A 72,089-nucleotide genomic window follows, 5' to 3' on the forward strand; every position below is an offset into this window, starting at 1 on the left:
TGCACTGGCCACACTCAGACCGCTGCCATACTTGGCTCCAATACTTGGAGCCAAGCAGGGAATGACACAGTGGCAGTGGAGGTCAGAGTGGGGTCGATGCGTGCTGTGACAAGAGTGGACCAGTCCAGTCACCTGACCTCACGTCACTGACGTGAGGACAGGTTACTCAGGACAGGTGACTGGACTGGTCCACTCACGGGCCGGCATACACCGACCTCACTCAGATCACCGCCATCATCCTCCTGCTCCTAAATGTGAGTGAGTAGAGCGAATGGAGCCAAGTAGCAAATGACGCGGCGGCAGCGCGGTCTGAGTGAGGTCGGGCCAGACCAAATTATCTAGCTAGCCTTATACAGCCCACGGGCTGAACGTTCCCCACCCCTGGTTTAGAGGATCTGGGGTTTCTATTTAGGGGTCTGGGGTCATTAAAGGGCATACCTTAAAATATATGGGATGGGTTTTCCATGTAGTTTCTTATACAATAACTGATTAAAGGGGTTATTTGTGACTTGTGGAAGTATTATACTAATATCGAGAACTGGGGTGAGGGATTGAAAAATAAACCAAAAAAATTGTGCCTTTGTCCTCCACCAATGGTAACCCACGGCCATGTGTAAACTGTATGACGTGTTGTCCGTAGTCTTCCTATGACTCTTGTGCTGCATGCAGGATTATTTTACAAACTCAGCAGCAATGGAAACCACAATTTTAATTTTTGCACATAACTTAAATACAGTATCATTGTATAATTAAAATAAAAATGCGACCACCGGTTGACAGCTTTACTGAAGCAGCCAATAACAAGCATTTTAAAAACATACTATAATGAAATTCCATTTTGTGTATATTAAATCTAAAATACACAAATATTTTAAATAAAATAATACTGCAGTTTTTTTGGGTAATATTTGATTACAATAATTTGCTCAATTGAATTTAATGATACAGAGAGATTTTAGCTGGGATGATATAGAGAGATTTGTAAATTGTAGTTATTTGGCCACCATATTTACATATTTCTTGGTTATAAATACAATCAAATTACCCATGGAGTTTCTTTATCTGTGTCCATAATAGAACCTCTCCAAGTAGGTTCCATAATTTATACATTTTGTCTATTAGGTACTGTACAGTGACAGACAAATGGCTTTGAAAGTGGTTTTGGGAGCAGCCCAGAAGCTAGTTACACATGGGCTGGAGGATGTCCATCTTTTACGGCATGCTGGAAACTACCATGATAAGTGGTGGCACGGAAAGTATAGGAATGGCCCCGAAGTGAGCCATCAGGTTGGCTGTTTAGCAGTTTATTCTTGCAGCCAAAAACCAGAAGAAATCCATTCCTGTAATTTTTATTCATCCAACCATAAAGGAAAGGGTTAGCAAAGGTAGAGCACATGGCAACAACATGAAAGATGGAATAAAGGAGCTTGTACTCTTGGAATACAAGAACCCAATCCAAGTCAATGGCCAACTGGAAGACATGAAAGGGAAGCCAACAAACTGCAAACACAACAACCATCATCACCAGCATCTTGGTTGTATTCTTTCTTCTTTGTTGGGTGTCACTTCTAGGTGTGGGACTTATGTGGTTCCTTAGTTTTAACCATATTCTGATATAAGCATAGCATATTACAACAAGAGGCAGGACATACTGTAGAAGAAGCATCGAACCACTGTAGATGGCTGCATCCCTGCTGTTATTTGAGGGCCACTTTTCAGCACAAACAGCTATTTTGAGTTTCAAGGCTGGTAGGTCCTCAAACCTATACTCTCTAAAAATAGCTAAAGGAATGGCAAAAATGGAAGCTGCTACCCATGTGATAGTGACAATTAAGAAGCTGGACTTCTTGGAGATCCGACTGCTTAGGTGAAATACAATGCACCAGTATCTATCCAAAGCTATGACAACTAGGGTCAGTGTTGAGACATTGACACTCATGGCTTGGGCATAGGGGAACAAATGGCAAAGTACTGATCCAAATTTCCACTCATCCATCAATGTGTAGACAAGTGTGAAAGGCAGGCAAAGACTGTCCACCATAAGATCTGCCACAGCTAAATTGGCTATGAAAAAGTTTGTTACTGTCCTCATGTTTTTGTATTTCACAATCATGTAGATAACTAAAGAGTTACCAACAAGCCCGAAGAGGATAATCAAAGAATATGCTGTGATGAGGATGACCTGAACCCAAATCAGATTGGTGCTGTCCGCCATGAAACTGGTACCATGGAAATGCTGGATGGGGAAAACTGTGCTCTTTGATTGCCATCCTCTCAAGTCAAGTTCTTCTGACATGTTGCTTTGCTTTAATGTCCCCATTTTTACTGAGAACATACCTTGATTTTACCTACAATAAAAAGTAAGAGGGTTTATCATCAAATTCAACATGGAATTGTCAACAGTAACATAATTTTACAAAAAAAACCGCAAAACTATTTATCAATAACTGTTCACCCAAAATTTCATGACCGGTAGGCCTAGTGTTTATACCCATGTCATAGCATATTTATGGGGCAGATTTAAGTCAGCAATCACGTGACGCAGCCAAATGTTGGGTGCCGAGCTGCCAGGGAATTCTGGGGACCCAGGAGAGAAGGCAGAGGCAGTACTGCTGCCTCCTTTGGTCCTGCTGGTCATGTGACTCATGCCAAGATCACCGATAGGGAGAGGTTGCTATTGGGTGTAACTAGACCCAGCACAGCCCTAGCAGTGACAATTGTCACTTTGAAAGGGTTGATTTCCCCTATCAAAGCCCCTTTAACAGTGGAAAACTATAGCGTAAAAGAAAATGTTTAAAATAATTTTAGTTCTTAATGGTCTTTTTTGATAACTATAAAAATAGAAAACAAAAGATAAATAAATAATTTGAATACACATGAACTAAACAGCCCCTCTCAATAATGTGCCCCCTTAATTATTGCCATAGCGCTAGCCCCAACCTAATTACCCTGAATCTAAAGTGTTATGTATTAAAACTAAAATTAAAAATTGATATGTCAAATATAAAGTCTCATTGAGGGTACTATTAAATATCAACCAGAAAAATGGGCTCGAATTTTGAAAAGTTATTTTTTTTTCACAATTTTTTTTTAATAAACTATAAGCCTAATAATTGTAAAACCGCAATAACTTTGTATAAAAAAAAAAAAAAAGAAGAAAGTGGGATTGGTCATTAATAAAACCTACTACTAAAATCATGTAAACATTTTTAAAAGTTACTTGGCTTTTTGCCCAGAGCCTTTTTTTTCTACAAAACGGGCCCTGCTAAAAGCATTGCTTTTAAAAGGAGAATTTCCACTAAAGGGGGTGTCCGAGAGTTTAAGAAATGAAATTGACAGCAAGAAACATTAGGCTAGGTTCACACTGCGTTTTAGTGCTCCATTCAACGTATGCGCCGGGAAAAGCTTCTGATGTATAAGTTAGATAGAGGTTGTAATGGATGCCCAATAGTGTCATCTGTCACTCATAAACTAATATGGGATCCATTTAACGGACACATTTTGAGCTTTTCATGACATATACGTTAAATGTATGCCATTATAGCCTATGCGTGACCGATGCCACTGTGCATCTGTTTAATGTATCAGTCACCCACAGGCTATAATGGCATACATTTAACGTATACGTCAGCTATTGGAAAGCTCATGAGGTATCCGTTATGTCTGAGTCGGAAGCCATACGTTGGCATCCGTCACCCATAGGCTAATATGGTATCAGTTTAATGTATAATATTTTTTACTGGATGCAATGGATGGAAAAGCGTAGTCTGTTATGCTATTCCATATTAAATTTTTAGTGGTCTACTGACATTGGCCAGTACACCCTCTTGACCTCCGTCTCACTATTGGACCCTTATGGAGACGTTTAGTGTGCACATCGGGAGCTTTCTCGTCCTACATGCTAACGTAGGGGAAAAAATGCAGAGAGAACCCAGCCTTACTGGCCTGTTAAGTCCGCTGACTCTTCAGGGACGATGCTCTGGTGGCTCCCGCTGATCTTTGTTTACTTTCGATGGTGCGATGACGTGTAGTTCATGTTAGCATCACCGATGAGACTAGTGATAGGCTGCAGTGATCACATGCATGTATGGCATGTCATCGCTCCGGGAATTCAAACAGAGACGGGCGACCGGGAGGTACTGCTTGTCATTGCTCCAGGAAATTGCTCCTGGGGCCACTCGAGCATTAGCGAGATCCCCTTGTACACACGGTCGGTGGAATGATTCCTACTATTGTGCAGTCAACCAATAAGTAGCGATGCACTAGAAGTGGCTTCTCCTCACCGGCACTGAATAGATTGGACGTTCTGAGAGGGAATCAAAGGAACACCAGGGGGCGCCATAACAAATGTGTAACAGCAACTGTATATCTAGACACAGGAGCAAATTTTTTTTAATTATTTCAATTGAAAAAAATGTTGTGCGGAGAAATGTAGATTTAATTGTGGGCCAACCCCTTTAAGAAAATTAGAGAGAATTATTTTAATAGAAGGTGAGTTTTAAGAGGTTTGGGGAGATGTGATCTTAGAGTTTAGTGGAGCTGGTGATGTTACAAATTACATTTTAAATTACACCTACAAGTACTGGGCGCATTGAGAAATGAAAGCAATCTGTCACACCTAGGAAGACGGCACCTCTTATGAGAAAACGAGGAATACTCATCACTTTTTCTGGTTCAGCCTTATATACTGTTTTATTATAAAGTGTAAATAGATTTGAGGTTTATTTTCAGTGGGGAGTGTGAGGAGTCAGCAGGGAACAAATGGAGAAGTTTTATGAAAATAAGTTAAAGGGTATGTGCACACACACTAATTACGTCCGTAATTGACGGACGTATTTCGGCCGCAAGTACCGGACCGAACACAGTGCAGGGAGCCGGGCTCCTAGCATCATACTTATGTACGACGCTAGGAGTCCCTGCCTCGCTGCAGGACAACTGTCCCGTACTGTAATCATGTTTTCAGTACGGGACAGTTGTCCTGCAGCGAGGCAGGGACTCCTAGCATCGTACATAAGTATGATGCTAGGAGCCCGGCTCCCTGCACTGTGTTCGGTCCGTGACTTGCGGCTGATATATGTCCGTATATTACGGACGTAATTAGTGTGTGTGCACATACCCTAAGAGTATTTCCATGCACAGATTTGAATTAGGCAATGGGACAAAATTTGGATTATATTATAAATGATCTATCTCATATCTATCTATCTATCTATCTATCTATCTATCTATCTATCTATCTATCTATCTATCTATCTATCTATCTATCTATCTATCTATCTATCTATCTATCTATCTATCTATCTATCTATCTATCTATCTATCTATCTATCTATCTATCTATCTATCATCTCATCACTTTGTTAGAGCTTGTTCACATTTGTTTGGCCCTCCAGTCTCTGTTTGCTCCAGCGTAGTAGAAAACATTGAAGGGAAAAAGGTGACAAAACTCATCTCAAAGTTTTATATGGTGTCAGATTTGTGTTTAGTGGTATCAGTTGTGACACTCGACGTCTCCCTGAGCCAGATAGACAAATACTGCACACAACATTTCTCAGTCCGGGTATAGACGCCAGACAGTTACACAAAATACGCAACTTTTACATTAGATGTGTCCATGGCCGGCCTTAGATACGTTCGACCAGTGCGGTCGCACAGGGCGCCAGCCGCCACACCGCAAGAGGGGCGCCAGCGAGTGTGTGTATCCCCGCGCCGTTGCAACTACAAGCGGAGATACACACACTAACTGCAGTCGCCTTTCCACCCGGGCGCTTCTTCACTTAGTGGCCGTTGCTACCACTGCAGCAGCTATCTACTAACGCCACTGTAGCTCACTGAAGGAGCGGAATCCCCGTGTGGCCGGGGATTCCGCTCCTGGAGCGCTGCTTGATGTTTCTGTCCATATATGGACAGTGACATCAGGGGAAACTCCTGAAGCGGAATCCCCGGTCACAGCGTTGCAGACTTTATGACCGGGGATTCCACTCCAGGAGAAGCCAATGACGTCATGGACACAGTCGACAGGAGCTTGTCCTGGAGTGGAATCGACGGTCATAGCGTCTGCAACGCTGTGACCGGGGATTCCGCTTCAGGAGTTTTCCCTGATGTCACTGTCCATATATGGACAGAGGCATCAAGCAGCGCTCCAGGAGCGGAATCCCCGGCCACACGGGGATTCTGCTCCTTCAGGGAGCTACAGTGGCGCTATCTATACTGGAAGGGGGGGGGGGGGGTTGCTATCTACAGGGGGGCTGTGGGCTGTGTGGCACTACCTACAAAAAAGGACAAATGTGCAGGAGCACACAAAATACCCAGCATTCCCGGGTATCAAAAAAAGTGTGGAAATAAACTATTTAATCTAGCTAAAAGGATTAATCCTTTACTCAGACTAAATAAAAGTTATATCTTAGTTTATTTCCACACATTTATTTGATAGCTGGGAAAGCTGGGTATTTTGTGTTCTCCTGCACAGTTGTCCTTTTTTGACTGTCTATTGCCCGCCAGCTATCAGGGTCATTTTGTAGTCCTTGCACTACCTACAAGGGGGCTGTGGGCAGTGTGGCACTACCTACCAGGGGGCTGTGGGCTGTGTGGCACTACCAACCAGGGGGCTGTGGGCTGTGGGGCACTACCAACCAGGGGGCTGTGGGCTGTGTGGCACTACCAACCAGGGGGCTGTGGGCTGTGTGGCACTACCAACAAGGGGGCTGTGGGCTGTGTGTCACTACCAACCAGGGGGCTGTGGGGCACTACCAACCAGTGGGCTGTGCGAAACTACCAACCAGGGGGCTGTGGGGCACTACCAACCAGGGGGCTGTGGGGCACTACCAACCAGGGGGCTGTGAGGCACTACCAACCAGGGGGCTGTGAGGCACTACCAACAAGGGGGCTGTGGGCTGTGTGTCACTACCAACCAGGGTGCTTTGGGGCACTACCAACCAGGGGGCTGTGGGGCACTACCAACCAGTGGGCTGTGCGAAACTACCAACCAGGGGGCTGTGGGGCACTACCAACCAGGGATCTTTGCGACACTTCCCACCAGGGGACTGTGTGGCACTTCCTACCAGGGGACTGTACGGCACTCCCTACAGGGGGCTGTGCGGCGCTCCCTACTGGGGGCTGTGTGGCGCACTCTACAGGGAGCTGTGTGGCGCACTCTACAGGGAGCTGTGTGGCGCTATCTACAAGGGGCCTGTGTGGCGCTATCTACAAGGGGGCTGTGTGGCGCTATCTACAAGGGGGCTGTGGGGTGCTATCTACAAGGGGGCTGTGTGGCGCTACCTACAAAAGGGCTGTCTGGTGCTACCTACAAGGGGGCTGTCTGGCGCTACCCACAAGGGGGCTGTGTGGTGCTACCTACAAGGGGCTATGTGGTGCTACCCACAAGGGGGCTGTGTGGCGCTACTCACAAGGGGCTGTGTGGCGCTACCTACAAAGGGGCTGTCTGGCGCTACCTACAAGGGGCTATGCGGCGCTACCCACAAGGGGCTGTGTGGCGCTACCTACAAGGGGCTCTGTGGCGCTACCTACAAGGTGCTGTGTGGCGCTACCTAGAGGGGAATCTGTGAGTGGGGAGCTGATGGTCATTTTACTGTGAGTGGTGGGCTGATGGTCATTTTACTGTGAGTGGGGGGCTGATGGTAATTTTACTGTGAGTGGTGGGCTGATGGTCATTTTACTGTGAGTGGGGGGCTGATGGTCATTTTACTGTGAGTGGGGGGCTGATGGTCTTCAAGTGGTTTCCACCTCTGACCTCCAATTGAAATTAATAGGAGGCAGAAAATACCTGCGGTGCCCGTTTGGAGCTTTTTTTCCTGCGTCTTTTGCATTCGCTTCAACAGCTTAAGAAAAAACACAAAAAAAAGGTCACACAACGCTGTCAGTTGCTGAAGGAATTTTGAGGCAGATTTTTTTTGCCTTACAAAAAACATGTGTGAACATGACCTACGAGTGGAGTGCTTGTTTTTAGCCGTTTTCTGTCTTTCTCAAAAAACATTTTGGTAGGGGGGCCCTGAGGAAATGTTGTTTTCCAGTGCTGCCTCGAGTCCGAAAAGGTTGGGAAACTCTTTACTAGGCTAAAGGGTCCTGTCATGGAGCAGCTCAGTTCGTCGTGGCAACGGGGCCTAGGTGAGTACAATTTTTGTTTTTGTTTGGGGGCACTGTCTACAAGGGGGAGGTGCGGGGACTGTATGGCACGATCTACAAGGGGGAGGTGGGGGACTGTATGGCACTGTCTACAAGGGGGAAGTAGGGGACTGTATGGCACTGTCTACAAGGGGGAGGTGTGTGGGGCTGTATGGCACGATCTACAAAAAGGAGGTGGGGGATTATGGCACTGTCTACAGGGAGGCTGAATGGCAAAATCTACAGGGGGGCACTATACTGTGTGGGGGCCCACTAAGCGGACATTATACTGTGTAGGGGTACTACAGATGGCATAATACTGTGGGCACAATTAGAGGACAAAATACTGTGTCCTTGAAGGGGCTGTAATATATTATATTATTAAATATTATTATTATACTGTATGGGGGCACTAAAGGGGCATTATAATTTTTTTATGGGGCATTTTTTTAATGATGGGGTGGGGCGCCGAAAGATCATTTCGCACAGGGCGCTATCTATCCTAGGGCCGGCCCTGGATGTGTCAAGCAAAAAAGAACTGACCAGATAGCACTGATGAATTCACCCTACATTTTATTACTTATCGTTTACTGCTCCACAGTTAATGCCTGTATTAGGCCTCTTTTAGACTAACGTGTTTTACATCCGTATTCCATCAGGTTTTTGCAGATGGTAATAAGGAGCTAATATTATTTTATTAAGGCTATTCACATGGGCGTATAAAAATACGTGCATAACTTAAAAACGCAGCATCACTACTTTGATTTGTATTGCGGATGGAAAACGCCCATTGAAGTCTATGTAGAGTGATTAAAATACAGACAGCCCATCAGTAATACGGATCTGTTAGGGTACGTGCACACACAAACTTAAAAATGTCCGAAAAGACGGAGCTGGTTTGAAGGGAAAACAGCTCCTGATTTTCAGGCGTTTTTTTAACAACTCACGTTTTTCGCTGCGTTTTTTACAGCCTTTTTTTCCCCTGTTTTTCTATAGTGTCAATGAAAAAAGGCTCCAAAAACGTCCCAAGTAGTGACATGCACTTCTGTTTCGCGGGTGTCTTTTTGCGTGCCGTAAACGCCCGAAAAACGGGCGAAAAATCGGAAGCAAATGCCTCCAAACATCTGGCCATTGATTTCAATGGGAAAACGGCGTTCTGTTCTGACGGAGCATTTTTCGCTGTGTTTTTTTACGCGTAAAAAAACGGCTGTGAAAAAGAAATGCAGGACACTTCTTGGGACGTTTTTGGAGCCGTTTTCCATAGACTCTAGTGAAAAAAGCTCCAAAAACGGCCGTAAAAACTGCCACAAAAAACGCAGTGAAAATCGCGAGTGGCACAAAAAACGTCTGAAAATCGGGAGCTGTTTTCTCTTGAAAACAGCTCCAAATTTTTTAGACGTTTTTGACTCTGCATGTGAACATACCCTTAGTGTGCAATCCCACATTACTCCATAGACATCTATTATAGCTGGAAGATGCTACAAAACATTCATGCATTTGGGTTGCTTTATATTAATAATCCTGCTCTTATATCTTTACAATACCTTGAACGGAAGTCACTTTCAATGACAGCAATAACTAGACCATTATCCAGCACCAGCCTTCCTTTGTTTAACTAGTGCTATCACTGAAATCTTTAATTAAGGAGGGGAAATGGGAAAAGGGTCTGCACACAATCCCTGCTTAATCCAATACCTGCTGGGAATGACAAGAGAAGAACCGATATAGCAAAGCTGAATTTGTGTTTTAACTCTTGGGTACTTTAGATCACACGTGCCAAACACAAGGCCCGCGGGCTGAATCCAGCCACCTCATTTTATGTGGCCCGCTGCATGTAAAAACCTGATTCAGGTTTTTACATGCAGCGGGCCACAACAGCAGGACTTTTTTATGCCGTCCGTAGTGTCTGGCAGAAAAAAGCACCGTCCAGGATTTAGTTATCCTGGAACATTGCACTGCGCATGTACCAAAAAGACATGCGCAATGCAAATGGAGGAGTAGGCATCCGCGGGCATATTTTCAATCTAAAAATATGCAGGCCGCGGCCAAGTGAGTAAGGTCAATCCCGCGAGTCACCTGAGTCACCTGACCTCGCGTCAGTGACGTGAGGTCAGGTGACTGACTTAGGTCAGGTGACTGGACTGGTTCATTCCCGGGCCTGCACCAACCTCACTCAGACTGCCGCCGCGTGACCTCCTAAATGTGAGTCACCTCAGGCAGAGCGAAGAGCGGTAAGCTACCGCTCTCCGCTCTGGGCCCTACGTGTGGGGCTATTTACAAGGGGCGTACTGTATGGCACTCTCTACAAGGGGGGCTCTGTGGCACTATCTACAGGGGGGGCTGTGTGGGACTATATGCAAGGGGCGGACTGTATGGCACTCTACAAGGGGGGCTGTGTGGCACTCTACAAGAGGTGCTGTGTGTGTTTGGCTATCTACAGGGGGCTGCGTGTATTGGGCTCTCTACAGGGGCTGTGTGTGTTGCGCTATCTACAGGGGGCTGTGAGTGTTGGGTTATCTACAGGGGGCTGGGAGTGTTGGGTTATCTACAGGGGGCTGTGAGTATTGGGCTATATACAGGGGGCTATGAGAGTTGGGCTATCTACAATGGTCTGTGAGTGTTGGGTTATCTACAGGGGGCTGTGTGTGTTGGGCTATCTACAGGGGCTGTGTGTGTGGTGCTATTTACAGGGGGCTATGTGTGTGGTGATATCTACAGGGGGCTGTGTGTGTGGGGCTATCTAGATATAGCCCACCCCTGTATATAGTGCTCAATAGATAGCCCATCCCAGTATATAGCCCCCCTGTAGATAGAACCCCCGTAGATAAAGCCCCCCCAGTAGATAACCCCCACGCGTAGATAAAGCCCCCCTGTAGATAAAGCCCCCCCCCCCCTGTAGATAAAGTAACAGACTTTTTTATTACAATAAAATAACAAACTATTCAAACTCACCTTAATCCCGTCCGGCAGCAATGGAGACCTGCTCTCGTCTGCGCAGGTTTCCTGGGGTTGAAAGAAGCATCTATGAAAGGCGCTGATGGCAGGGCAGAGTGACTTTCCCTGTCATTCAGCACCTTTCAACAACGCAAGCGGCGCAAAGTATCGCGCCGCTTCACTCGTAGAAAGACACTGAATGGCCGGGCACAGAACTTTTCCGGCCATTCATTGCTTATAATTGTACCTGTGTCCTATAGACGCAGGTACAATTATAGTGAAGGAGGGGGCGCCCCCCTCTAAGTAGCACTCGGGGCACATGCCCCGCCTACCCTCCTAGCTATGCCCCGGCCTTGCACACTGCACAGTGCACAGGCAATGATTTTGTAATGTGTCCGTAAAAATGTTACAATTAGCCCTTTGAAGGCAACCATAAGGCTGATGTGGCCCTCGGTGAAAATGAGTTTGACACCCCTGCTTTAGATGGCCCGATATTGGCTGTGAAAACAAGTTCTGATCGATGATACAGCACTTTGATTGGAGCTCATTTGCTCCAGTCACAAGGAGCAATAAATGGTTATGCATCGGAACAAGTGAATAATGGTGCTAGGATCATTTTATTAGCCGCATAACAGAACTAATCATCAAGAGTTTCCTCGTTAATCCGCTGATTGTTGCCCTTTTTACACAGGGCAATGATTGGGAACGAGCATTTATTTGAACTCTTGTTTGTCCGATCATTTGCTTGTGTAAAAGGGCCTTTACCTGCAGACTTGCGTATCATCAGATAACATATTGTGATTACACGAAGAATTGTGACGAATGATAAACTCAGCATTGCTACATTTATATATCTTAGAATTACATAACTCAAAATTCCAATAATGCTCTTTACTGTATGTTATGATTATGAAGCGTCATTCTGATTATAATGATTATCAAACCTTAGCCCCTTAAAGGGGTTCTCCAGTCCCTAAAAATGTATGGCCTATCCTCAGGATAGGCCATCAATAGCTCATGGGTCGGAGTCAGACTCCCAGGACCCCCACCGATCAGCTGTTTTGAAGGGGGTGCCGCGCTACATCCCTGCCAACAATTCACAGTGAGCAAGTAGAAATGAAGGGAAAGCAGCGCACGTAAGAGCACACCCTTTTTAAACACAGGATTGGCGGGGGTCTCGGGAGTCGGACCCCGACCCATCACCTTTTTTAGGGACTGGACAACTCCTTTAAGGGTGTAGCCTATTTTGTGCCCTCAGCGGTTTTGTTTTGTTTTGAGTTTCTTCATCACCGTGAAGCATAACATTTTAAATTTTCTGTTGATGTAGTAGTATGAGGGCTTGTTTTATTGCTGGATAGGTTGTATTTTTTTAATGGCACCATTTTGGGGTGCATACAGTGGCGTAACTACCGCTATAGCAGCCGTAGCAGCTGCCATGGGGCCCGCACCATGGCCGGAGGCTCCGCTAGCAGCCGCTATGGCTGCTACAGCGCGACGCCACTGAAGGGATTGTTCCTACAAAAGACATGCATCCCTTATCCACAGTATAGGGGATGCATGTGTGATGGCTGGGACACCCAGCGATAAGGAGAACGGGGGACTGTCTGCCGCTCCATAGAAATGAATTGTGCACTGGTCGCGCTTGTGCGCATATCTTCAGGGGGGGAGGTCTGTATGGCGTTATCTACAGTGGGGGTCTGTAAGGCATTATCTACAGGGGGGGTCTGTATGGCGTTATCTACAGGGGGGGAGGTCTGTATGGCGTTATCTACAGGGGGGTCTGTAAGGCATTATCTACAGGGGGGGTCTGTATGGCGTTATCTACAGGGGGGTCTGTATGGCGTTATCTACAGAGGGGTATGTATGGCGTTATCTACAGGGGGGTCTCTGTATGGCGTTATCTACAGGGGGGGTCTGTATGGTGTTATCTACAGGGGGGGTCTTTATGGTGTTATCTATAGGGGGGTTCTGTATGGCGTTATCTATGGGGGGGTTTGTATGGCGTTATCTACAGGGGGGTTTGTATGGCGTTATCTACAGGGGGGTATGTATGGCGTTATCTACAGAGGGGGCTGTATGGCGTTATCTACAGGGGGGCTGTATGGCGTTATCTACAGGGGGTTTGTATGGCGTTATCTACAGGGGGGTTTGTATGGCGTTATCTACAGAGGGGGCTGTATGGCGTTATCTACAGGGGGGCTGTATGGCGTTATCTACAGGCGGGGTCTGTATGGCATTTTCTACATGGGGGCTGTATGGCGTTATCTACAGGGGGGACTCTGTATGGCGTTATCTACAGGGGGGACTCTGTATTGCGTTATCTACAGGGGGGTCTGTATGGCGTTATCTACAGAGGGGTCTGTATAGCGTTATCTACAGGGGGCTGTATGGCGTTATCTACAGGGGGCTGTATGGCGTTATCTACAGGGGGGCTGTATGGCGTTATCTACAGGGGGGATTGGGGCTGTAAGATGTTATCTACAGGGGGCTGTGAATGGTGCTATCTATAGGGGGGCGCTGTGTGGTGGAATCTATACGGAGGCACTATCTACAAGTGTGATACCCAGCGGATGGGGGGCCCCAGTCAAAAGTTTTCTATGGGGCCCAGTCTTTCCTAGTTACGCCCCTGAGTGCATATAATGTATTTGATCATTTTTGCACAGGTGGGGAATAAAAGAAACAACCCAGCAATTCCGTCATTGCTTTTTGATATTTGTTTTTACAGCGTTTGTTTTTTTTAATGCTTACTACTTTTGCACAATAAAAACACTGTGTAAAAAATATTTGTGATTGTGTCACTGCATTCTATAACTTTTTATTTTCCATAATTTTATCTACTGCTAAATGATGGCAAGTTTTATGCGGAATGAGTTGTATTTTTTATTGCCACCATTTTGGGGTATATTGAACTTATTGATTAACCTTAAAGATAGGGCTACACGGCAACTTTGGCCGCGATACAGGTCACACAAACAAAGATCGCTTTGTGATCTCTCTGTCATGCCGCTTGCATCGCACTAATGAAAGTGATGGATTTCTCGTGACTGTCGTGTTGCAGTCACAGCACCCTGTAGTTTGCAACGCGGCCAGATTTACTTTAATTACTGCGATGCAGTCAATGCGACACTGCGATGCAGCCAGCTCAACCCATCGATCTTTGGCTGTGCGACCTGTGTCCTGGCCAAAGTCGCCGTGTAGCCTCAGCCTTATTAATTTTTGGGGGTGGGATAAACAAGTTGTTGTTGTTTTTTTTACTCCGTTCACCATGCGGTATAAATACCAAATTTGTTTTAGTGCTCTTAGTGCTAAGATTTCGGCAATTTCAATTAAGTATTTTTTAGACTTTTTCAGAAAAAAACAAAAAAAGGTTTGTAATTTTTTTTTACTTTGGATTTAGTTTTTTTTCTAATAAAGCTTATTTAAGTTCCACTAGGGACGTGCGATCCTTTGATCGCTTTTATCATATATTGCAATTCATCAATGTTGCGTTGTGTTATTCCTGTCAGTGTAGACTATTCCCCTGCCATAATACTACAGCATGGTGCAGGAGTACCCCTCCCCACACCGTATTATTGCAGGGCGGGGAGTGTAGGGGTTAAAAAGAAAGTATTATCAGAAAATTAGGCTTTTTATTCTAAACAAATGTAATTTTTTTTTTTCACGTGACTATATATATAAAAAAAATTACACCACGCACACGCAATAAGCTGATATCTTCTACTTTCTGCAGCTCACGTGTCAGTTTACTTGTCTATCTATCTATCTATCTATCTATCTATCTATCTATCTATCTATCTATCTATCTATCTATCTATCTATCTATCTATCTATCTATCTATCTATCTATCTATCTATCATCTATCTCCTATGTAGATAATGAGACTTGCTGTAGTCATGTCTGCTCATGAAATGTAGTTATTTTTTAAAGAACATAAAAGGCTATGTACACCTTTGAAATTTATATTTATATTTTATTTAAATGTCTAACTTTTGGTGCAACTTTCAAAATACTTTTTATTATAAATTATTTTTACTTTTTGAGATACAGCTGCTTTGTATCCCGTATACAGAGCAGCTGTATCTAGCGCTGAAACCTGTATTTGTTAGGTCTGCGGGACTGATGGAGACACGCAGGACCCGCTGTCACTGAACCCAACACCCAGGATCCACCTGTTATCGATCAAATCTAAGTTATGAACAGATGTGATCGGCAGGGGCGTAGCTAAAGGCTCATGGGCCCCGATGCAAAGGTTGTTCTTGGGTCACCAAACTTCTCATGGCCGACGGCCCGCAGCTTTCAGCTGCATTGCTGGGTCTCCTAAGTGACCCAACGATGCAGCACTAACAGCCAGTGGTGTCACTAAGGTCTTGAAATGTCAGGGGAAATAGCCCCAGTATATATGTCCCCCCCCCCCCCAAAAAAAAATATGTGTGTGCGTGTATGTATATGTATATATAGGAGACATCATATCTATAGCACTACGACCCTATAGCTATAGGATTAGATACAGTGGCTTAGAAGATTGTATTAGATATAAGGCCCAGCAGACAGTATCACACATGATTAGATTAGATATGCTGACATTGCGGCTCCAGCGCTGGACCCAGGAAAGGTAAGTATAAGAATTGTTTTGCTTTTTTTATGTGTTACTAATTATTTTTGTGTGTGTGTGTTTTTTTACCAGTTCGGTTTTTGGACTACTTCGTATTCAAGGACTACTTCAATAACGGCGTTTTTTTTTATTCTCAATAAAATCGATAACGAGTGATGTGTGTGGGATTTTTCTTTCAATAAAATATTTTTTCTATGTCTTCGTGTTTTTCTAAACTTTATTACTACCATCTTAGTAATGGCCGCTGGCTGATTGACAACATCCCATACTAAGGCGGGGCTTAATGTTAGACATGAAAAGGCTGACACTAAACCTCATTATTACCCCGGTGGTACCCACCGCCACCAGGGGTACCTGGAAGAGCCGGGTACAATCCAGTACTCTACCATCTGCAGTGATGGAGGGCCACTGGTGCAGCTGCAGGCTGGTATTATTAGGCAGGCCCAAAAATAGTGGCCCTTCCCACCCTGGTAATGCTAGGCTGCTGCTTCTATGTTGGACATTGTTCTTTCCAATTATTATTATTGTTTTTTTAAAATTGATGTGGGGGTCCCCTTTTCATAACAGCCAATACAACATAGCAGCAGCAGGCTAGCATTACCAGGGTGGGAAGGGCCACTGTGTTTGGCCTTTCCCAGCTTAATGATACCAGCCTGTGGCCACCCCAGTGCTCGACAATCACTACAGATAGTCGGGTACTGAATTGTACCCGCCTCTTCCCGGTACCCCTGGTGGTGGTGGGTGCCGGGGTAATAATGGGAGTGTTAGCCTTTTCACTGGCTAACACTAAGCCCTGCCTTAGTAATGGATGCTGTCAATCAGTCAGCGGCCATTACTAAGGCGGTAGTAATAAAGTTTAAAAAAAATACAGAGACATAGAAAAAATAGGTTTATTGAAATAAAACAAAACCCCACACAACCCTCATTAACCATTTTATTGATAATAAAAAAAAGGCGTCATCGAAGTAGTCCTTGAATCTGACATAGTCCAACGACCGAACTTGCAAAAAAACACAAACACAAGGGGGCATGGCTTGGATGCCGAACAGAGCGGTCGCATCTCCTTGAGCTCCGTTCTGAGATCTCCTAGCTACGACCTTAGCGACGACATATCCTTACCGGTTTGCAGGTTCCAGCTGTCTCCGGGAGTGGGTCAGTATGATGACCCGTACAAAGTCCCCAAAGACGGGGCCCAAGCGCCTTACGAACTTTTTTACCTCAAAGGAGCACAAGCATGGCGGCGAGGTGTCTTCATCCGGTGTGGTCCCGCCAGCTTCACCATCCAGGAGGGGCTTGGACTCAGCGGGGGGATCCTTACCTGTCGGTAGTTAGTGGTGAGTCTATGGCACATGGAGTTGGGGTGTCGGGACTGACACATGCAGCTTCACTGGGAGCGGGTCAGTCAAAGGAAGTGACGGCCATTCCCATACCTAAAATGGCGTCTTCACATCCTGTCTCAGAGGAGTCTCCCCCTGCCAGCCCAGCCGGGCTCATATCCAGTCGGGAGCCTCATGTTGAAGGCGTTTCCTCACAATCTGTGGCTATAGAGGACATTCCTTCCTCTGATCGGGCTGCATCAGAAGCCTTTATAAAAAGTGGGGTGTTAGCTCCCAGAGGTTCCTTCCAAAAATTTTGATGGGTTTCTCCACAAAGTTATCTAATGCTATTGATGATCTGGGAGATAGATTGGATCATGTGGAGTCTAAAATGGGAGAACTAACTAATGCCCATAACGACATTGTGGACGCTCATGTACCTTTGGAAGAAGACCTGCATGCTCTTTAATGTAAGATGGCTGACTTGGAAGATCGTAATGGAAGAAACAATGTCAAGTTCAGTGGCATTCCTGAGTCGGTCCAACCATCTAACCTAAATGCCTATTTACAGCAACTTATTAAAGATTTATTGCCTGCTTCTACACCTGCTGATCTTATAATTGATAGAGCGCATAGGCTCCCTAAGCCTAAATCTGTCTCTGCTGAGCTACCAAGGGATGTGATTGCATGGATTCACTTCTTTCATACTAAAGACTCCCTCATGTCTGCTACAAGACGACTGCCGGCTCTACCTGCACCCTATGAGAAGATACATCTCTACGCTGACTTGTCCCAAGCGACTCTACAAGCCAGGCTTCCTCTCACCTTGGCCTTGAGGAAAAACAACATGGGCTATAGATGGGGCTTCCCTGCCATATTGATCGTATACAGAAACGGGGTCTTGCACACTATGGCGAACGTGGAGGAAGGGTCCGCCTTACTTAATCAATGGGGCCTCACACCTATATCACCTTCCGCTGCTCCAGTTAGACGCTCTCCTTCGAGACTTTCGCCGGATTGTATCAGAAAACCCCACCCATGACCTTTTTCAAGGTATTTGCTTCCCTATGGAGATCGTGATGGTGTCCGAGTAGACTCTTTCCCCCTTGTGTTTTGGTAGCTGTCAGCCAAGTTAATTGGCGGAGCTACTTTTATCACTACGTGATTGTTATGTTTTTACAATTTGTCTGGTTTTCCTTCCCTTCCCTGTCATCTCCCTTTTCCTTCTCACTTGTTGCTCTGGGATTGCTACTTTCCTTTGTGGGCCACGGCCACTCAAAGGATATCTGGGTTCGAATACTATTTTTAATGTCTATGCAGGCTTTACAAGACCTTTTTTATGGCGGTTAAATTTATGTCCCTGAATACCAGGGGGCTTAATTCTACCTTTAAGAGAGCTTCAGTATGGAGGGATGCTTTAGCATCTAACACAGACATTATATGTCTAGAAGAGACACATTTTTCTAGGTCTAATTGTCCGAAATTTACTCACCATAGGTTTCCGGTAATTTATACGTCTAATGCTGATAAGAAAAATGCAGGAGTGTTAATAGCCTTTAAAGATACGATTTCCTTCCAAATGCATTCTTCTGTTGTTGATGAGCGGGGGAGATATTTGATACTGGTGGGTATGCTTAACAATTGTCCCGTAACAATCGCTAACATTTATGCTCCGAATACGTCCCAAATACGTTTTTTAAACAAAACTTTGCGCAAAATTCGCAAGGTTATGAAAGGGAAGCTTATAATATGTGGAGATTTCAATATTTTACCTGACGCTCAGTGGGACACTACTAATCAGGACAGAAGGTCTCCCCCCGACTTTATCCCCATGGTTACTTAAGGAAGATTTATATGATACGTTTCACTGTATGAATTCTTCTTCTAGAGAATTTACTTTCTATTCCACGAGACATTGTTCCTTTTCCAGAATAGATTTATTTTGGTGGATAGGGGCTCTATTCCAGGAATAGAGATAGGACAAATAACATGGTCGGATCATGCTCCCACATATCTCCTGTTTTCTTTAGGCCATGTCCCTTCGCCAGGTTTTTCATGGCGGGTCAATAATTTTCTCCTATAAGGAAAAGATATCCTCCCAATTGCAGGAATATTTTCTGTTGAACAGTTCCCCAGATGTATGTCCCTTTACTCTATGGAATGCCCATAAGGCCGTCATGAGGGGATTTTTGATACAACAAGGGTCACGGTATAAAAAATTGAAAATGGCCACTATGGAGTCTTTATTATCTGACATGCGTTTTGTGGAACAAGAACTTCAACATAATAAGTTACCTTCCCTACACGATAAACTTATGATCCTCAGATGGAATTTAAAGGCCCTCCTTTTAGATGAATTTGATAAAAAGATTACTTCCTTATGGCTGAATTATTATACCTCCTACAATAAAGCCATTAAACTGATGGCGCGTAGTATTAAACAATAAAAACAACCCATATAGAATCCTTAGAAGACGGTTCTAAAATAATTAACCCCCAGGCAATAGCAGATCAATTTAGCTCCTATTGTTCTAAATTGTATAATTTGCAGTCAGACCCTAATACCCCGCAACCTACGGATGTAGATATAAAGACCTTTTTGGATTCGGTTCAATTACCTTCCATCTCTCAGGAACAATTATCTGTTTTGAATGCCCCATTTCCCACTTGGAAGTTACCAAAATAATCAACCTATCCAATATTAATAAATCCCCTGGGCCTGACGGCTTCTCTAACGAATATTATCGAGCCTTCGATTCCATTCTCTCACCCCACCTAACCTCAGTCTTTAATAAGGCGATGTCTGAGGGAAGTATGCTCCAAGAGATGCTGTAAGGCCACGATAGTGACAATTCCTAACCCAGAAAAATCCTATGGTGGCAGCGTCTATAACTATGATCCGGAAAAATAGGAGAGGGTTAGGAGTCCCTAATCTGTTGACCTACCATAAAGCGTTAGTGATAAAGCAATCTGAGAAGTGGTTTTCCCCCTCTAGTTGGCCTGCAATTGAAAACTACCTAATGGGAGGTCAGCCTCTGTCTAATGTATTATTGGTCTATGCCGTAAAACCTGGTCTTCCTCTTCTTAGTGTTCCCACTGTAAAGGTTTCCTTGCAAAGCTGGGCATTAGACATTGGCCTGCAGTAGGCATGCATTTTGTTTCGGACCTGTTTTTTGGGAAAAGTATCAGGTCCTTCTCAGAACTACGGGAGAATTTTCATATCTTAGATAAAGATATTTATAATTATACTCAGATAAAGTCTTATTTGGCTAGTTCGCCTTTGATGGACCTCCATTAGTACTCTCCTTTCTGGGTCTGGATGGGGAGTTGTAAACATTACAGGTCGAATTTATGACACTTTGAATGGGGATGTGGAGATTTCCCGGCGAGCTCATTTTTTGAATTGGGAAAAAGATTTTGATAAAACATTCACCCTGGCACAGTGGGAAACGGCGCTCAAGTGGACTTTGAAGTCTTCAGTTTGTATGAATCTTTTGGAAGTCTTTGGAATCTTTGGAAGCCTCTGCGGCCAGGTGGGTACGATTTACCATATCTTTTGGGGATGTCCACTACTTTTGGGGATGTTCTCTACTGTCTTTAGAGATAGAAAGAATCCTGCCTGTTTTTAGATGCCTAGTGTGACATGTTCTACTCACAGCCAAACTTTTGATAGCTAAAGCCTGGAAGTCCTCGACGTCCCCTACATGCGGAGAAGTCGTTGCCAAAGTGTCAACACATTGCATATATGAACATCTCTTCTATCTTAGGCAAAACAGATATGCTTCTTATATTGCCTTCTGGAATCCTTGGATACTGTTTCATAAATTGGCAGTTGATATAGCTCTAGTACCCACAGTTCCCCTTCCTTCCCCTTCCCTTCCCCTCCCACCCCTCTCCTGATCCTTCCATTTTGTTATTTGTTCAGTTATCTGGATTTGATTTGTCATTGATATCAGATTTAATGTGCCAAAGATTTCCAATGTATCGAATATTTGTTACAAATGTTATTGTATTTGAGACATTTCAATAAAAATTGAATGTTTAAAAAAAACCAAAACACAAAAAAAAAAACACATTAGTAAGGGCCTGTACACATCACCGCTGGCCTTCCATTGAGGGGTTCTGTTGGAGGTTTCCGTCAGGTAACCCCTCAACGGAAAGGCAAACTGAAACCTCAGCTTCCGTTTCCCTCACTATTCATCTCAATGGTGACAGAAACGTTGCTAAAGGTTTCCGATTGTCACCGTTGTGACATTGTTTTGTTGTTTTGACGGAATCAATAGCGCAGTCGAGGGAAACGGAAGGTGAGGCTTCAGTTTGCCTTTCCATTTAGGGGTTACCCGACGGAAACATCCGACGGAACCCCTCAACAGAAGGGCAAGGTTGATGGGAACACAGCCTAACACATATGGTAGGCTTAGATAGAGGGCCCATGTGCGTGTGTGATACTGTTTGTTGGACCCTGTATCTAAGACCACGACAAGGTAGGCTTAGATACAGGGTCCAGCAGACAGTAATCTTATACAGTATAAGATTACTGTCTGCTGGGTCCCTGTATCTAAGCCTACCAAATGGTAGGCTTAAAGGGGTTGTCCAGTCCCTAAACATTGATGGCCTATCCTCAGGATAGGCCATCAATAGCTGATGGGTCAGGGTCCGACTCCCAGTACCCCCGCCAATCAGCTGTTTTAAAGGGGGTGCAGTGCTCGTACAAGAACTGCTTCCCCTTCATTTCCCTTACTTGCACACACTGTGAATCGCTGACATGTCCAAGAAAGTGACCGGAATAAAGGGGAAGTAGTGCTCGTACGACAGGCTGACCTAAGAGCTCCAACAGACAGTGGTATTGAACTTACCCTCCTCTTCGGCCGCAGTGGAGGTCCTTACTCCATCCAGGGTCTGGATGTTGTGTGCAGCACATAGCGTTGTGACGTCAGGACCTCTGCTGTGCTCCGGAATGAGGAAGGTAAGTACTGTCAGTTACTATATTAACGGGGGCCGTGTAGTTTATTACATTGCGACCACTGCGACCCCCTGTAGTTACGCCACTGGTGATAGGTAAAAACTCAATCCTGTGTGGCAGAGATACGCAGGATCCGCTGACACTGAACCCGTCAGTCCCGTGGACCTGACAGATACAGGATTTAGCGCAAGATACAACTGCTCTATATACAGAATACAAAGCAGCTGAATCTCAAAAAGCAAAAATAATATAAGATATAGTGTATGTCTATACAGAGGATTCTGAGCTCTGTATAAAAGATAAACGTAGCTCTAGCTGCTCTAAAACATATTATGAAATTAATCAGCACAACATAAACCTAAAACACAATGTGGGTTCAAGGCTGAACATTCACTTTTAGACCATTTACATGGTAAATTTTTCATTACACCAATTGTTACACTTATAAGATAAATGTTTCCATGTTGCAGTTAAACTATTTCCATTGCCAGGTAAAAGCTAAACCTTTTTTGCCTATGGACATTAAATAATATAATTACAATTATTGAACACTATATTTGACAAATACTGAAATAATAAAGTAAAGTCCCTTTGTAACAGGCCCAAGCTGATAGAAGCGCCCTGTCATGTACCAGTACGGTCGTATATTGGGTCATTTTGGATAAATTAGTTGGGAGTTTTACGCTGCTGCAGTTTATCTCGTCTACCAGATGGAAAACTCCTCCATAGCGGGTTTCTTTCTTCCAATTGACTAGTTATAAAATATATTTCCCCTGCAATATATGACCTTATGAACGGAAGGCAAACAGAGCAGGAAGCCGCGTGAGTGATAGAATACATAAAACATTGATTATTTTAGTTACCCCGTATTTCGGTAGTAGGGATCCAACCACATGCCAAGCAAGTTCACTTATTAATAACAAACCTCATAAATAAATATAAGCATGACTACACTACAGTTGTACGGGCCCAAAGTATTTTCCTTAGCAAACAGCAAATGTTAAATAATTGTGTTTTTACTTATCGAGAAGGTAAAATCATGAATGTAGGTTAGAAAACATTCAGTGTACTGCAACAGTAAGGGTATGTGCACACGATAACGACCATTACGTCTGAAATTACGGAGCTGTTTTCAGGAGAAAACAGCTCTGTCATTTCAGACGTAATTGCTCATACTCGCGTTTTGCGAGGCGTCTTTGACGGACGTAATTTGGAGCTGTTCTTCATTGGATTCAATGAAAAACGGCTCAAATTACTGTCCTGTACTTCTTTGACGAGGCAGTGATTTTATGCGCCGTCTTTTGACAGCGACGCGTAAAATGACAGGTCGTCGGCACAGTACGTCAGCAAACCCATTCAAATGAATGGGCAGATGTTTGCCAACGTATTGGAGCCGTATTTTCAGGATTAAATCGAGGCATAATACGCCTCGTTTACGCCTGAAAATAGGTCGTGTGAACCCAGCCTAAGGCTCAATTTGGGCATTTTCCTGGGGAGGCATGTTTGAAAAGTTTCACAGAACGTATGCCCCAAATGAATGCATATGTATGTCGATACAGTTGCATATGTCTGCCATCAACGCCCATGGTAAAAAAAAAACTGTTTCAGGAGGTTTATTTTCTCTATACCATTGTATTGAAATGTAAAACCAGTTGAGGCAGAGGTATTCCGACGTATGTAGGCCAAACATTTACCAGGACACTCATTTATAATACGTCTGGCTTATATACGTCTATATTGCCCAAATAGGGTGTGGACCTAGGCATTAAAATCATAAAGTTTACAAAGTGTCCATTGAACTTGGTGCACACTCTGGGGGAAGCAGAAACCAATCAGATTCCAGCCTTTATTTTTAGCAGCTCCCTGATTGTTTGCTATAGGAAACATCTCATTTGAATTTGTCCTAATTTTTCTAAATCTCACCCTTTATGTTTAAACCAATGCCCTTCTATAATTTAGCGAATATGACACTTCTATAGCCTAAAAGGGTTGTTTGCTTTAGACAATCACTTTTTATTTATTAGAGGGGTTACCCAGCAATAAGCAGATCACAAGGTTTCCTGTTGCTAGGACCCTCAACGATCAGCTGTAATCTGTGGGGAACCTATCAGTAAGTGTTCCATTTCCCTGCAGTGCCTCGACAGGAGTAATTAAGCATTACATGATGCCAATTGCAATCAATGGGCTGTTCATGTAATACATGGATGTTCCAGGTCTTCCAGAGTGAGAGCTACTCCTTGTAGCCAGGCTCCACTCGAATAGATAAAGTCCTAAACGGGCCAGCGTCCTGGTAGAAAATGTTTCCTTTTTTTTAACACCAGACTATAAACATGTTGTTTGTCAATGGTAAGAAGTATTGTAAACTGTTCTTTAAAAATGGTGGATATACTTTCTCTATATAAATAAAAGCTGTTTTACTTCCGAAAACAACAGCAAACAGCTATCATAAAAATCTCATGAGGGTCATATTCCCCGCACATCCTGAGACATATGTCGCATAGCTGTATTTTCCAGTATTCTATTGAAAAATGTTCTGTATATCTGTTCCACTTTTACTCCCAAGTAATCAAACAAAGCCCAGACACCAAGGTGCTTGTAAGGGGAGGATGTTACGTTGCTTCAATCATATTACGCATCTGATAATTGTCACGATATAAATATTTACTTGAAGGATTATGGGGCCGTGCAGGCTGGCCTGCGAGACAGAATAATCCAAACAAAGTTTTCTCTATTTCCTATGACAGGTTGTTTTTCCGCTCCGTGATTACAGCAGCATTGAAAAGCAATTGGCAAAGTAATCTACTAACTGGGCACATACCTCAGGGAACATTACAGAGTAAAAAATCACTTTGTGTGAAATGAATGTGGAAATGTAGGTTAAAACAAGGGTATTGACTGCTGAGAAATGCCCCGCTTACAACATATTACTTGTAAGACAATGTAAGCATTCACAGCCTACTTATTAAATGTCATCTTTCACAGTCAATGCATTCTGATTAAGATCACTAGGTGTGCTATAACAACAGCATTAGCACACGCTCCATCACACATCAGTGTTCTGAAAAACTTAGCATGGCATGGCAATGGATTCTCGTCAATGGCATGGCCTAGCGTTAATGGCATGGCAAAGCAGGCATTAACTAGAGGCAGACCTGGGGGACTTTATTAGGCCCCCGGTTACCATAGAAGACACCGGCATCCTTCGATCAGTGACAGGATGAGAGTGGAGCCCCCTCCCTCCAAAACCACTCAGACGCGGCGCTCGATATTGAGTGCCGCATCTGAGGTGTTAAACGAGTGGGATCGATACTTATTTCGATCTCGCCCTTTTGAGCAGGTCTGCTCTCAGCCCTCAGCTACCTCCGGTAGATGAGAGCAGGGAGATGTACATGCTCCTCGCTGTGTTTCTTTATTCCGATGCAGCACCGTAAAAAGGCTACTGCATCGGAATAAAGCCCGTTAGTGGCTGCCGTAAAAACACCTTTGGGCGGTTACTAACGGGTTAAAGGGGTTGTCCAACAACAGAAAATATTACTAATGGTTAGGAAATGTAAAATGGAGGTCTTCGAAGTAGAGCTCCCTCCCCATCTCTGTGTGTTGGTGTCGTAATGAAGGGGATGGTTACCCGACGCATTTTATTATATTAACCCGCCCCTTCTCTGTCACGGCTAATAGACAGCAGCTTTATATCTAGTCTGCAAGTGTTCCTTCTCCTCCTGCTCTCCTTATTATCTGTTATCTCACTTCCCTACCTTGACTGTCAGCACGGAGCTATTTGCTTTCAGTGTGAGCTGTACAAAGCAATAATAAAAAATATGTCCCACACTGAAAGCAGATACCGGCGTCGTGCTAAAAGTCAAGGAAGTGAGATAGTACATGATAAGGAGAGCAGGGGAAGAAAGATTAGGCAGAAATCAAAATCAAGGTATATTAGTAACTATTACAACTTTACATCATATATTTCATTAAAATGTCTATACAATGCCACTACAGGCCTGCAGGCGACATGAAGTATTACATGATGACAAATGAAAACAATGGGTTCTCCACATAATACAAAGACGTGCCGGGTCCTCCAGGGAGAGAGAAGGTCTTTGTGGTCAGTCTCTGCTCTAGCTGATAAATAAAGGAGTTAGAGACTAATTATCAATTCACAATGCTCTAATAAAGTATTTTAAAATCGTCTGAACATGCTTTTCTTATTGCTTAAGTTTACCATTTCATTGCAGATGGCAGTGCCCGTGTTGGGTTTGGTTAACTTAAAATGCAGGACTCATTCATTATATATTTGAAAAAGGTACCAATTTTAGGAGATCCAATGCCACGACCCTTGATGCCTGGTCACACAAGAGGGTCTGGAGAAGGATTTCTATCCATGTCCACCTTCTTCATACCATGATTTAACATTGCTATTTGGGAACTTAAATGTATTAAATTTGTATAATCATAAATCAGCTGCAAACTTTTCTACTCCCGCCGCAATGTGTGAATGCAATTTAAATTGTCTGATTTACTTAGCATGGGCGCCTAGGACGTGTTGTAGTCCATGTATGCATATTGGCAGGTTCTATATAAAACAGTCCTCTCCATGTGGGATTTTGGTCTCTTTTAGGCAATTATTTTTATAATATCTTTGAAATCTCCTAAAATAATAGCTGTTTTGATATATTGCTAATCTGCATACAGAGAAGTTGTTTTTCCACAGTTGGCGCTAGGTACACATTTTCCTTGCAGAAGTGTTACATGTTCACAGTAAACCCAGGAGCAGGAAAATTCTCCAACACCCGGCACGGCTCTTGCTTATTATTTGACAAAATGTAGTGATTCCTTATCTACAGAAATAAACTTTGCAGGCAGGGAAAATGCAGGAATATATAAATAGATACTAACAGATAACAAGAACGATATCAGAAGTTAGATAAATATGAGCTGTATGTGCCTCAGCATAAACTAGTGATATATTTTTGCCTTAAGGATATGGAATCTTCATGCCGTCTATGTTCAGCTCCCTCCGCCTTTTAATTAAAAAAAATATATGGATAACTGAGGTCTAAGTGGATGTTATTGTTTTCAATGAGAACCATATTGAACCAAAGAGAGCTAAATTATATCTTTGTAAATCCAGCAAGGCCAGTTTTAGGAGGTGCCAAACAGAGCCACCATTTTTTAGGTGGTCTCGGAGAATGGGAACCCTAGGAGCACACTAAAACTGGTGTTTGGTGGTATTATTTTGGAATTGTAGTATTCTGTACTATATGACAGTATCATGTGGGCATTTTAAAGGAGTGTTTTTTGAATACAGCATATTATTTGGGCACTATATGATGGTATTATCTTGGCACTTTATGGCAGTATTATCTTGCCACTATATAGAAGTATTGTCTTGGCACTATATGGCTGTATTGCCCTGGCTCTATATAGCGATATTATGTAGGCTTGAATTATGAGAAAAACTGAAAATACCAAGAGAGGTGGTGCCCTACTTTGCTTGTTCCCACGTCCCCATTTTCTGTAATTCCAGCAGGGGTTTTAGCCATTGATATAGAGGACTAGATGGGAAATATCTGGGTCTATCATTACTGTCGGGCCAGGCTTTTTTTCTTATAGACGGAGGAAAATAATACCACACCTGAAAAGTGTGACCAAAATATAAGATAACGCTGTGTAAATTCTTCTTACTATGGCTGACTATTAGCACTGCTCCAACCATGGGCCCCATACAGAAGAGAGGACTTAAACCCAGATAGACAGATTAACCCTGGCATATAACATCACAGGTCTGACCACCCCTTTACAACTCCCTCACAGGGACTGTCGCTTAGTGATCTTACCCAATGGCTCTCAATTCCCACAGTTGGGCTATGCTATTTTCCCATACACATATAATACCATGTGCTGTTGATTATGCAAAGAAAGGAAACACAAACTTTTATAACATATTACAGGGCTTACAGAGCAACCCCATAGTGAAATTAAAATTTCCCTTCTGGTACTGCAATATAACTTTGGGCCTTTTTTCACCTTCGTTCAGCCTCTGTAAAGACATAATTGGGGGAAGGGTTAAAGTGAATGTCCACACTTTAACGCTAAGGGTGGGAATTTATTAATACTGGTGATTCATATGCCAGTCTTAATAGGAAACAAGCTGGAGTAAGATGCAACAAATTTATTAAGAGGCGAACAACTAATAATAAATTTGTCTCATCTTCGACTATCTTGTGTGCCACTGAGTGAAATCTATGGCAGCAAGGATCTTACCTAGAATTCCACTATAATTTACGCCAGGTTCTGGCGTAAATTATAATAAATGTGTCGAGCCGCGCTGCCTGCTGTATTCTGCCTGCTGATACTGTATTTACCTCGCCTGTCCAGTTGCAAAGGGAGACTAGCAATGGGTCCACACCATCCTCTGTTGACCCCATGACAGGCACTTCTTTCACAGGCCCCCTAACATATGATATAACTCTATACAGGGGATTTTCATACAAATAGTGTCCCAGCCCCAATAAAGTTATACTAAGAATTTTTTTCAGCACAGAATTTTTGATGGAAAACCAACATGATGATAAAAGGTAAACATTTAATTTCAGCATTAACAAACACTAACTGGGCATCACCAGCTTTAAATTCCAATAAACAAGTACACAGTACACCACAGAAGTTCACTTGCCACTAATACAATCTAGACTGGTCCACAATCAGAGATGAATGTCACTATAGATATCTGTCTACTAGGTCTATACGAAAGGTAAATAAAGCAAACCAAGGGTTAACTTATTATGAATGTTCTGATGGGGCAACCATATTTGTTGCAAATTGTCTCCGGTTAATTTCCTGCAGCTCATTTCCAGTTATTTACAGTTTCTTACAGGATAATTAGAAGGAAAACTGTTTATTTCTAAAGTCAGGAAGAAAATATTTGGTTGACATTATATATTAAATACAATTAAGCTTTTGCATGGTGTCAAGCACCGAAACCGGAGAGCCAAATGTTAGGAGTGAATTACTGATCTCTGTCGTCCAGTTTATTAAATCATGTGTTATTAATTGTCTACTGCTTAATGGTAATGTCATTTCCTTAATTTGCTTCTGGTTTCTGCCAAGACCGGAGAAATCTAGATCAGTTTCTAATATTATAACCTAGCCACAGGAATTACATAAAATACCATATAATGTCTTTATAGATGAAATAATTTATCTAAACAAGCAAAATGAATTCATCATGGCCGTCATATTGAATTACTAGCGGTGATGGACCACCGACCAATCAGATCTTTGTTTCCAATATGCAGAGCTTGTTGGGAACGTCAATGTTCGTGAATACCTCGATAATGGTGATCACAATATAGTTACATTTTACCTATACTGTAAAAAACAAACACAGGCTGGGAGGGCAAAAACACTTAATTTTTAGAAAGTCAATTGAGGGCTGCAATTCAGGATATAGACTAATGTCAAATAATAAGACAAATGATAAAGGGGAAATCTTAAAATCTATTCTGGGTAATTATACTGCAAAACTTGCTGTATAAAGGGCAATATATGACGAAAAATGGCATTTGATAAATATTAATTTAAGGATTCAGCTTTAGCCTAAAAATACAAAAAGCTTAAGAAAATCGATAACAAAGTAATAAAATCAGCAAAAATACAAAATAAAAGGCAAGGTGGCCAAAGATAACAAAACACATCCCCAAATTTTCTTTAAGTACTGTATATAAATGCAAAAAATAAAATAAAATCATAGGTCAGAACATGAAGGACTCCAAACTAAGTTAACCCCTTCCCCCTGCTTGCATTCTGGGCACTAATGACTAAGCAATTTTTTTCGTTTTTCCATCGTCACATTCAAGGAGCTATAACTTTTTTATTTTCATGTGGACATGGCTATATGAGGACTTGTTTTTTGCGGGATGAGTTGTATTTTTCAATGGCACCATTTTTGGGTATATATAATTTGTCTATTAACTTTTATTAAGTTTTTTGGGGGGCAGGATATAAAACCCCCTCCCCAGCAATTTTGCCATTGTTCTATGCATTTTACATTTACGTTGTTTACTGTGAAGCGTAAATAACATGCTACCTTTATTCTATGGGTCAGTACGATTATGGCGATACCAAATATGTATAGTTTTTTTATGTTTTACTACTTTTGCAGAATAAAAACTCTTTTGAACTAAAATAATTTTATTTTACATCGCCGCTTTCCAAGAGCTATAACTTTTTTTATATATCCTAATAGGTATATAGACAGGGCAGACCTGGGGGCCTTTGTTAGGCCCTCGGCTGCCATGGCACCCCATCGGATGCCCGCAATTGCATTTGCGAGCCGTCGATGGGTGACAGAGGGAGCTCCTTCAGTTCAGTTGGAAGCGGGCAGCGTGGCAGCGCTGCATAGTTTTTGAAGTTTGTGTGCGGTTCGGGCCGCGATGGGCCCCCTGGCAGCCTCGGGCCCCGGGCGACCGCCCGAACCGCCCATATTATAATCCGCCATTGACTGGTATAGTGCCAAGGGACAGGCGCAGGGCAAATGTGGTGCCCATTTTTAAAGGGCTCTAGGTTTTCCATGGGTAATTATAGACCAGTAAACTTAACATCCATTGTGGGAAAAATGTTTGAGGGGCTATTGACGGACTATATACAGACGTATGTAACAAAAAATAGTATTACAAGTGACAGCCAGCATGGATTTACTAAGGACAAAAGTTGTCAAACCAACCTGATTTGTTTTTATGAAGATTTGAGCAGAAGCCTAGACAGAGGGGCCACCGTGGATGTAGTGTTTTTGGACTTTGAAAAGGCATTTGACAATATTTCTCATAGATGTCTAATGGGTGAATACTATAGGTTTAGAAAGTTTAGTTGGTCATTAGATTAAAAATCGGCTGTAGGACTAAAACCAGAGAGTTGTGGTCAATGATTCCTACTTGAATGGTCCCAGGTTATAAGTGGTGTACCCCAGAGTTCAGAGCTGGGACCACTATTATTCAACTTATTTATTAATGATATAGAGGATGGGATTAATAGCACTATTTCTATTTTTGCAGTTGATACCAAGCTATGTAGAATGTTCAGTCTATGGAAGATGTTCATAAATTACAAGCCGATTTGAACACCTAAGTGTTTGGGCATCCACTTGAGGTTGAATGTGGATAAATGTAAAGTTATGCATCTGGGTACCAACAATCTGCATGCATCATATGTCCTAGAGGGAGCTATACTGGGAGAGTCACTTGTTGAGACGGATCTGGGTGTACATGGACTAAATAACAGCATGCCATGTCAATCAGCTGCTTCTAAAGCCAGCAAGATATTGTCGTGTATTAAAAGAGGAAATTGGGCTTGGCCGTTTGCAGGCAGCCTTTCTTTGTGTAATTAAAAGAGGCATGGACTCGCGGGACAGGGATGTAATATTAACACTTTACAAAGCAGGCCTCATCTAGAATATGCAGTTCCGTTCTGGGCTCCAGTTCATAGAAAGGATGGCCCTGGAGTTGGAAAAAATACAAAGAAGAGCAACTAATCTAATAAGGGGCATGAAAAATCTAACTTATGAGCAAAGATTAAAACAATTACATTTATTTAGCCTTGAAAAGAGACAACTAAACGGACGCATGATTAACTTGTTTAAGTATATTATGGGCCCGTACAAAAAATCTGGTGAAAAGCTGTTCCATGTAAAATACTCTCAAAAGTCAAAGGGACACTCCCTCCGTCTGGAGAAAAAATGTTTCAAGCTCCAGAGGGGACAAGCCTTTTTTACTGCAAGAGCTAGTTACTGCAGGAGCTGGTCACAGCAGGAACAGTAGATGGATTTAAAAAAGGCTTAATGTGTAGAATTCTTGTTTGAATGTTGATCCACACTGATCACCACTTGGGATCAGGAGTGACATTTTTCCTTTTTAGGGCAGATTGGTTAATGCCTTATGTTTTTTTTTAACCTTCCTCTGGATAAATAGGGGTTAAACAAAGTTCTATAGTTTACTCATATCCCTTAATATTTTATCCCATCCCTTGGTTAAACTTGATGGACATATGTCTGATTTTTAACCGTACTAACTGTGTAACTATGTGATTCTTCATTGCTTATTTCTGTAGTTGTTGTGGCTCGCTGACCACTTACATGAATTCATTCATTAATGACTTTATATCACATTAGTGATAATTAGGGAGTTAATTTGGACATCACAAAAGTGTGCACCTGAAGCGCCAATACTGGTAAAGGGGCTACCTCATAGAAGCCATCGAGCAGCTGATCACCAAAGGTTTGGCTTCTCTATCCCCTGGCGATCAGTTGTGCCAAGAGAAATGTAGCATTGCATGGCCGCTATTCAAATAAATGGCTAACTATTTAATACGTAGACTGGCAGGTCTTCTAGATCTAGAGAAGTTCTTACAGGGGTGCTCTCCATTCTGACTCATAGAGGAGTGTCTAGAGCAGGGGTCTCAAACTCGGCCGGGTAAGTGGGCCGCATATAGAAAAAATGGGAAGTTGACGGGCCGCATTACTTTCAAATTTGACACAATACAAAATTATTGTTAATCAATTAGTTATTTGAACTACTATAACACTATATTACTAGAATAATAATACTACATTACTATAATAATAGCGCTAGGTTTAAAATTTGAGATATTTCTCCACGTGCTTATTTAAACAATCGAGCTTTCCAGTTTAAGTGTCGCCAAATGCAGTCCGGTGGCTCAGTTAGCACACATGTCAAGATTGGGCAGCCCCTTTTTAGATAGTGCCGCAGTGCCCTCTGTGGATGCTGCCTCTGTGGATAATGCAACGCACCCCTAGATAAGGCCACAGTGCCCTCTGTAGATAAGGCCACTGTAAAGGATCTGCCAGGCACAGCTTCGGGGTCAACTCCCAGAACTAATCAGTCAGCACCTGAGAATACATCCCTGAGACTGACTCCTGCTTCCACCATTCAGGCTGGCAGGCTTAGGAGTGGGAGAGCCTATCGTAACCTGGCAAGACTCAGCTAGCTCCCGCCCTTGGTCTATTTAAGCCTGCACTTCCTGTCCCTCGGTGCTTGTGATTCTTTCCTTGTGGTTTCCTGGCCCAGCTACAGCTCCTGCTATTTTTGATCCTGCTCCATACAGACCCTGGCTTACCGACTACTCTTCTGCTTTTCGTTTTGTACCTCGCACACTCCTGGCTTGACTCGGCTCGTTCACCACTCTGGTTGCTCACGGTGTTGCCGTGGGCAACGGCCCCTTTTCCTTGCTTGTGTTCCTTTGTATGTTTGTCGTGTTTGTCGTGCACTTACTGAGCGCAGGGACCGCCGCCCAGTTGTACCCCGTCGCCTAGGGCGGGTCGTTGCAAGTAGGCAGGGACAGAGTGGCGGGTAGATTAGGGCTCACTTGTCCGTTTCCCTACCCCCTGCCATTACATAATCACAAGCCCATAACTAGTCTCCCCTTGGTCCCTGACACCACTATGGATCCCCGTGAGACCCTGGCTCAGCAAATGCAGGGTCTCTCCCTACAGGTCCAGGCCCTGGCTCAGAGGGTCAACCAGCCTGATGCTACCCTGGTAGTTCCCCTCACCGCACCTCTTGAACCCCACCTCAAGTTGCCCGACCGGTTCTCAGGGGACCGGAGGGCTTTTCTCTCCTTTCGGGAGAGTTGTAGGCTGTACTTTCGTTTAAAGCCTCATTCCTCAGGTTCTGAGAGCCAGCGGGTGGGTATAATTATGTCCCGGCTCCAGGAAGGGCCCCAAGAGTGGGCCTTCTCCTTGGCTCCTGACGCCCCTGAACTTTCCTCCGTTGATTGTTTCTTTTCTGCTCTCGGACTTATTTATGACGAGACTGACAGGACTGCCTTTGCCGAGAGTCAGCTGGTGACCTTAAGTCAGGGTAAGAGACCTGTTGAGGAGTATTGCTCTGACTTTCGGAAGTGGTGCGTAGCTTCTCGGTGGAATGACCCTGCCTTAAGGTGCCAGTTTAGGTTGGGTCTGTCGAATGCCCTGAAAGACCTTCTAGTTAGCTATCCCTCTTCTGACTCCCTAGACCAGGTTATGGCTTTAGCGGTACGACTTGACCGACGTCTCAGGGAACGACAACGTGAACGTTTATGTGCTTTCTCCTCCGACTCCCCCATGATGCCTCCCAAAGCTCCGTTGCTTCGTTCCTCCCCGAAAGATTCAGAGATACCTATGCAACTCGGGGCCTCGGTGTCCCCCCAACAACGTAGAGAATTCCGCAGGAAGAATGGTCTCTGCTTCTACTGTGGGGACGACAAGCATCAAGTGAACAACTGTCCTAAGCGTAAGATTGCAGCTAGAGAACTTCCGCGTCTAAGTGATCATCGGGGAGGTCACTTGGGCGCACAGGTATTTCCAGTAAATATGAAACGTACTAAGATCTTGCTTCCCTTTCAGGTCTCTTTTGGTGGTAGGTCTGCTACCGGCAGTGCCTTCGTGGATTCAGGGTCCTCTACTAATATCATGTCTGTGGAATTTGCTATGTCCCTTGCTATGCCTCTGATTGATTTGCCTAAACCTGTCCCGGTAGTGGGTATCGACTCCACTCCTCTTGCTAATGGTTATTTTACACAGCATACCCCTGTTTTTGAACTCCTTGTTGGCTCCATGCATTTGGAGCAATGCTCTGTAATGTTGATGCAGGGATTATCGTACGATTTGGTTCTAGGTCTTCCCTGGTTGCAGTTGCATAATCCCACGTTTGACTGGAATACTGGGGAGCTAACCAAATGGGGTAATGAATGTTGTACGTCATGTTTTTCTGTTAATTCTATTTCTCCCCCTAAGGAGGTGAATACGCTACCCGAGTTTGTTCAGGACTTCGCTGATGTTTTCTCTAGGGAGGCCTCCGAAGTGTTACCTCCTCATAGAGAATACGATTGCGCTATCGAATTGGTACCAGGAGCTAAGCTTCCTAAGGGTAGGATATTTAATCTTTCTTGTCCCGAACGTGAAGCTATGAGAGTGTATATCCAGGAATCCCTGGCCAAGGGTTACATTCGTCCCTCTTCTTCTCCGGTAGGTGCTGGCTTCTTCTTCGTGGGGAAGAAGGATGGTGGTCTTAGGCCATGCATTGACTACCGTAGCCTGAATAAGGTCACGGTAAGGAACCAGTATCCCCTTCCTTTGATTCCTGATCTCTTTAGTCAGGTTCAGGGGGCCCAATGGTTTTCTAAATTGGATCTACGGGGGGCGTATAACCTTATTCGCATCAAAGAGGGGGATGAGTGGAAGACTGCGTTTAACACGCCCGAAGGCCATTTCGAATACCTCGTCATGCCCTTTGGGTTGTGTAATGCCCCTGCAGTCTTCCAGAATTTCATAAATGAGATTTTGAGAAATTACCTGGTGATTTTTCTGGTAGTGTACCTTGATGACATACTGGTGTTTTCCAAGGACTGGTCCTCCCACATTGAGCATGTCAGGAAGGTGCTCCAGGTCCTTCGGGAAAACAAACTGTTTGCCAAAACCAAAAAATGTGTGTTTGGGGTACAGGAGATTCCATTTTTGGGTCAAATCCTCACTCCTCATGAATTCCGCATGGACCCCGCCAAGGTTCAGGCTGTGGCGGAATGGGTTCAACCTGCCTCCCTGAAGGCGTTACAGTGTTTTTTGGGGTTCGCTAATTATTACAGGAGATTTATTGCTAACTTCTCGGTCATCGCTAAGCCCCTTACGGACCTCACTCGCAAAGGTGCTGATCTCCTCCACTGGCCTCCTGAGGCTGTCCAGGCTTTTGAGGTCCTTAAGAAGTGCTTTATCTCGGCCCCGGTGCTGGTTCAGCCCAACCAAATGGAGCCATTTATCGTGGAAGTTGACGCATCTGAGGTGGGAGTGGGGGCTGTCTTGTCCCAGGGTACCAGGTCCCTCACCCATCTCCGCCCCTGTGCCTACTTCTCCAGGAAGTTTTCGCCAACTGAAAGTAACTATGATATTGGCAACCGCGAACTCTTAGCCATTAAATGGGCATTTGAAGAGTGGCGCCACTTCCTGGAGGGGGCTAGGCACCAGGTAACGGTCCTTACCGACCACAAGAATCTGGTTTTCCTAGAATCTGCCCGGAGGCTAAACCCGAGACAAGCTCGATGGGCGTTATTTTTTACCAGATTCAATTTTTTGGTTACCTATAGGGCTGGGTCTAAAAATATTAAGGCTGATGCACTGTCGCGTAGCTTCATGGCCAGCCCTCCTTCGGAGGAAGATCCTGCTTGTATTTTGCCTCCAGGTATAATCATTTCCTCGATCGATTCTGATTTAGTCTCTGATATTGCTGCTGATCAAGGTGCAGCTCCCGGGAAAATTCCTGAGAACAAGCTGTTTGTTCCCCTGCAATTCCGGCTAAGGGTACTTAGGGAAAATCATGACTCCGCACTATCTGGCCATCCAGGCATCCTGGGTACCAAACACCTCATTACCAGAAATTATTGGTGGCCTGGGTTGCCTAAAGACGTTAAGGCCTACGTCGCCGCTTGTGAGGTTTGTGCTAGGACCAAGACTCCCAGGTCCCGACCAGCGGGCTTACTGCGTTCGTTGCCCATTCCCCAGAGACCTTGGACACATATCTCCATGGATTTTATCACCGATTTGCCTCCATCCCAAGGCAAGTCGTGGTGTGGGTGGTGGTGGACCGCTTCAGTAAGATGTGCCACTTTGTGCCCCTCAAGAAACTACCCAACGCCAAAACGTTGGCTACCTTGTTTGTCAAACACATCCTGCGTCTCCATGGGGTCCCTGTCAATATTGTTTCGGACAGAGGGGTACAATTTGTTTCATTGTTTTGGAGAGCCTTCTGTATGAAGTTGGGGATTGATCTGTCCTTCTCCTCTGCCTTCCATCCTGAAACCAATGGCCAAACGGAGAGGACTAATCAATCTCTAGAACAATACTTAAGGTGTTTTGTCTCTGACTGTCAATTTGATTGGGTCTCTTTCATTCCCCTCGCCGAATTTTCCCTTAATTCCCTTGTAACTGGGATAATGGACAGCAAGATTGGAGGTTTTCTTCAGTGCACAGTTTGCCATATGTATGCACGACTGGAGCCGGAGTTCCAGGGTGAATATCTCTGTGGCAGATGTGAGCATATTGTTCACCTGGAAGCTCGTATTAGAGATCTGGAGGAGCAGAATGCAACACTGAGGAGGATAGACAATCTTGAGCTGAGCTTGCTGCTCACGGAGCATGCAGTTAGTGGGTTACAACTGGAGGGTGAAGACATGGGTGAGCAGGATCAGGTAAGTAGCTGGGTTAATGTAGTTAGGGGCAGTAGAAAGGGGTCAAAGACAAGGAAGGCCGATCCGGTTTCTGACATTCCAGGCAAAATTGCCAAGTTGGGTGATGATGCGAGGGTGTCAGTCTCAGAAATGGCAGCCCTAGTGGATACTGATCTCCCTAACAGCCGGGAGAACAGCCCAGCTAGTAGTCGGCGGGATGGTAATGCAGGTAAGCCAAGACAATTGATAGTCGTAGGGGATTCTATAATCAGGAAGACGGATAGAATTATTTGTCGCCAAGACCACCTCAACCGAATGGTTTGCTGTCTCCCTGGTGCCAGGGTTCGGCATGTGGTGGAACGGGTGGACAAATTGCTGGGAGGGGCTGGTGATGATCCAGCTGTCGTGGTCCATGTCGGTACCAACGACAGAATAAATGGTAGGTGGAGGAGCCTTAAGAATAATTTTAAAGAACTAGGCTACAAGCTGAAGGGAAGGACCTCCAAGGTTGTATTCTCAGGAATACTGCCTGTGCCATGCGCATCACAGGAAAGACAGCGGGAGCTTAGGGAGTTAAATGCATGGCTGAAGTCTTGGTGTAGAGGAGAAGGATTTGGGTTCCTAGAGCACTGGGCTGACTTTTCATTGGGGTACAAACTGTATTCTGCAGATGATTTGCACCTAAATGGAAGGGGGTCCGCTGTGCTGGGGGAGAGAATTCTAGCTGGGGTGGCGGAGTATTTAAACTAGGGCTGAGGAGGGAGGTCAATGTAGAAAAAAAAGGGGTAGCCAGGTTAGAGAGGGGTCAGACTATATTGGTGGGGGGAGAAACAGAATGTGGGGAGAGGACTAGACAACAGGATAAGGAGATCCTTTCGTTACAAAACATCAGTGTAAATAAAAAGGACCGATTAATGTCAAATCACATTTCTGATAATAAAAGTGAAAAACTGACAGGCAAGTTAAAGTGTATGTTCACAAATGCCAGAAGTCTAGCAAGTAAAATGGGGGAGCTGGAGGCCTTGATACTGGAAGAAAATATAGATATAGTTGGTGTTGCTGAAACATGGCTGGACTCTTCACATGACTGGGCTGTAAATCTACAGGGTTTTACACTTTTTCGTAAAGACAGGACAAAAAGGAAAGGTGGTGGTGTATGTCTCTATGTGAGAAGTGATATGAAGGCGAGTGTGAAAGAGACAATAGTGGGTGAAGACTGTGAGGAGGTTGAAACCTTGTGGGTGGAACTAGAAAGGGAGGTAAACACTGAAAAAATTACTTTTGGTGTAATCTATAGACCACCCAATATAACTGAGGAGATGGAAGTTCAGCTATATAAACAGATGGAGCGGGCTGCACAGGCGGGTACTGTAGTGATAATGGGAGATTTTAATTTCCGGGATATTAATTGGTGTCATGGTTCGGCTTCAACTGCAAAGGGGAGACATTTCCTCAACCTGTTGCAGGAAAATTTTATGGGCCAGTTTGTGGAAGACCCGACTAGAGGTGAAGCTCTGTTGGATCTGGTCATTTCTAATAATGCAGATCTTGTTGGGAATGTCAATGTTCGTGAAAACCTCGGTAACAGTGATCATAATATAGTTACATTTTACCTATACTGTAAAAAACAAACGCAGGCTGGGAGGGCAAAAACATTTAATTTTAAGAAAGCCAATTTCCCCAGGATGAGGGCTGCAATTCAGGATATAGACTGGGAAGAACTAATGTCAAATAATGGAACAAATGATAAATGGGAGATTTTCAAATCTACTTTGAGTTATTATAGTGCAAAATTTATTCCTACAGGTAATAAGTATAAACGACTCAAATTAAACCCCACATGGCTTACACCTTCTGTGAAAGGGGCAATACATGACAAAAAAAGGGCATTTAAAAAATACAAATCTGAGGGTACAGCTGTAGCCTTTGTAAAATATAAAGAGCTTAATAAAATCTGTAAAAATGTAATAAAATTAGCAAAAATACAAAATGAAAGGCAGGTGGCCAAGGATAGTAAAACAAATCCCAAAAAATTCTTCAAGCATATAAATGCAAAAAAGCCAAGGTCTGAACATGTAGGACCCCTAGATAATGGTAATGGGGAGTTGATCACAGGGGATCAAGAGAAGGCAGAGTTACTAAATGGGTTCTTTAGCTCTGTATATACAACAGAAGAAAGAGCAGCTGATGTAGCCGGTGCCAGTGCTGTTAATATATCAGTTGATATACTGAATTGGATGAATGTAGAGATGGTCCAAGCTAAATTAAATAAAATAAATGTGCACAAGGCTCCGGGACCAGATGGGTTACACCCTAGAATTCTTAAAGAGCTTAGTTCAGTTATTTCTGTCCCCCTTTTCATAATATTCAGAGAATCTCTAGTGACTGGTATAGTGCCAAGGGACTGGCGCAGGGCAAATGTGGTGCCTATTTTCAAAAAGGGCTCTAGGTCTTCCCCGGGTAATTATAGACCAGTAAGCTTAACATCCATCGTGGGGAAAATGTTTGAGGGGCTATTGAGGGACTATATACAGGATTATGTGACAATAAATAGCATTATAAGTGACAGCCAGCATGGTTTTACTAAGGACAGAAGTTGTCAAACTAACCTAATCTGTTTTTATGAAGAGGTAAGCAGAAGTCTAGACAGAGGGGCCGCTGTGGATTTAGTGTTTTTGGACTTTGCAAAGGCATTTGACACTGTCCCCCATAGACGCCTAATGGGTAAATTACGGACTATAGGTTTAGAAAATATAGTTTGTAATTGGATTGAGAATTGGCTCAAGGACCGTATCCAGAGAGTTGTGGTCAATGATTCCTTCTCTGAATGGTCACCGGTTATAAGTGGTGTACCCCAGGGTTCAGTGCTGGGACCACTATTATTCAACTTATTTATTAATGATATAGAGGATGGGATTAATAGCACTATTTCTATTTTTGCAGATGACACCAAGCTATGTAATATAGTTCAGACTATGGAAGATGTTTGTGAATTGCAGGCAGATTTAAACAAACTAAGTGTTTGGGCGTCCACTTGGCAAATGAAGTTTAATGTAGATAAATGTAAAGTTATGCATCTGGGTACCAACAACCTGCATGCATCATATGTCCTAGGGGGAGCTACACTGGCGGATTCACTTGTTGAGAAGGATCTGGGTGTTCTTGTAAATCATAAACTCAATAACAGCATGCAGTGTCAATCAGCTGCTTCAAAGGCCAGCAAGATATTGTCGTGTATTAAAAGAGGCATGGACTCGCGGGACAGAGATGTAATATTGCCACTTTACAAAGCATTAGTGAGGCCCCATCTAGAATATGCAGTTCAGTTCTGGGCTCCAGTTCATAGAAAGGATGCCCTGGAGTTGGAAAAAATACAAAGAAGAGCAACGAAGCTAATAAGGGGCATGGAGAATTTAAGTTATGAGGAAAGATTGAAAGAATTAAACCTATTTAGCCTTGAAAAAAGACGACTAAGGGGGGACATGATTAACTTATATAAATATATTAATGGCACATACAAAAAATATGGTGATATCCTGTTCCTTGTAAAACCCCCTCAAAAAACAAGGGGGCACTCCCTCCGTCTGGAGAAAAAAAGGTTCAAGCTGCAGAGGCGACAAGGCTTCTTTACAGTAAGAACTGTGAATCTATGGAATAGCCTACCGCAGGAGCTGGTCACAGCAGGGACAGTAGATGGCTTTAAAAAAGGGTTAGATAATTTCCTAGAACAAAAAAATATTAGCTCCTATGTGTAGAAATTTTTCCTTCCCTTTTCCCTTCCCTTGGTTGGACTTGATGGACATGTGTCTTTTTTCAGCCGTACTAACTATGTAACTATGTAACTATGTAACTATGTAACCGGGTCAGTAACTCGTCAGGGGTCTCTCCTTTTTTTTGTAATTTTGGGTTTAATCCACGGTTCTCCTCCGTTTCACCTGGTAGTTCCAACAATCCTGAGGTAGAGGTCGTTCATCGGGAACTGTGCACAGTCTGGGCCCAGGTTCAGAAAAACCTAGAGGTGTCCCAGAGCGTACAAAAAACTCAGGCTGATAAAAAACGTTCTGCTAACCCCCTGTTTATGGTCGGGGATCTGGTGTGGTTGTCGTCTAGGAACTTGCGTCTCAAGGTTCCGTCCAAGAAGTTTGCTCCCCGGTTTATTGGGCCGTATAAGGTCATTGAGGACCTCAATCCTGTCTCCTTCCGGCTGGAGTTACCCCCGTCTTTTCGGATACACGACGTGTTTCATGCCTCCCTCCTCAAACGCTGCTCCCCGTCCTTGGCTCCCTCGAGGAGACCTCCTGTTCCCATCCTCACCCCTGAGGGGGTGGAATTCGAGGTGGCCAGGATTGTGGACAGCAAGATGGTCCAAGGCTCCCTCCAGTACCTGGTCCATTGGAGAGGATACGGGCCCGAGGAGAGGACTTGGGTACCCGCCCGGGATGTTCACGCTGGGGTATTGGTCAGGAGGTTCCACCTGCGTTTCCCCAGTAAGCCAGGTCGACTTAGAAAGGGTCCAGTGGCCCCTTATAAAAGGGGGGGTACTGTAAAGGATCTGCCAGGCACAGCTTCGGGGTTAACTCCCAGAACTAATCAGTCAGCACCTGAGAATACATCCCTGAGACTGACTCCTGCTTCCACCATTCAGGCTGGCAGGCTTAGGAGTGGGAGAGCCTATCGTAACCTGGCCAGACTCAGCTAGCTCCCGCCCTTGGTCTATTTAAGCCTGCACTTCCTGTCCCTCGGTGCTTGTGATTCTTTCCTTGTGGTTTCCTGGCCCAGCTACAGCTCCTGCTATTTTTGATCCTGCTCCATACAGACCCTGGCTTACCGACTACTCTTCTGCTTTTCGTTTTGTACCTCGCACACTCCTGGCTTGACTCGGCTCGTTCACCACTCTGGTTGCTCACGGTGTTGCCGTGGGCAACGGCCCCTTTTCCTTGCTTGTGTTCCTTTGTATGTTTGTCGTGTTTGTCGTGCACTTACTGAGCGCAGGGACCGCCGCCCAGTTGTACCCCGTCGCCTAGGGCGGGTCGTTGCAAGTAGGCAGGGACAGAGTGGCGGGTAGATTAGGGCTCACTTGTCCGTTTCCCTACCCCCTGCCATTACAGCCACAGTGTCCTCTGTGGATAATGCAACACACCCCTAGATAAGGCCACAGTGCCCTCTGTAGATAAGGCCACAGTGCCCTCTGTAGATAAGGCCACAGTGCCCTCTGTAGATAAGGCCACAGTGCCCTCTGTAGATATTGCCACAGTGCCCTCTGTAGATAATGCAACACACCCCTAGATAATGCCAGTGTCCTCTTCAGATACTGTCACACACCCACTTGTAGATAACGCCACAGTGCCCTCCGTAGAGGCGGCCACAGTGCCCTCCGTAGAGGCTGCCACAGTGCCCTCTGTAGAGGTTGCCCCAGTGCCCTCTGTAGAGGCTGCCCCAGTGCCCTCTGTAGAGGCTGCCCCAGTGATGTCAGGGGCTTGCCCAGAGCTGGAGTCCCAGGCAGAGCGCTAGTAGGCTCTTCCTGGGACTCCAGCTGTGCTCCTGACATCACTGGGACTCCGGCTCTGGGGAAGCCCCAGACATCGCTGTTCATATGTGGACAGCGATGTCAGGGAATTCCACAGAGTCCAGGAGCAGAGCCGACACCAGCGCTCTGCTCCGCTCTGGGCAAGACCCTGACACACTGTCCATATATGGGCAGCGATGTCAGGGAATTCCACAGAGTCCCGGAGCAGAGCCGACACCAGCGCTCTGCTCGGGACTCCGGCTCTGGGGAAGCCCCAGACATCGCTGTTCATATGTGGACAGCGATGTCAGGGAATTCCACAGAGTCCAGGAGCAGAGCCAACACCAGCGCTCTGCTCCGCTCTGGGCAAGACCCTGACACACTGTCCATATATGGGCAGCGATGTCCGGGAATTCCACAGAGTCGCGGAGCAGAGCCGACACCAGCGCTCTGCTCGGGACTCCGGCTCTGGGGAAGCCCCAGACATCGCTGTTCATATGTGAACAGCGATGTCAGGGAATTGCACAGAGTCCAGGAGCAGAGCCGACACCAGCGCTCTGCTCCACTCTGGGCAAGACCCTGACACACTGTCCATATATGGGCAGCGATGTCAGGGAATTCCACAGAGTCCCGGAGCAGAGCCTGTACTAGCGCTCTGCCCGGGACTCCGGCTCTGGGGAAGCCCCAGACATCGCTGTTCATATGTGGACAGCGATGTCAGGGAATTCCAGAGTCTCTGAGCAGAGCCGATACTAGCGGCTCTGTGTCCCGCGGGCCGCAGATGACAGCCCCAGGGGCCGCATGCGGCCCGCGGGCCGGGTGCTTGAGACCCCTGGTCTAGAGCCTCTAAGATGTCCATATGCCCTGATAAGACAACCCCTTTATTTATGGCATATTTGGGGAAGTTAATGCAGTTTGATATCGGGCAGAAATTTCCCAATTCTGCTTATGTCTTCAATTAAACCTATTTTTCTGTACATACAGTATATTTTGGGATAAAACCAGTGCTTGGGCAACCGAGGAATGTGACCAGCTTCATTGTCCAGGTTGTAGAGCTGCCTAAAAATTTCATTGTCTAGCCCCAGTCAATGCCTACAATAGCCAGTGAATGCAAATTATACCACAGAATGTGAGTAGGACTTTCTATGTACCTTGCAAGGCTTGCCCCATCCTGTGACGTGCCATGCTTCTTGCTTCTGTAGGTGTGGTCTGGGGCCAGGCGCAACATAAGCAGATGACCAGTCCATCAGTCTATGTACATCATGGGAGGGGGTGATTTTAAAGAATAGGAACTTCCTCCCACCAACATTCGCTGCCATACATAAAGCAGGGGCGTAGCTAGGGGGGGGGGCAGGCGGGGCATGTGCCCCGGGCGCAAGGGAAGGCTGATCGCTGCTGACAGGTGCCCCGTATGTCGGACACCTGCAGCAGCTTAGGAAGAGCCAGGAAATATAGGGCGTTCTGACTGGGGTCTGTGACAGCCATGGAGTGGACCAGTCCAGTCACCTGACCTGTCACCTGACCTCACGTCAGTGACATGAGGTCAGATGAACTCAGGTCAGGGGACAGGTCCACTCCCGTGCTGCAGCCTCCCTGCATCTGCCTCTACTCTGTGCTCCGTGCTCTGTGCTCTGCCGAGAAGCAGAGAGGAAGCTCCGCCCACAGCCTGTCCTCACCTGTCAGCAAGGAGACATGGTGAGTGTCTGTCTGTCTGTGTGTGTCTCTGTCTGTCTGTGTCTCTGCATGTGTTTGTCTCTTATAGCTACTACATTATCTGTACTGTGTAGCAGAGCTGAGATTGTAATTTAGCACAATGTGTTATCTGTGGTTTTACATAGGACTGCAGGGGACACAACTACATTATCAGTACTCAGAGAGTTATCCGTGTGCTATCCAGTGGTGTAACTACCGCCGTAGCAGCCGTAACGGCTGTTACGGTGCCCGTGGCATGAGGGGGCCCGTGTCACACGCCGGCACGGACCCCCACCTTGGCCGGAGGCTCCGCTAGCAGCCGCTATGGCTGCTACAGCGCGACGCCACTGAACACTACGGCAGAGCAGGGAGGTATCTCCCCGCTCTGCCATTAAACAAAAGACATGTATCCCCTCTCCACAGGACAGGGGATACATGTGTGATCGCTGGCAGCGATAGGGAGAACGGGGGACTGAAAGCCCCCTGAAGTTCTCCATCACAAACCTCGGACTTCCGGGGTCTGTGTCGGCAGCTCCGTAGAAATGAATGGAGCGCCGGTCGCGCTTGTGCGCATGCGTGACCTGCGCTCCTTTCATTTTTATTGAGCTGCGCAGACGCCGAAAGTCAGATGTGAGTCATGGAGAACTTCAGGTGGACTTTCAGTCCCCCGTTCTCCCTATCGCTGCCAGCGATCACACATGTATCCCCTATCCTGTGGATAGGGGATACATGTCTTTTGTAGGACACACTGTAGGTCGGATTTTTTTGGGAGGGCGGACGCTGTATGGCGTTCCCTACAGGGTGGGGGGGCTGTATGGCGTTCTCTACAGGGGGGCTGTATATTGTTCTCTAAAAGGGGGGCTGTATGGCGTTAGCGCCATACAGCCCCCTCTGTAGATAACGCCATACAGCCCCCCTGTAGATAACGCCATACAGCCCCCCCTGCAGGGAACACCATACAGCCCCCCCCTGTAGATAACGCCATACAGACCCCCCTGTAGAGAACGCCATACAGACCCCCCTGTAGAGAACGCCATACAGCCCCCCCTGTAGGGAACGCCATACAGCCCCCCTGCAGGGAACGCCATACTGCCCCCCCTGTAGGGAACGCCATACAGCCCCCCTGTAGGGAACGCCATACAGCCCCCCTGTAGAGAACGCCATACAGCCCCCCTGTAGAGAACGCCATACAGCCTCCCCCTGCAGGGAACGCCATACAGCCCCCCTGTAGATAACGCCATGCAGTCCCCCCTGTAGATAACGCCATACAGCCCTCCCTGTAGATAACGCCATACAGCCCTCCCTGTAGATAACGCCATACAGCCCCTTCTGTAGATAACACCATACAGCCCCCTTTGTAGATATCTACAGGGGGGGGGCTGTAAAAAAGGCACTATCTACAAGGGGGGGGGGGTTGTGTGACACCCAGGGGAGGGGGGGCCCCAGTCAAAAGTTTGCTATGGGGCCCAGTCTTTCCTAGTTACGCCCCTGGTGCTATCTGTAGTGTTACATAGGACCGCAGGTAACATCTACTACATTATCTGTACTGTGTAGCAGAGCTGAGATTGTAATTTAGCACAATGTGTTATCTGTGGTGTTACATAGGACTGCAGGGGACACAACTACATTATCAGTACTCAGAGAGTTATCACTGTGTTATCTGTGGTGTTACATAGGACTGCAGGTAACATCTACTACATTATCTGTGCTGTGTACATATGTGCCTGTGTGGGTATATATGGGTCTGTTTGTGATTGTGTCTTTGTGCTTGTATATTTGTGCCTTTTATGTATTTGTATATGTTCCTGTCTGTGTATTTATCTGCGTGTGTGTGTGTGTGTGTGTGTGTGTGTGTATATATGTGTTTGTACGTCTATATATTTACCTGTATGTATGTATTCAAGAATGTGTGTATGTATATTTGCCTGTATGTCTAAATATCTGTCTTTATGTATGTACAGTATATATGTTCCAGCGTGTCCATATATGTGGTTAATTTTTGGTTTGTGTAGGGGGCGGCAATAGAGAGTCCCGCACAGGGCGCCATCCAAGCGAATGCCGGCGCTGGCTGTCACCAACCCTAGTCAGAAGGAACTCCGCCGCTGCCTGCGCCGCATGACCTCCTTGGCTTCTCCGGTAAGTCACACCAGGCAGAGCGGAGAGTGGTAGCGGTAGGCTACTGCTCACTGGTCTGTTCACAGTGTGGCGCTAAGTACAAGGGGTGGGAGTGTGCCGCTATCTACTAGGGGGGAAGCGGGCTGTGTGTGGCACTATCTACAAGGGGGGCTGTGTGTGGCCTCTTTAATTTATTTTCTTTTAAATTATTTTTATGTTAATTACATTATATAACTATATCGCTTGTAAAATGTAGAAATGCTGTTATACTCGCGTTACATTAAAAAATTGTGAAAAAAAATGACACCTCATTGATTGGTAGGGAAAGAAAAAATGGCGAGGGGGAAGGAGATGTCGGGAAATAAGTTGGGGGGGGGGGGGCACCAAACTGAATCTTTGCCCCGGGTGCAGGAGAACCTAGCTACGCCTCTGCATAAAGGTCCATTTACATGAGCAGATTTTTGGTCAGATTTGAGCGTTACTGAGTGAGCATACACAACAATCTCCTAATATAAATAGGCGTAGTGACTGAACAACTAGTGATAAAACGCTCGTTGATCGTGCAAATAACCGTTTATGTAAAAATAAACATAATCGTTGGTCGTCCTGATGTTGTGGTATGTAAACATGATGTAATATTGTTAACTAGGCGATTAAACGATGACTTTTTAACAATTATTGAGACGATAATGTTTTGTATAAATATCACTAGCACGAATATCTGCTCGTGTAAATGGACCTTAATACAGTCTGGCCATTGAAGAGCCTCATACAATGCAGCCTGCCTAAGTGCCCCACACCAGAGTTCTTAAAAAAACTATTCATAAAATTATTGAATGTGAACTCCGCATTTTCATAGAAAATTCATTTGTAAAGGCTCCCATACATATTATGTTAATGTTGGCAGAATCTGCCGATTTCGTCAGGACAGGTGACCATCTAATGTGTATGGGGGTCTCCCGACTCTCCACCGACAGATAATCTTGGGAGAATGAACGATCGGTCATGTTAAGTTTCAACACCCGATCCTTTTGTTCACAGGGAAGATAAGCTGCCGCTTTCTGGCAGTGGCTTACTCCCCTCTCCCCATTAAAACCACATGCACGGTCAGCCAAGTTAGTTAGTAATAGCTGGTCTGACCTTGTACTCCATATATTACTGAAAGAACTAAAATACCCCTAACTCAGAAAGGAAGAAAGATTTGAGGAGCTATTTATTTTCCTTTACTCCAGACCCACTGTCTATATAGGTGCTATATAAGTTTTATAGAAACCATTCTTCTCCCTCGCACACCATGTGAATGCAAATGATAATTTTTCTCTTGATGGGGGGGTTATGAAAACATAAGAAATATGAGGGGGTGTAGATGGCAAAAAAGGAGAGAAAGAGCTCATGTCGTGTCGCTTTCAGTGTCTGCGTTTTTCTCTTCTCACCTGCACATGACGGCAAGAGCACTAATTTATTCTCATCAGCGCCATTGTCCTCTAGCTTAATTAGCCATTTTCTTTGAGTGCAATTACATCGGGAACGAGCAAGTTGCAACTTAAATAGACACTGGTTGTGTGATCCCTCACCCGGCGCCTTTACTTGTCCATCACTCGCTGTGCCCAGGGCATAACAGTAAACACCGTGCAGACATTCACTGGTCACATACACTAAAGTGAAACTCTATAATTATAAGAATTTCATAGATGTCAAGATCTTCAGAGGCTTCTCTTTAAGTATTTTCTGCCCTTTTCAGTGCTTTGCATTTGCTAATTTTCAATGCAGTATATAGTTTCAGATCAGCTGAAATGTAAATGTGCTTTAATTTACCTCCCTATCTAAATTTTATCATTGATCTAACACAAGCTGTTCAATGACAAATCTCAGTATAAAAGGCCCATCCACATGAACGCTCACTCTCGATTATTGGCCCGTGTAACCAAGGCAGCGATCTGCCTACAAACGAGCAAATGCTTGTTTGTCTGCTGATCACATCTTCTATGAAGCCTAAAAAATAATCGTTGTCTGCAGTACATCTCCATGTGTAAACGGGATACGCTGCCGACAATATGCGAACTGTGTCAGGACGGATAAAGTGTCCATTGGCATGTATAAAAGGGCATTTAAATAAGCGCCGATCGACCTGTTATATCGTCGATGGGCACTTGTTATCGGCAGAAATCTGATCATGTAAAGGGACCTTAACTCAGGAGTTATCATTACTTTTTATAGCCCAGTGCTGGGTTTGAATCTTGTCAAAGATGTACATGTAATACATGTAAATGTATGTTTCCTCTCCTGGGGACATGGGCAATGAGACTAAATAAAGCTGGAATATGCTGACGCTATATAAATAATAATGAACCCAACCCTTTACAATATGACCGAACTTGGGACCCCCCATTAGCCCAGCAAAAAGCTTATAAAAGCGAGTGGCTCTTACCCATCCATACATTACATGAACGGCCATTCATTCTGATCCCTGGGAGTTCTGAAGCTGAACCTGAAGCAATCAGCGGCCAATCTGAAAAGGGGTCAAGTAAATAAATCGTGGTCTGGTGCCCATAATCGGGAATTTATCAGCCTTGTGTTGCAAATTGTGACCTTTGGCCTGATAACGTTGAGTGCTGCATCGCATGTAAGGCCCTGATGCTCCGCGGAATGCTGAAGGAAACTAAGAGGAGCAGTGAGGTGAGGTGAGTATACTCATTTTTTATTTTATGTCTAATTGAAGATGGGGAGGTAGATCCCGCATGGACAAAGACGTTGCGCCACAATTGTGGTTATCGGCCAGCGGGAAGATGTGACAGATTTATTAATAGGCGTGTGCCTCTTAATAAATCTGTTGCATCATACTCCAGCGGCGCTGATAGCTAAGACTGTATTGCTCCTGGTTAACCACTGCAACATGTAAATTCGGAAAAATGACGGACACTCAAATCTAGTCTGCTTCATGGGCTGGTAGTCCACCCTTTGATATATTGTTTTGCATGTAGTTTATGCCATTTGCACTATAAATAATGCTCTATGTCTGGAAACATGGCGTCCTATACACCCATCACTACTTTTTGAATTTCAAACTAGGTGCTCTTTATCTTGGCCATAATTGTCGGCTCTATCCATTTTCCATGTTCTATTTAATGGTCACTTTATTAATCTGTCCCATATAAATAATAAGATATATTATGTTTAAATAATCCTCAATAATAATGGATTATTATATTTTCATGCTCTGGAACATGCTCTTCCCCCTTTTTTTTTTTTTACTCAACATGCGTTGCTGGGAATCAATTTTTGATGTCATTTTAATTCAGCCAGGTTTTCTTTTGCCATCAAAAAATATGGCCACAATACATATACTCAATTACTATGCACATGTACTGGCAAACCCAGTCGCATAAACACATGTAATACATTTTCAGCCCCACATCGGCAATCCATTGGTCGTGTCTATCCCAGATTGGATAAGTGGATGCCGATGTTAATGGAGATCATTGGAGTCCAGGCATTTAGATATAACACATGTCCAACCTTGCATCAGGCAATCCACTGGTCGCGTCTAGTCCGGAACCCGATCAGTGGATGCCAATCTACTTGTTGCACACGGGCAAACACAGACGCAACATAGGACTGCAGACGCCGGTACTTGGGACAGATACTGACTTACCCATTGCGCCATAATGGTAATTAACTATCAATTGTTACAGCTTATATATTGACTGCACTTGCAGCTACCGATATAAAAATCCTTGATTTAGCCACAATTTAACAGACCCCCGAGGAAGTCGAGTAACTCCAGTGATGCGCATGGGAAAGTGATTGAGGCCAGCCGCACACTTAGTGCCTACCCCGCTGCTTTACCTTGTACAGGCTTTTCCATCTTGAGATCCACGTATCCACAGTTGGTATTGTTGGTCAAGTCTCTTATTACTGCCATACATGGTGTTTTAGTTGTGTGTGTTTTTGTGGCATTGTTTTTGTGGCATTATGAAATAATAAATATTTAGATTTTTACTAATTGGGTTGTGAAATTACCAGTGATTTGCCCAGTTTGTTTTGTGTGGTTTGTTTGTTTTTCACTGTATTTAGGGCTAATCTATTGCACCCCTTCTGCGCCCACTGTACTAACATATGGTAGTAAATCTGCGCCATAATATTTTGGTATAAACAATGACTTTAGTATTGACAAAGGCTTCTGGGAAACAAGGTCTCGATGTGCAATACTTAATGCCCCTATAGTCAGAAACTTTTATCAACCACATACAAAGACAAACTCTCAGCCTTATTTGCTAGAAAAAAAAAAAAAATCAAATTAAATGCACTCAAGTTACATAGAAAGGACTTGAAGTGGTTACGTTTGAAAATGAAGCTGTAAAGATGCAATTCAAACAGATTAAAGTATTACACTCCAATAAACCAGGCTTCATGTCTTTGTCCTCTTATGTAAGTGGAATACAATAGTTGGAGCCATGTAGTGATGGAGGTATTAAAAATAAGGTAATAAATAAGATCATTGGACAATTATCGTAACCAGGATCGTGAATCTGGACTCAGCAGAAGTTCCCTCCAGGTCGGGTTGTGCCAAGGTAACTGTCAGCTCTGAGTCGGTCCTGCCGTGCTACTGTCGGTCTCCGAGGGGTGACTCCCCTGACAGGGCCTGCCCCGCCTTAACGTTTTACACTGGGTTGCACCAGTTACATTGCAGAAAACTGCTCTGCACCTCCTTGGGTCACGGTGGTACCTCACTCAGAAACTCGGCCGCGACATGGCAAACAGAATCCAAGTCTATTTAGTAAGGGGGTACTGCCTTTTTTAGCACCGCACAGGAATATACTTAGTTTCAAAATGAATGTGATGACTCATGAATTCTTGACAGGTTACACAGGATATCTCTTTCACACTGCTAGCTTCCACTATTCAGGAGGAGGAGTTATATCTAAGTTGGTTGTCCCATACCTCACTGACCTATACACTCAGAGGGTCTACACTGAAGGAAGGCCTTGCCGTGGTCCCAGGACGACTTCTGCCTCAGGGCAGCCAGCTACTCTGCCCAATCAACAGTCTGATTCCAGGTGGATACACTCTCAGACACTGTGAGAGCACGGCCTGTGCAAAATGCCAATCACCAGCTCAACAGTGAGGTTCACAGTAGCTGGATATGGGCCACTGCTGTAGAGTGGATATATCAGGTCCCTCAGGCATTACTCTATGTTGCTCCCACAAACTACATCTCTTTGTGGCGCCACTTCCATATGGGAACCCATCCTTGGGGGAATGCTTCACCTCCTAAGGCCTAGACACAACTCAAGACGGAAGCAGAATCCCATGGCACTACAAACGGCATTTGCTACACTCTTCCCCCCCCCCCTTGCCCCCTCTTCACTATATCAGCACCTTTCCCCTCCTACTTTAATTCCAACGGTCTCTGAGCATTGGTCCGTAGTATCAGGGGCAGGCATACCATTGGTGCAACCTGTTTAGTCGCACAGAGGTCCAGTAGGTTAGGGAGCCCACTGCCACCTTATATCAGTTTCCTACTGCCCATAGCTCACAATTACTGGTCAATTGCTAGAGAAACATAGGGGAATGATCTATGATTAGAAATAAGGCCTCACCAACACTTCTTTAGGACAGTATGCAAGCCAAAATCAAGAGTGGAACAAATACTAATGCAAAATACATACCGTATGAATGAGGCCGAGAGCAAGGGGCCAATTGCTATCTGTGTCCACCCATGCGCAGTATACCCATTCCCCCTGCTTGTCAGGGGAAGATTTAGTTTGCCCCTCCGTTCCCAGGGCATCAGTGTCATGGCACACAACACTAGCAGAATGCTGTGGCCATGACAACTCTGACACTCTGTTCCCTGCCTATTTGGGAACTACACTCCTTCACCACAGTTACAGAAACAGCAGGAAGAAGACAATATGGAAGACCAGAGAGACAAGGGAACACTGGACAGGTACGGGGAGGGAAGGCGCACCTGAGGGGGGGAGGGGTTATGGCATAGACTACATGGCACTGTATAATTTAACAGGAAAGCGTCACTCACTTACAGGTGGTTGTTGAAACGAGACAACCTGGGATGGATCATACACTTTTAATATACTGTGCACAATAATCCAAATTATCTGCCGTCACTCTGCTTGGAAATAGAACAGTATAGAATAAATGAAGGATTTAATTATATAGACCACTCACTGCTTTTCATGAAGACCTGAAGAATGAGCAGTAAATCATGTGAGACGTGGGGCCGGTGTGTAACGTGTACAGGACAGACCTCCTGACAAACAGCCCTAGTTTATATCTGTTCTATGTAATTAGTTTTCTGCAGCTTCTGGGGAGCTATCAATCCAGTCTAATGATTATCTTTCCCAAGTATTATCTCTTCAAACTGGTCAGCAGACCTGGTATATCATCACCGTTCATAGAATCTACTATTTTCCAAAGTGCAAAGTCCATTCACTTGAAGTGTTCTCTGACATCTGAAAATAAAGTCATCATCGAAAAAGCAGGAAAATATTGATCCATTTGCAAAAACAAGAGAACTTGCTGCTCAGCTCATATTGAACTACAAGTGACAGCATGCAAATCTTCAAAAAGAATCTCATGACACTTGATAAGGCTATATGCACATTACGTTCTTTGCCTATGTTTAACATATACGTCGGGGAAAAGCTCCCTAACGGTGGCATCCGTCACCATAGACTTTCCATGGTATCCAATCAATGAAGTGAACTGGGGTCATGAGAGTTCATGACATTTCCGTTAGACAGATACCATCGTAGTCTATGGGTAATGGATGCCACTATTAGGATCTGTCACTCATAGACTATAATGGTATCCATTAAATGGATACATCATGAAAGGCTATTAGAAAGCTCATGACGTATCAAGTGGCATACGTTACCCATAGATTCTCATGCTAATAAAACTTAGACTACACGGTATACGTTTTTTTAGCGGGATCCGACGGGATGGAAAAGCGTAGTCTACTATGCTATTACATTCTTCTAAAAAAAAAAGGTATACTGATGTATATCAGTCCTACAGAGGCCAAAAGGAGCCTCTATTGGGTTAATAGAGCCCTTTTGGACACTATATGTTTTTATTTATTGTTTAAATAAAGCTGTGGCCTACCCCCACTTTACCAATATTTCATTTGTCTTTGTATTTATTATATATTTTATTTAATGCATACGTTTGGGCAGGCTACGGGAGAGGTTTGTATGCCCTTATCCAACTGCTGAGAGTCATGAAAAAATAGGAAGTCTGGAGCACTGAACAACAATGACTAGGGCAAAGGACGCCAGGAAAATGATCACTAAACTAATAAACAACAGAGGCTGGAGGATTAAATTAATGACTAATGACCAATGACTGAGGCCATAAACTACTAAAAACCCAGAAAAAAATGTGCTTGGAAAGCTGGAAGAACTAGATCAGTGAATGGCAGGGACTGGAGCTCAAAACCACTGAAGACCAGGGACTGGAACACAAAAACAACAAAAAGCAAGAAAAACTGAACTACTGGACTGTAAACATTGAACAACAGGGTTCGGGGCACTAAACAACTAAACTCTAACTGGGGCACTAAACCAAAGGGCACCAGGGACTGGGATACTATATCACTGCTCAGGGCTAATAGTTGAAATATCTGGGCTCCATACAGTCTAAAGGTCATGGCACCATGGGCTCCCTTACATTTTGTCCACACTTCATGTTGTTCCTACATTTGGTTGATTGCAGGGTGAAGGGTATTTCGGAGAACATAATTAACGCAGCAATAAGAACGTTATGCCTCTTACCATGAACAGGGACCAATAGATTTTATAAAGTGATATAATATAATGTTTATACACTCTTTCAGGATCGTAACCTTCTATTTTGTGGGTCCTTGCTAAAATGGGGGAAAAAAAGACTCCCTGTGGTCTGTGAAGTCTCATTTATGTGAGATGAATGGACTCTATAGGGGGAATTTACTAAGACTGGTGTTTCATACGCTAGTCTTTGTATAAAGTGCGCTGGAGTAAAACAGGCCTAATTAATTAAGAGGCGAAGGCTTCTTTATAAATGAGGCGCATCTCTGGCTGTCCATGTCCAGGAAGTAAAATCGACTCCAGCTGGCGTTGATTTCTGCTATAATTAATGCCTGTCTCTGGCGTAAAATGACAAAGTTGCAAATTATTGCGCAAAATGGTATGCGCCATAATTTGCTCATTTGTTAAGCCATAATACTGGCGTTCAACCATTGATAGATTACTCCTATGTCTGCCTAGAAAATGGGGAATACTATGCGTGTCTTATGCAATGATTAGTGGGCCATAGTTATCAACTATCAGGCAAGTGCAGGCCCCTTTTCTGGATTAATTCGCCCAAAAATATATATAATTAGGAGAGGGGTGGAGCTGGGGGGGGGGGGCACATGGGCAATGAAAGAAATGACCGCTATCGTGCTGAATGCCAGGGACCAAGGGTGACTTGGGGGGTGCATTATCAACTGGTGGTGGGGCAAAGTTGGCAAGTGCAGGTCCCATTTTTGCACTTCTTTGCCCAGGCCCTTGATAACAGTACCACCTGCACTAGCCTGCTGGCAACTCTCCCACTGGGCACACTAGGGAAATGGGTACAAATGGTGGGGAAGCGTTTATCAGATTGCCTGACCACTATTATACTATGAAATTGTTCAGATATTGCAGGATATGGGTTCCAGTGGGAACGTATTCTCTAATAATTAACTCAAAGGTTCATTCAAGTGTGGCTAAAGCTGGACATACACATAAGACAAGCCGACAATCTCATGTGTAAGTGGATCTCTCGACTCTCTCCAATGGCAGATGTGGGGGGAAAGAAGAATTGGGGATATTGGTTTTCTACATTCCTGATCATTTGTTTCTGTAGGAGATAAGTCACTTCCAGAGGTATATAGCACTGGGTTATTCCCCTTGCTTCATTGAGATAAACATGAATGCTCAGCAAGCGTGTATGTTTATGGGGGGTCGGGAGAAATAGCTGTCAGACGGATGAGCATTCGGCCGACAGCTGCTACCTCATGTGTATAGCCAGCTTAAGTCATAGATACCGTAAGTCCTTCTGCAGATTGAGTATCAAGATCTGGAATGCTTTAGGTTTTAATACTTCGTGAAATCTGAAGTCATAAATTGTCAATGTGAAATACTCGTATTTCTTAATGTTACTAATAAGAATGATCAGTTTGCCTTAATGCCACCAGCAGGACATCCAGCCGCTGTGTATCACCTGTCAAAGCCAAGCAAATCTCTACATAACATTTCATACACTCCAGCGGAGAGTGTAAATCCATCTCTCATCTTTCCCTGCCCTCTGGTGCTACCATTTTCTGCTTCACTAAAATCTATTTTCCACTACGTATAAGAAAAACGCTGATTATCGAAGCAAAAAATATAACCCGTCTCATTAAAAAAGGACTTCTCTTAGGCTAACAAATCGAATTTACCTTTTTCTTTTTGTAACAATTGCATTAAAGGAATTTATTAAATTATTCTAAGTGATCCATATAGCCTTTAAAGGCAAGCACTATCTGATTATACAGCATACCAGCCATTGACAGTAACCTCTGTAACCTGTCTACATAGACATCAATGTTATGGAGGCAATGTGCATAGCACAAGATTACATATATCATCCCCTGTTTGGAATGTATATTATATATAGAATGTCATTGGCTTCACCTGTATTTAAATATCAGCTAAAGTCTTCATACAGTAATTATTTCTAATTTAATGACTTTAGGGTTGCATTGGAAGATCGTGCATAGCAACCCAACATTGGGTGGAATATATTTATTTTGGTGCTCGGAAGGATTGGATCAATGTTTAAAATGATACTGTGGCATTCGATATCAGGCTGTGAGGTGTATTCCTCAAAATGTCACACAATGTGGTATTCTCATCATTTAAGGTTATGGCATATCACTAAGATATGCCATGATATTATGATCGTGGGGGTCTGAACTCTGGTGTCAATGGAGCTGTGTAGCGCAGATGTAAATAGCCGGCGCGCTATGCTATCCATGTAGCCCACCACTTCGCGTGGCCGTTCTAATACAGAGTGAATGACGTTAACGGTGTAGCGCGCCACGCAAATTGGGATGTCGCTTGCTAGATCTATAGTTGCACAACAGACGGCCGGCAACATTGGCGTGCAAGGAAAACAGAGGAGCCGCAAGTTTTAACTAGCCCCTTCACTCTGAGGAACGTTGGGCTCATGGCAGTTGGACCCCATTGATCGGTAAGTGGTGGCATATCAAAGCGGGAAAATTTTGCTAGTGGGAAATCACCTTTTAAATTTACAGAACACTGCATGGTGGTGCTACAAATTACATGGTAAAGACTTACTTAATATGGTCGCATAACCCAGACCCCCAGCGGTCCTTCCGAACAGAACTTTATATTTATCACAACACCCTAAAGTGATCTACGTTTGGTTTAGTAGAACCGTGGAGGGTCATATTATGCCGCATCACTACACGGTGACTGAATTTTGGTGTAATATCTGAAATCATTAGGTTGCTATGAATATACCTACATAGCAACCAACATTATCACAGCTATTTTAGTTATAGTGACTGTAAAAATTTTAGGTGTTACAGCTTTGGTGAACTTTTATTTCCCTATAAGAGAATTCATCTAATATACAGAACCTCTTTTACCCAAATTCTTCCCTTTTTGAATAAGAGTGATACCAAATCAAACTCTGGGAAAATCAAACTCCCTGATGGCGCTCTGCCAGCGTTGTCATCCGAATATAGGCACCTGTATGCTGCTAACAGCATTAGATAAGCAAGGGAATTTCATTTCCCAATGGCTTCTGTTCCCTAATTCCCTGAATCTCTCCTAGTCAAGGACATAATCCAGGTGAAAGAATTATTTAGGGAAAATCTAGGGAATATTAAGGAAAATTGGAGCTTTGTCCCATAGCAAACAGCAATTGCTTTCTAACCTTTTATCCTTAATTGTTTCTAGCAAACATCAGTTGTTATAGTAGCGACCCCAATGTGTACGAGGTCCCATTCTAACACAGGAGGTGGAGTTGAGGCAGCCTACTATTATTTTTGCGAACAGGACAGTGGTTGTCCCAATTAATGGGTCCACTGAGTTTCAGGCTGTGTTCACACGTCATGGTCAGTTTACGTTTTTTGCCGCAATTTGTGTAAAATCGCTGAAAAATCCCATGGTTTTCTGAAAATAACAGCGCAGGAAACGCAGATTGTCCGCGATGTGTGAACACAACCTCCAGACTCTTTTTAAACTTGACACCACCTGCCCTAGATTATTCTGGGCTGCTGTCTTTAGGTTAACAAAACGAAGAAGCAGATGAAAGAAATTAACACATGACTGAAGAGTATCAGACTGCACAGGGTTTGTTTGTAGTCTGTAACCATGGAAACACATTGGTTTGCATAAGAGCTGCATACACAAAACATTAGGAAAGTTTAAAGGAAGACTGTTTGGCAAGTTGTGTTTTCATGTATTAAAGCCATAAAAAATACATACCCTTTAGCCTTATACGGTATAAGGCAATAGGAGTCCCATCAGCCATAACAATAAAACCACCTACCTAATATTGTGTAGGTCCTCTTTGTGCCACCAGAACAGCTGTGACCCTTCAGGCCATGGACTCTAGAAGACCTCTGAAGGTGTCCTGTGATATCTGGCACCAAGATGTTAGCAGCAGATCCTTTAAGTCCTGCAAATTGTGAATTGGGGCCTCCATGAATTAGGCACCTTGAGCTCTTTGTCATGTTCCTCAAACCATTCCTAAACAATTTTTGCAGTATGGCAGGGACATTATGCCGCTGAAAGAGACCACTGCCATTAGGGAATACCATTACCATGAAAGGGTGTACTTGGTCTGCAGCAATGTTTAGGTTGGCGGTATGTTCCAAAGTAACATCCACATGAATTCCAGGACCTAAGCTTTCCCATCGGAACATTGACCAGAGCCTCACACTGCCTCCAACCAGCTTGTCTTCTTCACATAGTGCATCCTTGTGCCATCTCTACCCTAGGTGAGCAACGCACACGCACCCGACCTTCTTCCATTGCTCCATTGTCCAGTTATAATACTCATGTGCCCATTGCATGGGTCAACATGGGCACACTGCCTGGTCTGCAGCTATGCGTTCCCACATGCAGCAAGGTGCGGTACGCTGTTTGTTCTGGCACCTTTCTATCATAGCCAGCATTATCTTTTTCACATCCTTACACTTGTCCATTTCTCCTGCCTCCAACACGCCAACTGCAAGTACTGACTGTACACTTGCTGCCTAATTTATCCCACCCCTTGTCAGGAGACAATGTAACCAGATAATCAATGTTGTTCACTTCACCCGTCAGTGGTTTTAATGTTATGGCTGATTGGTAGATGGAAAGATGATAGAACTGATGAAAGATATAAAGAATACTTATTCTACTATTAATGGTAAAGCTGATGACACCTTCTCTACTGTTTATAGTGTTTCCCTATATTCCACACATAGACTTCAGATCAATACAATTCCAAACTTTCTCTACTGTGTGTATTATATAGTGATAAAGAACTCCTTTTGATATACAGTAGATTTTCTTTATTGTGTTTTTGTTGTTTATTTTTGATTTGTGAATATTTATTTCATTCTCATATCGGGGACCCATCTCATTGCGTTTATGCATCACTAAAATTGTATGAGATCACAAAGCTTTGATTACTGTAGACAAGAGTAATTTGGTAGCAAAAGTACATTAATGTCAGCGCTTAAAACAGCACAGCACAATGGAACTGCCATCCCCTTAAAACCATCGGCAACTCTGAAACCCACTGGATATGATCCTTCCAAGTGAAAAGTGAAGTTATTGGTGGGTAGAGGTTCATTCAGATACAATTGTGACATTATGTACTGAGCAGCTCTCGGTTTGTTTAAAGTGCCAGAGTAATTTCTTTGTGTGCTTTGAGCCTCAGGGTTGCCTTGCTGGTATACTCCGATGTCCCTGAACATGATCTATCTATCTATCTATCTATCTATCTATCTATCTATCTATCTATCTATCTATCTATCTATCTATCTATCTATCTATCTATCCCTCCGTCAATTTTCTATCTATCTAAACTCATCATCATATCGTTTGACACAATATGCCATGATGTTTTATGGATTTCCATAAAACTAAAGCCAAATCTATACATCTACTGAATTACATTAACGCAGTAAGTCATCCTGGTAACCCAAACAAAGAGTTAAATGAAAAATTAAACTCTACTACATCTGTACAGATGCAGATGAGCTATTTAAAATTGCAGCCAAAATTGATGTTATCGCAGTGTGTGATATGTGTCTTTACATAGGACTGCAGGTAAACCTACTATATTACCTTAACCCAGTCCTCACAATGCACATACAATATATCCCCAAATGACCAATTCAACTCCTCTGCATCTATACAATTCATTTCTATTAGGTATATAATGTGTATAGCTTATTTTCCTTCGCTTTTTATGCATTCTTTTAGGTTACTTTGCTCATTAGATTGAACAGTTCTATAATATAGATAATTCTTAGGTTGCTTTAAAGTCACATCTTCAAGGTGATTTTCATACATAAAATGCCCAAAAAGACCTAAGAGTGAGCTTTAATTCTTGTATCTAATAAAAGGAGTATATTTTAGTGTTCCAGTCTCCTTGAAATGACTAGAGGTTGTTATAAGTCCTAATAAGATGTATATAGGTAAATGTCTTTCAGTATAGAATAAGATATATTGTGTTACCTGTAGCAGTTACATTCCTGAGTCCTTGGACCACCGCAAGGCGTAGTTTGTCTTCAGATGTCCACCAGGCACAGAATCCACCACGAGCCGAATACATGTGTAGATGCTTAGAGGGAGAGAACATAATTGAGGGGAGGGAGTAGGACTTACTCTGAATGCTGCCTGCACACTGTTAAACCACGCCAGGGGTTGTATCCTACAGGGAACACATTTAAATACTTATCTCCATTGTCACCTTCTGGATTTGCTGTGGATGACAGGTGCGGAGATGATAGAATAGTCAATGAGGTCCTGGAGAGAAGGTACACAATAGATTGAGCAGAGTGCGGTGCAGCATAGGGTTCCCCGATCAGCAGAGCTCATTTCACACTCTCCCAAATCTGACTGAGAATTCTGTTTCCTCCCAGCAGTTAAAATCACTTCAAGATATTGGATTCGAGGAAGAGATTGAGAAAGGAATGACGAGAAAACTTCTCTTCTAAAATACAGTGTCAAAAACATTAAAAAAAATAGCAAACAGGAGATAAAGGGAAGCACCGGAAAGTCAATAATTATAGATACCTATAGAAATTATTTTGCCAATAAATGGCGCTGGAGGAGTCACTGCCAAAGTGTAAAACGTATATGCTGTCCAGGACATGTGTTTTTGGTGAACATTATGAAGTTAATCAAATAACAACAATTATAGGAGTTGTCCAGAATTTAAAAAAGTAACAAAAAAAGAAACCCAAACAAACATGGCTGCTTCCTTTCAGAAACAGTGCCACACCTGTCCGTGGGTTGTGTTTGGTATTGCAGCTCAGCTTCAATTAAGTGAAGAGTGCTGAGTTGCAATACCACATACAACCTCTAGAGAGGTGTGGTGCTATTTTCGGAAGAAAGCAGCCATGTGTTTCAAATTCTGGACAACCCCTTTAAAGGAATCACTGGAGGAAGTTGAGAATAACCTGAAAGGCCTCAAGGAATTTCCAGTGACATGTAGCTACCTTGTAGACCCCTCAGAAGCCTATAAACTGTCATTTATGGGCTATATTGCCATAACCTACAAAAAAAATGTAAGTAATTTTGTAAATATATTTCTTTAGTTTCTCTTGGATACATGTATATTATTTACCTGAGCTGCATTAATAATTCTGCAGGCTTCAGAGGTAAAATCTCCTGGTGATCTGCATTTTGGAAAGTGTCATCTTTACACCAGGAACGTTACACTAGCTAAACTTAAATGAACTGTCGTCCTCCACTGCAGGAGCACAGCTACAGTATCGTTAGGGGTGTGTCTGTCAACAAGCTTGTTGACAACCAGCAGAATTGTGAATACAGCTCTGGACTATAAAACCGGCAGTAACTCAGGATCAGTACAAGATAAATATTTACAAAGCCACTCATCACCGCAGAGTGAATTGCTCATTAAGTCCACTGGCAACACTACTATAAAAATTACTGTACAGTCCATTTACGTATATTTTTATGCTGCATTTACAATTAAGCCTTGCCTGGTGATTAATATGAACAATGAAATAATTTTATTTGCATTTGAAAGTAGATTCTTTTTACATTCACGGTACAATTGTCACCTTCATAACATTTTGAAGAGATTGATTGTAATGGGGTGATTTTTTTTATGACATCTTTGGCTGATTGTTAATTTCAATAAATAATTGATATTTAAATGACTTGCTTTGTGCTCAGAATATTTGCAGCTCATGCTTATCAAAATCAAATAATTTTAGTTCTTATGCAGAAATGTTATTAGGATTGACATGCAAATTTCTCTGCCTATGAAGGTCTTAGAACATCTGCCTGGTGGTGTGAAATAAGAAATGTATCACTGCGCTTACTATAATTGTGAAAATCTTATGTGAGTGTTTTAGCAATGTGTGTATGGGTTAGCCCAGTTGCACACGACCGGATGCCACTCGGGCCATTTTTCATAGCATCCGATAGTTTAATTAACAAGACTCTCCGATCAGTGGAGAATGTCCTATCTTTCCACGGATCACGGACGGGACTCGGGCAGTCGTGTGTGTGTGTGTCTGTAGATTTAGACCTATTTATTAAACTTCTACTCATTCTGGGCTTAGGAGTCCAGTGGGCGGTCTCACGCAGTGATTGACAGTCTTCCCTGTATACGTTTTCATACAGTGATAACTGTCAATGATTGAGTGAGACCGCCCACTAGACTCCTAAGCCCAGAATGAGCATGAGTTTAGATCAATAAATTACAAGTTCTACTAAATATTTTTCCTCTACACTATATATCAATCTGCTCATCTCCTTCTGCTCTATAACATGCTATCTGCAGATCAGACTGAATTTTCAACATGACAGGTTCCCTTTTGGTTTAGGACAGGAACATGTACCTATAATTTAATTATATATAAACTAAATAGGTCCAAAAAGTTTTTATAGGAATCTGAGCTCTATTTTCTGTTAAAGAGCTCCAAATCCACCTGCTTCTTTTCACACAACTGTAGTTAGGTGATAAAATTGTGTCTGCCTGCAGCTGCCACTGGGGGGAGCTCACTGCATAATGATTTTTATATCTCTTTTTAAACTCTATAATAAATCCATATCTAGTGAGCTCCCCCTAGTGGTAGCATAAATAATTTTATCACTTAACCCCTTGGCGCACCTGTACGCACCGCTACTGCGGGAGTCGGCTGTGTTTTACAGCCGACACCCGAGACTAACATCCAGGAGCAGTGATCGCACTGTTCCTGGCAGGGCTTAACAGGTGCCTGTAAAAATGATGATATATTGCAATACATTAGTATTGCAGTATATTGTACCAGCGATCTAATGATCAGTGGTTCAAGTCCCCTAGCGGAGCTAATAAAATGTGTAAAAATAAGTGATATAAAGTTTTAAGTAGTGCAAAAAAATATTAAAAAAAAGACAAAGTTCAAAAACCCCCCTTTTCCCATTTTCCGTCTAAAGTAACGTAAAAAAACAAAAATAGTAAACAAAATTGGTATTGCTGCGTCTGTAAAAGTCGGAACTATTACAATATCGCATTATTTAACGCGCACGGTGAATTCCTTAAAAAATAAAAACAATTTTGGTCACCTTAGCTCCCAAACAAAATAGAATAAAAAGTGATCAAAAAGTCATATGTACTAACAAATGGTGCCAATAAAACAGCCAACTCGTCCCGCAAAAAATAAGGCCTCACACCGCTCAATGCATGTCAAAATAAAAAAGTTATGGCTCTCAGAATGTGGTGAAACAAAACTATTTTTTTTTTAACAAAAAGTTTTTTGTTTTATTAAAGTAGTAAAATATAAAAAAAATCTATATAGATTTGATATCACTGTAATTTTATTGAGCCACAGAATAAAGTTAAGTTGTTGTTTTTACCACACAGTGAAAGACGTAAAAACGGAACCCAAAAAATAATAGAGGAATCGCAGATTTTTCCAATTTCAGCCCGCAAACCAATAGAAACTACAACTCCTCCTGCGAAATATAAGCCCTTACACCACTCTATTGACGGAAAAATAAAGACGTTATGGCTCTTGGAAGGCCGGGAGTGAAAAACAAAAACGAAAATCAAAAAATGGCTCGGACCTTAAGGAATTAAAGTAGATCTGTCAGCTGATTATGCTACCCGTAATTACTCCTTTTAGACAAAACGGCTCATAGATACGAGTCTAATGCATTCTTTGATCGTTCCTGCTAGCTAAACAGCACAATATTTTGTGTGCTGTTTTGGCTAACAATGTACGGACCCAGTGGCGTAACTACCGCTGTAGCAGCCGTAGCGGCTGCTACGGGGCCCGCGGCATGAGGGCGGCATGGCCAGAGGGTCCGCTAGCAGCCGCTATGGCTGCTACAGCGCGACACCAGTTAACACTACGGCAGAGCAGGGAGGTATCTCCCCGCTCTGCCATTAAACAAAAGACATGTATCCCCTCTCCACAGGGTAGGGGATACATGTGTGATCGCTGGCATTGATAGGGAGAACGGGGGACTAACAGTCCCCTGAAGTTCTCTCTCACAAACCTCGGACTTCCGGGGTCTGTGTCGGCCAGTCCCTAGAAATGAATGTAGCGCCGCTCGCGCTTGTGCGCAAGCGTGACCAGCGCTCTTTTCATTTTTATTGAGCTGCGCAGAAGCCGGAAGTCAGAGGTTAGTCATGGAGAACTTGGGGGGACTTTCGGTCCCCCGTTCTCCCTATCGCTGCCAGCGATCACACATGTATCCCCTATCCTGTGGATAGGGGATGCATGGCGTTACCTACAGGGGGGGGACTCTGCATGGCGCTACCTACAGGGGGGGAGGGGGGACTCTGCATGGCCTTACCTACAGGGGGGGGGACTCTGCATGGCGTTACCTACAGGGGGGGACTCTGCATGGTGTTACCTACAGGGGGGGGCTCCGGATGGTGTTACCTACAGGGGGGACTCTGCATGGCGTTACCTACAGGGGGGAGACTCTGCATGGCGTTACCTACAGGAGGGGGACTCTGCATGGCCTTACCTACAGGGGGGGGGGGACTCTGCATGGCCTTACTTACAAGGGGGGGACTCTGCATGGCGTTACCTACAGGGGGGGACTCTGCATGGCGTTACCTACAAGGGGGGGAACTCTGCATGGCGTTACCTACAGGGGGGGACTCTGCATGGCCTTACCTACAGGGGGGGGGGGACTCTGCATGGCCTTACCTACAGGGGGGGGACTCTGCATGGCCTTACCTACAGGGGGGACTCTGCATGGCCTTACCTACAGGGGGGACTCTGCATGGTCTTACCTACAGGGGGGGGACTCTGCATGGCCTTACCTACAGGGGGGGGGACTCTGCATGGCCTTACTGACAGGGGGGGACTCTGCATGCCGTTACCTACAGGGGGGGGACTCTGCATGGCCTTACCTACAGGGGGGGGACTCTGCATGGCCTTACCTACAGGGGGGACTCTGCATGGCCTTACCTACAGGGGGGGACTCTGCATGGCCTTACCTACAGGGGGGGACTCTGCATGGCCTTACCTACAGGGGGGGACTCTGCATGGCGTTACCTACAGGGGGGACTCTGCATGGCGTTACCTACAGGGGGGACTCTGCATGGCGTTACCTACAGGGGGGACTCTGTGTGGCGTTACCTACAGGGGGGGACTCTGTATGGCGTTACCTACAGGGGGGACTCTGTATGGCATTACCTACAGGGGGGGACTCTGCATGGCCTTACCTACATGGGGGGACTCTGCATGGCCTTACCTACAGGGGGGGACTCTGCATGGCCTTACCTACAGGGGGGGACTCTGCATGGCCTTACCTACAGGGGGGGACTCTGCATGGCGTTACCTACAGGGGGGACTCTGCATGACGTTACCTACAGGGGGGACTCTGCATGGCGTTACCTACAGGGGGGACTCTGTGGCGTTACCTACAGGGGGGGACTTTGTATGGCGTTACCTACAGGGGGGACTCTGTATGGCATTACCTAGAGGGGGGACTCTGTATGGCGTTACCTAGAGGGGGGGACTCTGTAAGGCGTTACCTACAAGGGGGGACTTTGTATGGCGTTACCTACAGGGGGGGACGACTCTGCATGGCGTTACCTACAGGGGGGGACTCTGTATGGCGTTACCTACAGGGGGGACTCTGTATGGCGTTACCTACAGGGGGGGACTCTATGGCGTTACCTACAGGGGGGCTGTATGGCGTTATCTACAGGGGGGCTGTATGGCGTTATCTACAGGGGGGGCGGTAAAAAATGCACTATCTACAAGGGGGGGTTTGTGTGACACCCAGGGGAGGGGGGCCCCAGTCAAAAGTTTGCTATGGGGCCCAGTCTTTCCTAGTTACGCCCCCGTATGGACCTGTCCCTTTTATATGATGCCCTTACTTATTCAGCTTACATATCAGCTGTAACTGCATCTCATGAAAAGCTCCCCCCTAAGTGCGCTGGGTGACCACCTGTCCCTTCATAATTTTCTGATATATTACATTCTTTATTGATTAGACAATTGCTTGAAAACAACTTGAATTGCTTTAAATGATACTCCCAATCAGGTATTAGAGTTGTCATCATTGAGCTGTAGTCTCTAATATTCCATTTGGTTGTTTCCATGTTATCTTGGAATGGTCCTGATATTCTGTGGAAAATCATTGATGGTGGAGATTCTGCTGCCAATAGGGCAGGGTTGTACACAGAAATCATAGGACCCTATTGCAAAACTCAGAATGTGCGTTAATCTCCACTGAGAACTCCACCAAATATTCTACGCCTCATGCCCACATTCCATTTTTTGGTACAAAGTTCTTTACTGATTAATTTCTTAATATATCTATATAGGAAAACTGTTTTCCGACTTGATAAATTTGATGCCTCTGATTAATACAGCAAGTATTGAACTCAATGGCAATTGTATAAATCTGTATGCAGTGAACTCCTCCTTGTGGTGGCTGCATGTATCTGCTATGACAATGTCATTACTGGCACGGGAAGCAGTTTAGTGCCGTTTCCCCTCCTGCCATGGGAAAATTAGGGCCCTGGGCAACAAATACAGTAGGGACCTCCATGCACCATTTTTAGGCAGTTGTTGTTGGAGTTTTAGAATATATATCACAGATTCATATGACGTAAATGGTTGTACCTAAATACTGCTTTACAATAGAAAATATATAATTCTTCCATACTCTGCCCTCACAATATGGGCATTCAGTGGGCAAATTTTACCTCTATACAGTATCCAAATACTACTACCATATAGTGCCCACATAACATAGCAAAGGGGTCAATGGTAAAGTTCCTGGTGGTCCAAGGAAGTGAAAGTTTACATGATCCCCTTTCAAGTTTTTCAGAAAGTCTAGGATACAGGGGCTGGGGGAAAATTGCCCAGTTTACCTTCAGAAAAAATTAGTCCCATAGCAGTCGCATTGCCTTGCCTCCATGGTAGGAACACCACTGCTATAGAAATTGTCCACCAGCGCTCTATGGAAAAATGATACATATATTTACAGAGGATTATACGAATATTACCAATGTTTTATATAATATTAATTTCAATATCACATCTTGATTGCAGCTTTAGGGAACATATCCTTGAAAGTGTTCCTACATGGAAAATCATTAAAATAGCTTTCAGGGAAAAAATCAGAACATTTTAGTCTACAAATGTGCTATTTTATGTCTTGCGTGGGATCATCGAGTGTTTGCCCTGCAGTGCTGCGTACAGGTCCTTAAAGCAGGAACATTGTGTCTGGTGTGAACCAAGGTCCCTTTATTGATCCCTGGGGCAGAGATCACTAAATTCCATCTTGGAGCATAAAAGAAATAAACACAATGAAATTGTAAGCTTGTAATGGGGTATCATTTGGCCAGTGTAATAAAAAAGGTTTTCTATTCAACTGCCATGTCAAAAAAGATTGAATTTATAGAAAACGCAACCCCTCACCTTTGCTGTGAAACAGAAGGTGACATGAAAACGGGAATCTTTGATGAACAAACACAAATGTATTTAGTCCATTGTATTTAGTCCATTGCATAAATAGCAATTGCCCAAAACAGTGCCATTATTGGAATATCTTCCATTAGCTGGAGGATAAATCCAAAAATGTCATACAATTTCCTTAAAATTTCAATTTACAGAGAAATCTATAGCGGTCTATGATCTGTAGAAATAGTAATAAAAATGGAGGACTATTGAAATGCTACTCTCCTGTCCTAAATTTGCCTCCAAAATGAATTTTCCTTGCATTCCTTACTTGATTTCCATCACTTCTGGAATGCAGTCTTTTGTTAGGAGTCTCTGTCTCAGATTCCACAATATTTGCCAAAATGACGGAAACCTGTCGGAATTGGTTAAAGTCAAGGGAAAAGATTAATCAAAAATGGTGGAAAGGAATTGTGAAGTAGTTGCCCATGGCAACCAATCAGGTTTCTGCTTTCATTTTACAAAGGACTTCAGCAGCGAATAAGATTCTACCTTTCATTTTGCAATGGGCAACTACTACACTTTTCCTTTGCACTAGTTTTGATAAATTTCACCCAATAGGTTTCGTCGGGCACCCTTAGTTCACACGACGGATATGGTCCTTCGGTTTTTCTTGTTTTTCTGTTCCTTTGAACTAACAGGAAAACCGAAAAGCGAGCACAGAGGTCAACGGAGCCTTATATGCTTAAAAAAACAAAAACGGATTAATTAAAAACGAAGCAAAACGGATGTCAAACAGGTACAAATGGAAGCAATCTGAAACAAAAGTTTCAGGTTTTTTTTACCGATCCTTCTAAAATGTCCTGTAAAAAAAACCCTGAATGTTATGCTTAAGGGCCTTTGCATATGTGCGTCAGTGTTTACATTATTCTGCTCCGTCAGAGGAGCACAACAACGAAAATACCGGAAGCACCGATTCTGTTGTATGACGAATATTAGTGGCTCCCCATAAAACCCATTGATTTTAACGGGTGCTGTCAGATTTACGTCACGGTGTCCGTTGTTTTACCAGAAAAAAGATTCTAAAGGTGGACACATATGAAGAAATTGTTTAGTACAGGGAAAGAGAGCTCCTTGTCAATTGGGCACCATAAGAGTCAGAGGTCACGTTACCAGCTTCTCGTTCTAAGGGCACTAAGAGCACGGTCATGAGGAGTACCGATGCCCTTGTGCATACAACCCCAGTATGGCATATTTTTTTTCCATTTCATGGGAGGAACAAAACAACATTTTTCATGATTTTTCATGATTTTCACATCCTGTTGGTGTTAGAGTTGCTACAACTGCTTCTACTTTCAGTACAGGTGCTGTTGGTGGGCACTAGAGAGGTACAGTATATGTTGGCAGTGATGAGTCAAAGGTGCAGCAAAGTAGTAGTTAATTCTTCCTTCAACTTCTAATCGAAACCACCAGCCTTCTCTGACGGAATGTTCTGAAGGAACAACAACATCCATCCATCTGTTAACCTCTTAATGCCCAACTGGCTGACTTGTTGGCCGCAGAGGTACGTTTCTTGGATTTTGAGGCGTTCTGCAGGTTGATGGCGCTGATTCAACCAAGTTGGAAAATGCCATTATTCTTTTAATAAGGACAAGTCAATTCTCTACAGGCATAGTGTAGGAAAGTGAGGTGTTGTATATACTTTTCTGTCTTGGTCCAGGTTCATGCCTCCTGTGATATATGGAGCAGTAACTTCAGAGACGTCTCTCATGGTCCATTGGTTCAACCTAGCGTTGAACACCGGTAGGGATGTGTCTCAATGAGTCTACACCTGATCTCCAGCAGTAACATGTCTTCTTCTTTCCAATATCACCTTATTATATGTGGATCTTCAGTTGCTGTTATTCCATGATATACCTTATGAGCCTTGGGATAGGGAAGCCATGTGATGTAGCTCACCAAAATCCATTATATTATTTGTGTTTTACTGGTCAGTTTTTCACAGTGCATTGTAATGGACAGTAAGATTTGCTGAAATTCTAGCAAAGATTCGAAAGCTTTTCTCACTTCTAGTCTAATTTGAAGACAATGGCCCACTTTTACTAAGACTGCCATAGCCTATGAATATTGTATATGGCATGACTTGTATTAAAATGTGCATGCCTCTTTATAATTTTGGTGCAGAAAATCAAAACTAGGCTCCGAGACCTATTCCACTTTCTCGTCACTTTCCAAATTTGGCGAGTGATGAGAAAATTTGTTGCACTTCACCATTTGCGTAACTTGGCGTAACCTGCTTAGTAAACGTGGGCTTTTGTGTAGAATTTATTTGCATTGATTATAGTATGAGTATATTGCAGAATGAAGAGGAGTCAAAGCAATAATTTACAAAATTTGATCATGTTGTGTATCGCAGGCAAGAAAAAAACAAAACACAGATTCCCTGATCTGATGAACATTTAGATGACTGTACCAGTGCAGATGATGTTTATCTGGAGGGTAGCATGGAAATGTCACAGGCAGACTCCCTCAGCTGTGGAAAGTGCTGATAATCTCTGCATATGAAGTAGTATTATCAATCAAATTAATATGTATACAGACACTTATGTCTAGGTGGTATATCCAATTTGGAACCACATGACAAAAAACATGATAATTGTAGAATACATTATTTATTCGTTCAGATATTTTTTTATATACAGAATGACTACTGAAGACAATGCATTCACAATTATGCTACTTCCTGGGCATACGATTATACTTTGAGGAATGCAAATCAGCATAACAATCCCTGCACAGACACTGAACCTGAAGAGGTTGCTGGGACGTGTGAGCTCAGCATCCTGAGCAGAACTTTAAATGCAGCTTATGAATTTGTTGAGTATGGTCCATAACAGACTGATAAGTAAAGCAAGGTATTAGCAAATATGAGCGATTCTATCTAGGGCTGGATATACGAGGGGCAAAAAGAGCAACTGCCCAGGGGCGTCCAACATTTAGGGTCTTTACAAGCCCATGTGCTCTAATCACAGTCTGTGAAAGGGTTCACTTACTACTTACCTACAAGCTTCGGTGCCTACAATCTACAAATATTTCATAGGTTATTAATGTTCAAATGTATCAACGTAAAATAAATATTTGACGTTCTGATGTTTTAAAACAAATAATTATATTCAAAACTAAAAATTTGCCATTGGCATACTCGCTAGCTTTCAATGAAAGGCTTCATGGAGATATTGTGGTAATCTAGTACTCATAGTGCCCCCTACAGTGACCCATAAAAGTGCCAGCCACAACGTTACACACAGGGAACCCATGCCAGTGACAGCCAAAGTGACCCCTGTATGAGCACCAACCACAATGTTGCCTATATAACTGCCAGCCACAGTGACCTCTTGTGTCGATGCTTTATTGACAACAGACAGGATACTGGAAAAGATAAACAGATTTCAGGATGAAGCAATACAATTTATTAACTTGGATAATGGATCCTTGAGCTGCATCCAGTTGGCAACTAGAAGCATCAGTGACAAAAACACAAGTTCAGGGATGCAGAAACAGGTAATGGGGTAACCAGACAGTCCATAAACTGACAGAAGGGTTAACAGGCCCAAATGATTGTATGATTTAAAATGTCCAAAATATTATCATTGTCGGCAGCTCATCTCCCTGTGCTGCCGACGTGGTAAAAATGTATGGGGTGAGCGCTTATCCCGATACTAGCTCCTTGTAATAGGAGCAAACGAGCGCCGGTCAACGAACTGTCTCGTTTATTTTATTTGAAACTTATTTTAAACTATTCGGACTTGTGGATTTTGCTTTAGCCACACTTTAGATCCTCTCTAATTCGCTAGAGCAGAGAACCAGGGCAAAGAGCAACTCATGCTCCGGAGAACTGAGAGTGACCATGTATTTCATAGTCACCCATTCTGTAAAAAAGTTTGCCATGTAATATCACATTTCACCTGGAGCAGCTAGTTCAGGAGAAATGCGAAGCCACTCGCAACTTCCCCAGCGATAGTAGCTGATCGCCGGGGGTTTACCCACTGTAAACAAACCATATGTAAACTACAGGTGGCATACAAACACTGTACGGATCAGTGCATGCACGCTCTGACCCAATCATGGATCTCTAATACAACAGAACCAGCTGAAGACAACCCCATTTGGAGCTGACTTTGGAGCCAATCATATGCCACTAGGGTCTATTTCTTTGGAGTAGATTAACAAATAACCTGTGAGATCTTATTGATGACATGTCCTGTGTGTGCAATGATAGCAACAAGAATTACGATGCAATTAAAAGTGGACGGGTACATGTTCTGTATAGATGGCGGATGGACCCTCAGAATAATTTCCTCGGATGGGCCCAAAAAAACTCAGTCCGATGCTATTGACAACAGAATATGAAATTAGTGCCACCACAATTTTGGAGGTCAATCTAACTTCAGCAACAATTAAAGAATATTTATAATTATATATG

The 72,089-nt window shown here is 43.9% G+C and overlaps 1 protein-coding gene across 2 annotated transcripts; it reads right to left on the bottom strand.

Moving 5' to 3' along the window:
• Nucleotides 1–728: 728 nt before the first annotated feature.
• Nucleotides 729–60,605, bottom strand: LOC142750931 (neuropeptide Y receptor type 2-like). 2 transcript variants are annotated; one of them, XM_075859906.1, is made up of 2 exons: nucleotides 60,231–60,605; nucleotides 729–2,348 (listed from the first exon to the last, which is right to left on the bottom strand). In XM_075859906.1, exon 2 carries the CDS (start codon nucleotides 2,333–2,335, stop codon nucleotides 1,184–1,186), a length of 1,152 nt encoding a protein of 383 aa, XP_075716021.1. In that variant the 5' UTR covers nucleotides 2,336–2,348; nucleotides 60,231–60,605; the 3' UTR covers nucleotides 729–1,183. The 2 variants fall into 2 exon arrangements, with proteins under 2 accessions (XP_075716021.1, XP_075716022.1); XM_075859907.1 differs by lacking the exon at nucleotides 60,231–60,605 and adding an exon at nucleotides 58,048–58,674.
• Between the last annotated feature and the right edge of the window lie 11,484 nt (nucleotides 60,606–72,089).

The sequence above is a fragment of the Rhinoderma darwinii genome, chromosome 3 (genome assembly GCF_050947455.1).
Source record: "Rhinoderma darwinii isolate aRhiDar2 chromosome 3, aRhiDar2.hap1, whole genome shotgun sequence".
NCBI lineage: Eukaryota > Metazoa > Chordata > Amphibia > Anura > Rhinodermatidae > Rhinoderma > Rhinoderma darwinii.

What these genes read in the sequence shown, in the direction of transcription:
- LOC142750931 (XM_075859906.1), bottom strand. Translation starts at nt 2,335, where the DNA reads ATGTTCTCAGTAAAAATGGGGACATTAAAGCAAAGCAACATGTCAGAA.